Raw genomic sequence first — 72,089 nt, forward strand, 5'->3', positions numbered from 1 at the left:
GTACATGGAACAGACCTGGACAGACTGGAAGGTTTCAGATTGATATAACAGTAAGACAGACATTTCGAAACCAAATGTTAGAATGTAGGACATTTCCAGGAGCAGATGTGGACTATCACTGTAATTTATTGGCTATGGACTGCAAATTTAAACAGAAGAAATTGCAAAAAAAGCAGGAAAGTAAGAAAATGGTGTCTGGATAAATTGAAAGATTCAGAGATAGCTGAGAGATTCAGAAAAAGCATTTGGCAAATTAGGACTGATGTAGAGGAAAGGAATACACCGGAAGATGAACAGGTAGCTTTGAGTGATGAAGTAAGGAAGACAGTAGAGGAACACTTAGGTAAAGAGACAACACATAGTATAAATCTTCGATAACACAGTAGATAATGAATTTAATTGACGATGGAATAAAATACAAAAATGTAGCAAGAAAAAGGGAATATATATGTATAAAAAGTGACGTGGACAGAAAGTGCAAAATTGCTAAGCAAGAATGACTAGAAGGCAAATGGAAACTAGGAGGAAGATAGATGCCACCTATTCGAAAATTAAACAGACCTTTGGGGAAAATACAAATACACAGAGGGTCTTTATAAGGGAAACAAACTTAAAAGCAGTATTATAGAAAGAGAAGAGGAAGCAGGTGAAGATGGGATGGACAGGTCACTGAACGACCTGAATAGAAGCAAGGTCCACGGAGTAAATGAATTTCCTACAGATTTATTGTGATACTTGGGAGAACAAGCCATGACAGTACCAATCCACATGATGTCCAAAGTATATCAAACTGGGAAAATACCTCCATACTTAAAAAATAATTGTAGTAATACAAGGAAAGCAGGTGCTAACAGGTGTGAATACTTCCAAGCTGTCAGTTTAATGAGTCAAAATTCCGACATGCACTATGTACAGAAAAACGGTAAAACTGATAGAAAATGAACTTGGGGAAGATAAATTTGGCTTCCAGAGAAATGTAGGAACATGTGAGGCGATAATGACTCAACGTGTAATCTTAGAAGACAGGTTGAAGAAATGCAAACCTACGTTTATAACATTTTAAGATTTAGAGAAAGCTCGAGAGAATGTTGAGTAGACTAAATTGTTTGGAAATTTTGATGGTTGCAGGGATAAAACAGAGTGGAAAATGTGATTTATAACTTGTACAGAAACCAGACTGCAGGTATAAGAGTTGAAGGAATTGAAAAATGGTTCAAATGACTCTGAGCATTAAGGGGCTTACCATCTGAGGTCATCAGTCACCTAGAACTTAGAACTACTTAAACCTAACTAACCTTAGGACATCACACACATCCATGCCCATGGCATGGAGACATTAGTGGTCGCTCAGTTCCAGACTGAAGCGCCTAGAACTGTTTGGCGACAGCAGACAGCGAAGGACTTGAAAGGAAGGCAGTAACTGAGAACGAAGTGAGGCAAGTAGTAAGTAGCCTATCCCCGATTTTGTTCAGTCTGCACTTTCATAAAGCAGTAAATGAAACCATGGTCCAGTTTGGAAAGCAATGTGAAGTTCAGAGAGGAGAAATAAAAGTTTTGAAGTTTTTTCTGATGACATCATAATTGTGTCAGAGCCACTGAAAGGCTTGGGAGAGCACTTAATAAGATGGATAGTGCCTTGGAAACTGATTATAAGAAGAATATCAACAACAGCAAACCTAGATAATTGAATGTAGTCGAATGAAATCAGTTAATTCTGAGATAATTATATTGAAGAATGACACTAAATGTAGTAGATGATTTTTGCTATTCAGGGAGCAAAATATATGACGTTTACCACAGTGCAGAGGATATAAAATGCGGAATTTCTGAAAAACAGAAATTTGTTGGCATCTAACATCAATTCAAGTGTTAGGAAGTCTTTTCTAAAGGTATTTGTCTGGAGTGTAGCCTTCTATGGAACTGAAATGTTGATGATTGACAGATCAGACAAGAAAACAATAGAAGTCTTTGAAATGTGGTGCTAGAAGAATGCTAAAGTTTATATTGGTATACATATGTTTTTGGATAGGGTCCACCTTTAGAAAAACACAATTTTGTTTTTTAACCCAAACATGTTTCACTGCAGTTGCAGTATCTTCATTGGGCTCTTATTTTATGGCTGTTAAAGATAAAGAATGTACTTTACTGTTTGTATAGTTGTGACTATTAGTTTTTAAATCGTAATTAAATATATTTGAAATTGGATCGATTGGTAAGACAAAAAATTGTAGAAGGTGAAATATACGTGAACGGGACAAGCATATTCAAATGAACGCGGGTTTCAGCAGCCATTCGGAGATGGAGTGGCTCGCACAGATTAGATTACCGTGTAGAGAGTTGAACCAAACCAGTCTTCGGACAGATGACCACAACAACAAAAACAAATATATAGCTTCTCTTCTAGAAGAAATCCAATGGAAAACCAAATATAAAATAAAGGTTAAGAAGATGAAGAAAAACAATATACACTACTACACCACGCGTGAGCGCGGCTAAAATAAGTTATAACTTGCAATGTTTGTAGAAGACGACACCGAACCAACGTTTACGTAAGAATTTTCTTTCCTAGAGACTTTGATCTTCAAGTCCTATTCCGTTCTGTTCAGCTGGCGCCCTGTCTGAATGAAGCTATTTGAAATGTATTGTAGTATGTTTTACGCTCCGTTGCGTCACATTCCGTTCAGTCACAAGTGAATCATCCGTTATTCTGTTCGATACGCCCTAGAATTTCACTCGTTATGTCTTCCATCGATACTCATTGCAGACGCCAAGGAGTTGAAAAATACCCGCTAATGTTGTTCGCATAGGGTGTCTTGTGTTAAGACGCGCCATTGGCAGGTCGAATGTGAAGTGGTTATCTGGAGGGTGTTTGAGATCGCAATTGTGTTGGCCTTTATTGCGGATATTTTGTAAAGGTAGGATTTTTTAAAACTCTTATATAAGTAAAAAATGCTCTGGCATTTGAATATAGTGGCCCTTTAACCTATAAATTGTCAAGTGTTGGTGGTGTGTTTAAATTTTGTTTGGTGTTATAACTATCGAACGCTGGTTGGCAGCTAATTTGTTTGTTATTTTTCTGAAGTATTTGGACTGAGTAGTTGTTATGTATGTTTACATTATTATCGTCCGTACCGCGAAATTCACTTTTTAGTTGTATGCTGCACTCCTTATGGTAAACTGTGTTGTGGATTTATATATTTATAATACCATGTGATGCTTAGTGCACAGAGAAAAATTCTTTGTATGTATGCGGTATACTTTTGCAAGTTTGTTAAAGTTTCTTGCACGTTTATAGTTTAGGCGCGAACTTTGTGTCAAGGCTATAAATTCACCAACGCAAATTAACTTTGATTTCCATCATTTTATTCATGAATAGATTCGTTGTGTTTGTTTATAATGTGTGTATTTCATATAAAGAATATTGTTACGGGCCTAGTTACTACTGCAGGATTCTGAAACTGTGGACAATGGCGGCATCTTGCATTGCTTTGGATGTTAGTCTAGCTATATATATTTGTTGATTGCAGTCTTTATTGTTTACCCATTGAGCGTATTTGTTATTTTTGTTATTAATTTCATTATCATCCCACAGCCGATGTTAGTGGTGATATCGCAATTTATTAGTGGTTATTGCATTCTCTAGGGCAAATATCATCATGTGGTAAATGTAAAGGACTAGTAAGATACTGTTGATTTCAATAGTATATTGTTTTTGATTGAGATAAGTTGTACTCATTGTTTTTCATTATTTGTTGGGGTATTTGTGGAAGATTTCGGGTATTGTTGTATTAGTTTACTCCTTTTTGCTTGCAGTTTAGAATAACCTTCATTATATAGAAACAAACTCTGAGAATCATGACAACCCTGCTATGATATACGCAACCCAAACACATTCACCATAGTTGATGTAGCTAACTGTTTTTGATATTTGATGTAAGGAAGTGAGACACACAAGTTGATTTTTAATAGGTGGCTGCTGGTAGTGTCTTATATAGAAAATAAGGTGCTCATGAGATTTATTCTTCTAGTAAGTTAAGACTTTTGCCTCAGTCATTGATGATTCATGAGCTCATACATTCATCATAAACTTGTAATTAAGCTGAAAATTTGATTCTGGTCAGCTTGTCACATCATAACCAGTAAATTATTGAGTTGGAGCCACAGCAAATAGTAAACTGCAACACTCTGTAAAAATACGTGTGTTTGTTTCATACGTGGATATGTTGGTCCAATTGACGTAGCTTGTCTATATCAAAAATTTGGCGATTCTGTGTGCTGTGTGATCTTTCTCATTAACTGCATGGTGTGTGTGTTGGGGAAAAAAAATTGACGAGTGTTAAGATTTGTGGACTAGATAGTTTTTGATTATGTAGATTTGTATGGACAGTGTTTTATATACTAGAGGTGAGTTGCAGTGGCAACATGATGTTTTGGTAACATATTTTTTTCCTTTTTACTGGACTGGCTTAATGACAGGCAGGTGGTATTTTTTATGGTGTGGAAGCTGAGTTACTTACTTGGTTCATGGCATTAGGAAAGGTGACTCCTGTTGTAAACTGAGTTTAGTGTGGTGGAGAACTCCCAGTGTCTCAGTTAATTAGGTATTGTATTCAGTCTTTCATCCATTTTGCAAGTTCTTTCTATACTTTTGACATGGAACATTGTGCTGCTGCAATTATAAATGTTAAGTTTTATGCAACAAGGTGCACTGCAAAACTTAGTAGATACAGCAATAGCCCTCACAAATACTTGCTTATAACAGCTTCATTTAGAATGTTAATACGCCAGCTTGCATTATGTCTGAGCAGCTGTTTTCTTAGCACAGCATATGTTTTCTAATGGGTATAGAACGAATTGTTTTGTAAAAGGCTTAGTGATTGGTGTCTAATTGGCAGTACACACTTACGAATTGGAGAAGTTTTACTTGGTGTTTACAACAAACAAATACTCTGTATTGTACGAAAGTGGAATGTAATTCTTGGAGTGTAATACTTTTTATGGTGTTTATAAATGTTTATCTCAAATCAGGTGTTTATTCCATATGTTTTACACAGAGTTTTTCTTTCCTACTTATTGCGCAAATAAAATTTATTTCTACTTGTGGATATAAAATGATTTATTTTGAATATATTGCTGATATTCATGGTCTCGTAGCTATTTCCAAACGGTTATGCTGGGAAAGCCTTGGACACAGAAGGAAACGACTTAGCTACCAGATACCCAATACAGTTTCCTTGACTTTATTACTTAAGGAATACCTGTTGCAATGCAAAATAATGAGCTTTTAGAACAAAGTACTAGTCAGCTGCAGTATTATCGCGGAGTACAGTGATTCAGAAAAATGCTTCACACTGTCAGTGCTTTCAGGCTTGTTGTGCATGTACTATCAACACTGACTATGTCTTGAGTTGTGATATGCTACTGAAGCTCCGTGACCTCAAGGTGTAATAATATTGTGGTCGAATTATAGTCACTAAGTAGACACTTTGAACTGTATGGTAGGTTGTTGCACATTATAAAGTGATGGGCAGTATCAGCAGAGAATTGTTTCTACATTTATTTGTAAACTAGTCAGTCTTCAGAGTGTTTTGACACCTGCCAGTTTATTCAGAATTTCAACAATCTGAACTGCCTCTGCACAGCAAAATAAATATCACACTGATGTGTCTCATCTCGGGTTACGGTGTCTTCATAGACATGTATCTCTACTTCACAATACCTCTACATTTTGTATCTTATCTCCTCACATATTTTTTAATTTTCTTTAGTAGCAACACATTTTCATGTTTCTAGTTTTCCTCTGAATTTTCCTTTATCTTTCCTTCCGTATGTTGACATACTATGCTCCTCCCTTACACTTTCATGAATTTCCTTCTCAGTTTCATATTGGTGATGTATTTGGTAAAAGTTATGTTATGGAGCCCGCTGTCATTTTTCGTAGTTCATGTATGACGAGTCTGCATAATGTGCATCAAAAGACTTGTCTGAGATTTTTCCATTGTGTATTACATGTTTTCTGAACTCAAAGTGCAGTTTTAGTTTTTATAGTGGAAAGTGGATTAAATATGGCACAAATGTAACAATTAGACTATACTATACATAAATCTGTCACCACAACCTCTGTGTTTGGCACTCATTTCCGTTAGTTACCTACTGGCACCCAAATTATAACTATTTGACCTAACAAAGACCTTGGGGCCACATTACAGATCAGCCTGTCATCTTAACAAAGATTCTGGGGGATGTAGGATAGAGAATCTCATTTTGCCTCAATATAGACCACTTTCACAAAAGAAATTTTTCTTCTTCTGTGCCCCTCTAGACTTCAGTTTTTTACACACTTGAGAGAATTCTGCCCCTTATAACAGCTTCATTTAGAATGTTAATACGCCAGCTTGCATTATGTCTGAGCAGCTGTTTTCTTAGCACAGCATATGTTTTCTAATGGGTATAGAACGAATTGTTTTGTAAAAGGCTTAGTGATTGGTGTCTAATTGGCAGTACACACTTACGAATTGGAGAAGTTTGTACACTTAGCGAATGGGTAAAAAGATTCTTCTACCTTGCCCAATTTAGGGTTTCTTGTGGATGTGATAATCACCCCCAAAAAAGTGATGAAAACATAAGAGTTTGTCACATAAACTGAAAATAAAAAATTAAACTTTTTCACTCGAGGGAAGACTTGAACCTACGACCTCTCGTTCTGTAGCTGCTCTCGCTAACCACGGGACCACGTCGCTCCTTCACTCCCACTCTCCTTGCTGTTGCCTATCTTCGAATGGACTACTCAGTTTGTATATTTTACTGATTTTTTTCATAGTTCCACACAACTTCTTCCTGTTTTCTCGATTGATCTGTGTTCAGTTTTTCAAGGCCTATCCACTGTGCCAACTTATAACTAAATCTGAGGGGGGTGCGATGGGGAGGTTCCCTTGTGAGAAGGATCGTTCGGATACTCTGAAGTTTTATAATGAAACTAAGGGTTGAGTCAATATAGCTGACCAAATGACTAGGCTCTACAATGTTCAAACTGACACACCAATGGCCTGTATGTGTATTTTATAACTTTTTTTATCTTGCCGTGATCAATGTTCACACAATTTTTAAGTTGCTTACTCTTAAGATGATTCCATTTCAAGACTTTATCCTCAGAGTAGCAGATGAGCTTGCTGGTCCCTGCAAACAGCTAAGAGGCGCCATTGTCCTCTTGCATGCACTCAGCGTAGGTGCTGGTCAACCTGGAAATAGAAAGCGGTGTTGAATTCAGGTTCCCTGCAAAGAACAAAATGGGACTAAAACATCACGCATATGTTTAAAGTGCAACGAGTATGTGTGCAACAGTTACCAAGCCTAAACCCTTGTCGAATGTGTGTGCACATCCCAGCTTAGACAATTCTGTCCACTGTGTTGTTCCTACATATTTCCAAATATTTATAATTCTAGAGTTAAATTGCTTGTTTGTTCTTATGTTTCCATTCTTTGATTGCAATAAGCAAGAAAACATGCAGAGTCTTTTTAGTCACATCCTGCTTTTTACGATCTTTTGCGAACGTTCCGATCTTGCGTTATATATCTGTAAAAGTAAAAATACTATTATTCATATAAACAGAATGTTTCACTCGTTTTTATAAGGAAAAACCATGTAACATTGGTTTGCTAACTTCTTTTAATGATGTTTGACGAAACACTGGGGAATTTCTTCTCGAAAGTTTAAAATAAAAAAAACATTATTTCGGAAAATTTATTTCTGCAGTGTACTATTCATTTTAGAGACCAAATTCTCCTTTGATTACTCTTTAAGGGTATTCCTAAATGTACTGTTAACATGGCAACATCCAAAACACCGCCCAAATACCAATAAAGTGTTGGTTTCCTACAGTGAGTCAAAAATTTCCCATGTTGTGCTTGTACTGTTGCGTTTAACATTGGACCAAAAATACTTTGAAATCGAAGTGTAAACCACCAATATTTGATAGACAGATTCTTCTACAAAGTGATTACTGTAGCATTCCCTTCTGTGGGAAGTGTGATATTTTAGCCAAATATGTCTCATTCTGAATAGTCTCCCATTCGTTTAGGTTGCTGCTTGCGTACTGTGTATTTTCTGCCACATGAACACACACAATTTTGTTTTGTCATCAGTGAAATGTGTTAATCGCATTTAGTATACTCCATGAGTAGAAAATAATCCTGCCTCTCTCTCTCTCTCTCTCTCTCTCTCTGTGTGTGTGTGTGTGTGTGTGTGTGTGTGTGTGTGTGTGTGTGTGTGTGTGTGTGTGTGTGTGTGTGTGTTTTATGCCCCTCCCCCCCCCCCCCCCCCCCCTGGGATTGCTCTACAAACAAAGGTTTCAAATTCTCTTGTACAGTTTTGCCTGGAAAATGACATGGTGTGCATATGTCAGACTGTGTTGGCGATGACAACAGGCTGCATTCCTGTGATTTATTTGAACATTGTGTACACTGGAGGGAACCTGGGTCTCTCTTTCATAAAACAGTTTGTACATATAAGTATTTGTATGTATTGTGAATCGTCCGAGGAGTATGTTGCCATATGCTTGTTGGCGCCATGTGGCAAAAATATAAAATAGTGAGTAAATACAAATGAAATAAAAATTTCTATTTTTAAACTGTTAAGTAGTGATCTGTGTATCAAAACCACACAGAGGTTTTTCTCATTGCAGTTGGTCTCCAAAAAACTGTCAAGATAACAAATCTTTGTTACAGACTTTAGGTAGCAGCTGTGTCAAATGTCATACTATATTTGATTAAAATAACGTGTTGAGATATGCCATATGGCACTACAGCATTGCCACATAGTGTATAGCTGTGCCTCAGCCTAGTCTTTGATAACATGGAGTGGTCTGCCAACAGGTGATATAGCTTGGTTTTGCCCACTTCTATAAACAACAGTTGACTGAGCTTCCAAGTGGTGCCAAATAATGTATTACTCATGTACTCCACAGTGATCAAAAAATTTAAATTAATTCACTTTTTCTTTTTTTTCCTCAATTATTGGAAATTAGCCTGTTACGTCCTCTTCCCCCCCCCCCCCCCCCACCCACCCCCACCACGGTGCTTGTCTTGTTGGTTTGATTTCCCCACCTCTTGCTTTGTGTACAGATTGATTTTTTCCTCGTTTGTCAATAATTTATTACTATTTAGGTGGTCTATTTACATTCCTTCTGGTGACATGGCCTCTCCATTTATTACTATACTGCTTAATCTTCTCATTTATGCTTTTAGCTTCTTATCTGATTATTGTACTCCTTGTCATATCATCTATACTACTGTATAAAGATAAGTCGTTTTACACTGTTACCAAAAACCTCAAAGTTCTTGACCAATTTACTTCAAGTTTTTGAGTGATACACAAATAAACATTCAGATGTGCATATGCTGTACATTTTTTAAACAACAATGTGCAGATTTTGTATTGACTCCCACTGTGAGAAAGCAAATGCTGTGCTGTGAAATGCAGATTAGTTTTCTTTCTTGCACTCAGTTTCAACTATGATAACAGGGCATGTAAGCCATTAGACACATTGTTTCTTCCATATATATTAGGTCTCCCTATATCAAATAATGTAAAATCAAAGATGGAATAATGACAGTATTATGAAAAGATCAAAAATCTACCCACCAAGCAGCAGCAGAACAAACGCACATAAAAGCCTGTTGTGATAGGCAAGCTTTTGAAGCAAGTTGCTCCTTTTTCAGCCAGAAGGGTTGAAGAGTGAAGTAAAAGGCTGGAGAGGTCTAGGGAAATAGATTTTGGGAAACCCTTCTGCCTGAAGAGTGTTTGCCTATATCATAACAGTCTGTTATGTGTGTGTCCTGCCACCGCTTGGTGACTGGATATTTTTATCTATCCGATTAAATAATTTTATCAATAATTGAGTGTTCGAGTATTATGAAAAGGATAGACTGCTACTCACCGTATAGAGGATATGTTGAGTCACATATAGGCACACCAAAAAGACTGCTAAACATGTGAACTTTTTACCAAAAGGCCTTTTTCTAAAGTAGACAACACAAACATTCACCTAAGCACAACTCGCACAGACATGACTACTCTCTCTGGCCACGGAGGCCAGGCTGCCAGCAACTGTGCATGACGGGAGAAGCAATCTGGATCTTGGGGGCGGGAACTGTGAAGGGGAAGGGTGGCAAGGTAGTGATGGAAGACAGTAAAGTGCTGCTTTTGTGTGTGTGTGTGTGTGTGTGTGTGTGTGTGTGTGTGTGTGTGTGTGTGTGTGTGTGTAACAGCCATCAGATTTTGTAGGTAATTTTGTGAAGTTTGATTGGAAGGCAGTGTAATCTTTTTACTCATGGCAGGAACCAATTTTTGATGGAACAGTGGTAAGGCATTGGACTCCTATTTGGGAGGACTGCTGTAAAAATTCTTGTCAGGTCATCCTGTTACAAGTTTTCTGTGGTTACCTTAAATTACCTAAGGCATATGCTGGGTAGGTTCCTTTTAAGACTAGTTAGCAGAAGTCCTTGTACTACCCCAAGTTAGAGCTTGTGCTCTGTGTCTAATGACCTCATCAGTGACAGGATGTTAACTTTTAATCTTCCTTTTTCATCTCTACACATTGGGCTGACTGAGTATACTTAATGTGTGTACTTGAAGTTTGACATCAGGTAATTGTCGTGTAGTTACAGTGCTTTTGTTATGTGACCACTGTTCAGGAAAGAAATAATGGCAGAATATTTTTCTAGGCATATGCTGTGGAGTAGTTGCTGTAGCTTAGCTTACACAGCTTTTTTCTAGTCAATATCAAACTGTGTGCTTTACATTTAGTTTATGTGCTACTCTTTTAAATGGTAACCTTTTGTTTTCTTTCTTTCTTTCAGACAAATGGGTCAGGAAAAAGAAAAGGAGAAAGCCGTTCGGACATTTACTGTTGGAGATAGGGTCTTTGCTAAAGTTAAAGGTTACCCTCCATGGCCAGCCTATGTTGTTAATGAAGAAAAGGTTGCCAAGAACAAAGTGAAATACCATGTAATATTTTACTACACAAATGAAAATGCTCTTTGTAAGCCAGAGGATATGTATCCATATGATCTTTACAAAGATAAATATGGCAAACCTACTAAGAAGCCGTATTTTAACCGTGCCCTGGAGTTAATTGAGAGTGACATACCACACTTCGCAAAATATTCCTTAGCTGAAAAGATGTCTGCTGTTCAGGCAGATGTTGAAGAAATACAGAAGCATACAAGGAAGCGTGCTCTTGAGGAAGAAGCTAACTCAGATTCCAGCAAAGATAATAAGAGACGTAGGGGTGTTTCTGAAAGTTCTGAGCACTCTGTACGTACCAATTCCCAGAAGCAAAAGGCCCCTAAGAAGCCTGACAACATGGACTCTCCTGATAAAGGCAACAATAAAGAAGCTGATGTGTTGGATGAAGCTGGTGACAGTTCACCAGACAAAAAGAAAGAGAATATGAAATCAAGTAAGAAAAGAAAAATGTCTAAGCCAATGAAAAACACATTTCGACCAAAAACTGCTTTTGGAGAGAATCCAGCTATTCATTTTGAAAAAGCAAAGGCCTTTGGACGTGTTACTGATAGAGAAACAACAAGGGGTAAAATCGACAAGAGTACAGGACAGGTACGACAGAAGAAGACTGCTCCAAAGGGTGGTAAACGCGAAACTAACAAAGAGAGACAGGAAAATCAGCCCAAGGGGAGAAAACAGAAAGTTAATAAAGAGAATGAGCAAAATGAAGACAATGCTCTACCAGATAACGATCCTGGGATAGGCAATAACTCTTCAGCAAAGGGTAGCAGCAGGTTACGTGTAAGTAAAATTCTAGGCAATAACACTTCCACAAAATTAGCAGCAGGTTAAGTGTAAGTAAAATCCTAAACTAAAAATGTGTAGTTATATGTGGAATGTAAGGAGGAGGTGGTAGAAGTAAGTGTCTGGGATGAATCGGGCAGGGGAAATTCATGCTAAAAGTGAAGAATGTGATTGCAAAAGCTAAAACAGAAAGACTGACAGTACAGCTAACATGTGGTCAGTCAAAAAGGATGTAAATTATATATTTTGGGTAATGCTGAATCTGTACGAGGTGCCCAAAAGTTTTTTGGAGGTCTCTCTAGAATCTTGGAAATGACTACTAATTTATGGAGTAGTAACTAGATGAGAGGAAAGCTACAGATTGGGGTATGAAAGTAACACTGGTTTGGAACAGCTAATAGTAGAGTACTGAGAAGGAAATGTAGGTGGGTGGGTGGGTGGGTAGGTAGGTAGGTGGGTAGGTAGATAGTCAGTGTATTAAAGATAAGTGTTGGCAATATTTACATTATACAATGTAGCTGGAAAGAAAAGATGAGGAAAAAAATAGTGTCTACGCGAAGAGGTCGGCAAAATGAAATTAACAAAAAAGAAAAGGATAAATGAAAGCAACCAATATGTAACAGATACTCTGAAGGGGAGGCAAAAGATGACTGAAGGAAAACAATTAGTAAAGGGAGATGATGGACACGTGACCATGTATCTTTCACATTAAGAGACAAAGTTCTGAAAGCTTGTCATAGTTTTATGCTTAAAATACTAGTTTGATTTCTAGTTGTCTTGAATGTTCATTGCATATTTTATGAAGTCTGTATTTGTTAATGTTTATTAGGCTATGACTACTGCAGCCGGCTTGTTACATTTTGCTATTGTGACATTCCTTCTTTTTTTTCCCTCTTGCTTAGCTTCTGATAAAATTTTTCTGTAGCTGCACAATTGACTTTGAATGTCTTCCAATGCTGATAATTAGTCTGGAAATTTTTGTTTCATTAATAAGAGAAATAAATAATCCACCCAAATAGCCAAACACATTAGGGTCATTCCATGTCAGTTCAACCAGGGGCTCCAGCTCATAGTCTCAGATTTGACTGAAATTCTTTACACTAATTCTACCATGTGTGGAACACTCGTGTACAAAGTATTAGTTTCCCCTGCCAATTAGTTCCAGAATTGTGACCCCCCCCCTCCACAACTCTTTTGTGGATACGTGCGTGGCAAGCATGGGCCCTCGAGCTATTGCAGCCTTCCTTCTTTCCAGGGCTGCATTTCCTTCCCCTTCCCCTCCTTTCCTCTCCTTGCTCCTTCCCCCTCGCCCTCTCCTCTCCCTCTTTTGGTGTCCTTGCTTATGTTGCCCCCCGCTATCCTCCTGGTAATGTTGGTTTTGCAATTTAGCTTTGTTGTGTAATCACCTCCTTTTGGCACTCCCTGGTCCCCCTCTGGGGTTTGACCTCCATTACTAAATTTCTCTACCGTAGTGTGAGCCATTTGGGGAAGAGCACCTTACCTAGTGTCTCTGACGTGTGCCCTCCTAGTACATTCCGCCTTTTCTTTCATGTCGTCGTCTGATGCTAGGGTGCATAGCCAGCACGATAACCAGCCCATGTGGTGGGGTCGCTATGTACCCTTTTGGTTGAGCCCCCTGAACACACAGGGATCACACTTCTGATACCTGAGCTGTGACCTCCTCATGCAAGCCTTGGAGTGGTTGCTCGTCATCCTGGAGCATCGGAACTCCCGACAATGGCCGCTGTACCAGACGGCCCTTGCTGTGGCTGGGTGGTGCCCGTGAGGAGAGCCCCTGATCGGAGTGGGTGGTATCAGGACGGATGCTATGCAAATGAAACGCATACGGGTCCAGAACTCTGGCCGTTCTTCTGCAGCCGTCTCTCTGCGTGGAACTGATTCTTCTAGTGCTGCTTCTCCTGCCCCTTCGGCCCTTCCATGGCTATCCTCTGGGAAGAGGGTCAGGCCCGTCGGCTAGGGGCAAAGCCTTTCCCCCCACTATCTGGTTTGCACCAGGACTGATGGGGATTATTTTGCCAATACCAAACCTTTATTCTTTGTGGAGCACACTGAAGACAAGTTTGGCAAAGTGGACTCCCTGAGCAAGATGTGGTCGGGTTTGTTGCTGATCAAAACTGCTTCAGCTGCCCAGTCTGCGGCCCTTCGTGCCTGTACCCATCTTGGCACAATTCCTGTGTCCATTACCCCCCACCAGTCTCCAAATATGGTTCAAGGTGGGATTTTTCACAGGGCCCTCATCCTTCAAACTGATGAGGAACTTCGGGACAATCTCAGACGGCGGGGTGTTCACTTTGTTCGGTGTATTCAGAAGGGTCCTAAGGACAATCGCATTGATACTGGTGCCTTTATCCTGGCCTTTGAAGGGGATACCCTCCCTGAGAAAGTAAAGATTATGGTTTATCGATGTGATTTGAAGCCGTACATCCCACCTCCTATGAGGTGTTTTAAGTGCTTGCGTTTTGGACACATCTTCCCGCTGTTCGCAGGCCCCTCTCTGTGGTGACTGAAGACGTCCACTCCATGAAGGGAGTCCCTGTGTTCCCCCTCCTGTGTCTGTTAATTGTCATGGCAATCATTCTCCACGTTCACCAGATTTCCCAGTATATAAGAAGGAAAAGAAGATACAGCAGTATAAGTCTCTTGATCGTTTAACCTACACAGAGGCTCGTAAGAAGTATACACGTCTTCACCATGTGTCCATGACGTCCAATTATGCTTTAGTTAAATCTTCACCCCTTCTGTACCCCAGTCCCGTACCCGTCTCCCCCCCCCTCCCCTGCGGCTTCCACACCTCTGGGCGCTACTCCCCCTCCCCAGCCGGAGAAGTGTCCCACTCCTTTGGCGTCTGCGGTCAAGGGCGCCCCTCCTGGGATGTCGGTATGTCCCTTTCCGGCCCCTTCCAGGCCAAAGGTCTGTTGCTGCGCGACGACTGCGAGAACCGCGGTCTGTCGGCGCCCAGGTCGCCCAATCTCTTTCTGTTCTCGATCTTGCTGCAGCTGTATGCCACACAGCCTTCCTCGATCTCAACCAGAAAAGAAGAAGAAACATAAGTCGCAGGACAAAGAGCCTCTGGTGTCACCAGAGGTCCCATCCCCGGCTTCACAACCAGATTCTGACCTGTCGTTCATGGATGTCACCCACTCCTTGTCGGTGACGGGTGGTGACCCAGCGGTATGACTCACATTAGCCTGTTCAACCCCCATTTAAATCATCGTTCTGTGATTATCCAATGGAATTGTAATGGATACTACCGTCACTTTCCGGAATTGAAATCCCTTATTTCGTCCTACTCTGCAGCTTGTGTGGTTCTGCAGGAATCTCATTTTACTGATGATCACTCACTGACCCTCTGTGGGTTCCATGTTTTCTGTTGAAATCGGGTCGGACCCCTGCGGGCTTCTGGTGGCGTTTGTATGTTGGTCCGTAGAAACATTGCTAGCACGTGGATTCCTCTTCAAACTACATTGGAAGCGGTTGCTGTTAGGGTCCACCTGGATTTTGAGGTCATGGTTTGCAATCTTTATCTCTCCCCTGACAGGACTCTTACACCTGCTGCCTTAACTGCCCTTCTCCAGCAACTTCCTCCTCCCTTCCTCCTTCTCAGGGATTTTAATGCTCATCATCCCTAGTGGGGCAGTGCATTTGCATCTAGATGAGGTCTTCTCATAGACCAGTTTATTGCAGACCACGACTTGTGCCTTCTTAATGATGGCTCCCCTACTCATTTCAGTGCTGGTCATGGTACCTTTTCTGCCATTGATCTTTCTCTTTCTTCTCCCTCTCTCCTCACTTCATTACACTGGTTGCCACACGACGACCTTTGTGATAAGTGACCTTTTCCCATTGATTCTCTCTCTCTCACTTCCCGCTCCCCGATGGACAGGTTACCTCGTTGGTCTTTCCAACGCGCCGATTGGCCTCTATACACTGCACAGGTCGTGTTTTCTCCCTCTTTGTCGGGTTGTATTGATGACGTCCTACGTGACGTGTCTGACGCGATTGTTTGCACTGCTAGCCTTGCTGTACCACGCTCATCTGGACCATTTCGTCGCCAGTAAGTCTCATGGTGGAGTACGGCCATTGCCATCCGTGATCGCTGTCGAGCTTTGCAACACCTTAAGAGGCACCCATCCATTGCCAGCCTTATTACCTTAAAACGCCTTCGCGCTAAAGCCCGTTATTTAATCAAACAGAGCAAACGGATATGTTGGGAACAATTTGTTTCTTCCCTCGCTTCTACTGTCCCTCTGTCACAAGTATGGGCTACACTTCGCTCTCTCCAAGGTTGCCATCGGCACTCCACCCTCCTAGGCCTTCGCCTCCCAGGTGGCCTTTGTACGGACCCGTTGATTCTTGCGGAACATCTTGCGACCCATTTTGCAATGGCATCAGCATCAGCCTCCCATCCGGCTGCTTTCCTTCACTGGAAACAGCGGGCCGAAACTTCCACCTTATGTTTTACCCCTTGTCTGTCAGAATCTTACAACGAACCTTTTACTGAATGGGAATTTCTTTCTGCACTTTCTTCTTCTCATGATACAGCCCCTGGCCCAGACTACATTCATAACCAACTGCTTCAACATCTCAGTTCTCCATGATACAGCCCCTGGCACAGACTACATTCATAACCAACTGCTTCAACATCTCAACATCTTCTCCAGTTGTTTAACCGTATCTGGCTCCAGGATGACTTCCCTTCTCAGTGGAGGGATAGCATTGTGGTTCCTGTCCTTAAGCCTGGTAAGAACCCCCTATTTGTTGACAGCTATCGGCCACTTAGTTTGACCAATGTTTTTTGCAAGTTACTTGAGCCCGTCGGCTCGATTGGGTCCTCGAATCTCGGGATCTATTGTCCCCTTACCAGTGTGGCTTCCGAGAGGGACGGTCTCCGATCGATCATTTACTTCGCTTGGAATTCGCAGTTCAGCAGGCTTTTTCCCAGTGCTGCAATTTGGTTGCAGTATTTTTTGACCTTCGCAAGGCCTATGACACGGCCTGGTGCCATCACGTCTTTCTTACACTTCATCAGTGGGTTCTTCGGGGCCCACTCCCGATTTTTATCCGCCAGTTCCTGTTCCATCGCTCATTCAGTGTTCGGGTTGGTACTGTTTTTAGTTCTCTACGGACCCAGGAGACTGGCATCCCGCAGGGTTCTGTCTTGAGTGTACTTCTTTTCCTCATTGCTAACGATGGACTTGTGGCCTCTGTTGGTCCTTTTGTCGCCCCTGCCCTGTATGTGGATGATTTCTGCATTTGGGTTAGTTCCTCTTCGATGGCGTCTGCAGAGCGGCAGCTCCAGGGAGCTATACGGTGTGCCTCTGCATGGACCCTCTCACACGGGTTTCTGTTCTCTTCTTTAAAATCGTGGGTGGTCCACTTCTGTCGCCGTGGGTCTTCTTTTCGACACCAAGCTCACTTGGCTGCCCCATATCAGACTTCTGAAGGTGGGATGTTTTCGTAAATTCAATGTCCTTCGCTTCCTTGCCCACTCCTCTTGGGGTGCGGACCGCTCCCTCCTTCTCTGTCTTTATCGTGCTTTAGTTCTGTCGCGCTTGGACTATGGTTCTCAAGTTTATGGTTTGGCTGCTCCTTCCACACTGCACGTGCTGGATCCAGCCCACCATCGTGGTAATCGTTTGGCCACCGGTGCCTGCCTTCCCTACTAGCCCTGTTGATAGTCTCCTGGTTGAAGCGTCCTGGTCCCAAGAGGAGTGGGCAAGGAAGCGAAGGACATTGAATTTACGAAAACGCACTCCATAAATCAAAACACCAACAACATATTTCTGAGGTAAAATAAAAAAATTCAAAAATGTGATTAAAAAATGTAATACATTAAAAGGTACATACTGTAGGTTCCCTCTGTGCCAAATATAATTCACTCAAAAAGGGTATAAATTTTTTTGTGGTAAGCCCCCCCCCCCCCTTTCTGTTCAGCGGTCCCAGCTTCTGGTGTCTTATGCACTCACTGTCCGTTCCTCTCCCACTCATCCTTCCTATTCTATCCTGTTCCAAGACCATGGATGTCGCCCACCTGATTCCTGCTCTCGGACGGGTTTACCGGTTGGGCTCTGCCTTGCGTCTCTTTGACATGATTGCTGTTGTTTTTTACACTGGTGGCTCTAAATCTGCTGATCATGTGGGATATGCTTTCATGTCCTCTGTTGGAACGGAAAATCATCTGCTGCCACCTACATGTGGGGTGTTTACTGCGAAATTGATGGCAATTCCCCAGGCCCTTACCTTTATTAAACAGTCCCAACACAACCGCGTTTCGTTATGTACGGATTCAATGAGTGGCCTTTTGGCTATTGACCGGTGTGTTTCGCACCATCCCTTGGTCTCTGCCATCCATGACCATCTCGCTGATATTCACTGTGCTGCTTGTTTCATTGACTTCCTTTGGGTCCCTGGCCATGTGGATATCCCGGGTAATGAGTTCGCTGACCGTTTGGGTGGGGGAGCCGTCACTTACCCCCCGTTTTCTGTAACCCCTCCTGCAGCGGATTTACGATTTCACATCAAATCCCACTTCGCACAATCATGGGCCAACTCTTGGGAGGCTACTTCCCTGTATAATAAACTTCATGCGATTAAGGTGACACCAGGCCCGTGGCATTCTTCCTTTCGCCTCTCCCGAAAGGACTCGACCACACTGTGTTGTCTCCGCATTGGCCATACCAGGTTGACCCATGGTTTTCTTTTGCGCTATGAGCCACCCCCACTTTGTGGTTGTGGAGCCTTCCAGTCAGTAGCTCACATTTTGGTTGACTGCCCCCTTCTTTTGCCTCTGCGTGCTAAGTACAGACTCCCCTGCACTTTTACCTTTGATGTTGGCTGACGATTCCCGGATGGTCGACCTGGTTCTCGGTTTCCTCCGGGAAAGTGGTTTTTATTCTCAGTTCTAAGGTTTTTAATCTCTCTCTGGTGTTGGGGCAGGGCGGTGAGTGTTGGGGTGTCTCCCACTGTAAGCCGTGTTTGGAGATTCCCGACTCCCCTCCCTGGCCGAGATCCTCTTGTCTTCCCATTTTACTCTGTTTTTATCATTTTTTAGGGTTCGTTAGTCTCCTTTTCCGATACGCACGTCTCCATTTTAGCAGTTGCACCTTTAAGTCGCAGGTGGTCTCGCCTCTGCTGCTTCTGAGGTGGGATGTTTCCTGCCTTTAGAATAGCGTTGGGTTCGCTCTCTTGCTGACTTACCTCATTTTGTTTTTACCATTGACAACATGACTACCCTTTTATATTTTTTAGCCTTTTCCCTTTTATCGTTCTGACTTTTCTGAGATGTCACACTATCGGAATGGAACACATTTGAAACAAGGGACTGATGACCTTGTTGTTTGGTCCCTTCAACCCCAACCACAACAACAACAACAGAATTATGATCTGGAAATTGCAACCCCACATCTGGCAATCTATCTTCAGACCCAACTTCAGGTCTTAATAACTTTGGAACTATTCCACACAGTCCAGTGAAATTTTTACAACCCAGTAACATCCATTTAGAGAACGCACTCCATAAATCAAAACACCAACAACATATTTCTGAGGTAAAATAAAAAAATTCAAAAATGTGATTAAAAAATGTAATACATTAAAAGGTACATACTGTAGATGCCCTCTGTGCCAAATATAATTCACTCAAAAAGGGTATAAATTTTTTTGTGGTAAGCTTAATGTGGCCTAAACACACACAGAACTCATCAGGCCCATATCAGTCACAAAAACTGAGTTAAATGCATACGAAAATACAAAAATTTGAAAAATTATGTGAAAAATGTGTATTTTCAAAGTGTGGTAGCACAAAAGGAACAAGTGGTAACCAAGCCAAATTTCACACACTGCATAAGTAGACCATAATGATATATATCTCAATATTTCAGCATGTTATTGCAAGACATTTGTGTACAATGGAAGTTGTCAGATGTATTTGGTGATGTGGACATTGTTCCACAACACAATTTTGTAAAAACATATCGTAAACTGTTCTGCCTCTTCTTATCCTCTCCCACAGCTGTTTATTCACTAAGCAACAGTATATAGACAGATTAACACAACTTATCATTAATGTTTACTGCACCTAAAATGCTAAAAACCAGTCGATTGTGCTTCGAACAGAAGTTCTCCCACACTTCAGCTACTGTACTCTGTACATTGAGTGGCAAATTGTACTGTCTTCCTGACACTGTAGTAAGAACTGGAACTGTCATAAGAATACCGGGTGATCAAAAAGTCATTATAAATTTGAAAACTGAATAAATCACGAAATTATGTAGATATAGACGTACAAATTGACATACATGCTTGGAATGACATGGGGTTTTATTAGAACAAAAAAGAAAAAAAAAATACAAAAGTTCACAAAATGTCCGACAGATGGCACTTCATCTGATCAGAATAGCAATAATTACATAACAAAGTAAGACAAAGCAAAGATGATACCCTCAATATTTCCACCATCATTCCTCAACAATAGCTGTAGTTGAGGAATAATGTTGTGAACAGCACTGTAAAGCATGTCCGGAGTTATGGTGAGGCATTGTCGTCGGATGTTGTCTTTCAGCATCCCTAGAGATGTCGGTCGATCACAATACACTTGAGACTTCAGGCAATAATTGCACAGACTGAGGTCTGGGGACCTGGGAGGCCAAGCATGACGAAAGTGGCGGCTGAGCACACGATCACCACCAAACAACGCACACACGAGATCTTTCACGTGTCTAGCAATTTTTTTTTTTTCCTAGTAAAACCCCATGTCATTCCAAGCAAGTGTGTCAATTTTTACCTCTCTATCTACATTATTCCGCGATTTATTAAGGTTTCAAATTTATACTGACTCTCTGATCACCCGGTATGTTCAAAAGGAATCCAACACCTGTCTGCCAAACGTGGCCAATGAAATGATCTTGCTGGTCCTGCTGGTGCCGTGAAGTTCACAAATACATCACCTTCTGCTTCACAGCACTCTGCAACACATCCTAAGTACCATTTGTCATCAAAAACAGCAATAACATAGTAACCTGGTTGTATGTTGCTGCTTCTGCTTCTGAATCCTGAGTCAGACACACTGTGAAGACACATGTGCATGAACCTATAGTTATAACCGAACATTCTGCTCAGCTGCACATTGTCGGAGTCCGCTGGAGAGAAGTGATGATATGTGTGCCCCTTGCACTTACAGGCACAACCCATTTTGGCCAAAGATTGAAAAAAAGATGATAAACCTACTTTGGTATCTGGATACTCTTCCTTGAATTCTACATATAGTTCTGATATGTTGCATAGCAACAGTCATTTTTGCATATGTACACATACATTTCCCATTTTCACCATTACATAGTCTTTTTTTTTTCCAGGCGTTAATCGGCTGTAGTCATTATTTTCATAAAACTCGGACACTAGCACCTTTATTTCTGAGCTCAATTGCTTACCCTGAGCCTGCTGAGGTTGTGGAAGCACTCCTTGGGTTGCTTTATTTTCCTAGCTTGCTTTATCATATATGTAGAAACATTGAATTCCTTTTCAGTGTAGTCAGTAGACCAGCTGGAAGGTGCAAGGGTAAGAATAGCTACTTCTTCTGGCATGTGGAATTGGCACTTTTTTTTTTTGTTTCAAATCGTGCACAATTTTGTCCAAACCAGAGCATTTCTGGCGTGATTTCTGTTCCTTTGGAGCAGATAGTTCTTCCTCTTCCACCATTAGTGTGTCAGCTATTTTGTGTTTTAATTCCATTTGAGCTTCTTGTAGTTTTCTTCTACCATAGCTGGGCCTGTCTCTTTTCCCAACTTTGTGTGTCTTGATGGGAGACAAACCAAGAGCAGTCACTGAAATATTTAATTGCTAATCCGCTGTGGTTGTAGGTGGCTTATACTCTTCCTCACTGTCATGTAAATTATCAGAATATTATTCATTTTTTAGCAGTGTAACACACCTGGACCATAACTTTTGTCCTGGTTTCATGTTAAGTCCCATGCACTGATTCACTTTCAATACTGATTTTATATCAATTTCTCTGAGGCTACACTTCACTGTCGTCTTATGAATCCTAAATTGATCAAAAGAACTTCTTTGTAGGAAAGAATACTTATCCAGGAACACTTTCATATGTTGATAACAAACACTTAAGTTTCCTGGAACTGTACTACTTGTGCCCACAGGGTGTATCCCAGATCTCCATAGCAACAAATCTTGGTCCGATTCATCCAGATCATACAGTACAAAGCGAATGCCACATTTTGTTCCGTATGTTGTTTTATGACATTCAGATGCTTGTGCTCTACCAATACTGCAACTTGTTTGAACAAAAGCACCACTAGTACATTCTTCTGCATCCATACTGACTTTCCACAAGAACTAGAATCTTAAAAGCATGAGTAACCTGCAATTGTTGCTTGTTTCCTTTGTTGTTCCTGCCTAACAATGACTCATTCTGTCCCTGAAAACTGTCATTGTTCAACTTTCTGTTGCCTAATGGTTCCCAACAATTTCTGCAGCTTTATCTGAAACAAGCTGTCTGCATCATCGCTATTACTTGCTAAATCGTGTTAAAAGAAACTTAACCAAATACATCTCTGTCAACTTTTATTGTACACAAATGCCTTGCAATAACAAGTTGAAATTTTGCCACATATTATATTATGGTCTACTTATGCAGTGTTTGAAATTTGGCTTGGATATTACTTGTCCCTTTTGTGCTACAACACTTAGAAAATCCATGTTTTTCAGGTAATTTTTCCAATTTTTGTATTTTCGTGTGCATGTAACTCTGTGTGACTGACATCATGTAACTCTGTTTGTGTGACTGACATGGGCATGATGAGTTCTGTGTGTGTTTAGGCCACATTAAACTTACCACAAAAAAATTTATACCCTTTTTGAGTGAATTATATTTGGCATAGAGGGCACCTACAATATGTACCTTTTAACGTATTACATTTTTTTAATAACATTTTGGAATTTTTTTATTTTCCCTCAGAAATATGTTGTTGGTGTTTTTATTCATAGTGTGTGTTCTCTAAGTGGATGTTACTGGGCTGTAAAAATTTCACTGTGAGTAGTAGTTCCAAAGTTATTAAGACCTGAAGTTGGGTCTGAAGATAGATTGCCAGATGCGGGTTGCAATTTCTGGGTAACGCCACCTTCTTTCACAAGCCATAATTCTGGAACTAATTGGCAGGGGAACTTAAAATTTTGTACATGAGTGTTCCACACTTGGTAGCATTGGTGTACTAAATTTCAGCCAAGTCTGAGACTATCAGCTGGAACATTTTCTCAAATTGGTTGAACTGACATGGAATGATCCATTAGCAAGACACTTCTAGGATTCATGGAGGCGCCACTGACTCCAGACTGATTCTACCTAGTGAATTAAAAATGAGGGCTGATAGGCTTGCCAGGCTGGATGTGGTTCTCGTGCAATTTCCCACATCCGACTAGGTGACTACTGGACTTGTATTCACATCGTGCCACATTCACATGGGATAACACTAGATGCAGACAGATAAGTACACAAATTATGTCTGGGGGAGGGTGAAGGGGTGGCAACAGGAAGAGCATGTGGCCACTCTATCACCAAAATTGCCAAATCGGATAATTAACAAGCTAACCTTGTGATGATACAGCATGGAGACCCATAAAAAGAAAGAAATATTCGTAAGAAATGAACAAGGAGAGTTAAGGCAACATATTGTTGTTAAAAGTTTAGTTTTGGGGCCAGTGTTAATTATTAATAAGTTTTATGGTTACTTTCTCAGATTTAATTGAGGCTGACACACTGCATAGAGAAAATAAGAGGAAAAATACTTCATACTGTGGAACCTATTACATTCTTGGGTGGGGTACTGGTAAAGTAGTTTTCTCTGTTGGGTCAACAAATTAGTAACAGATTCAGTGCCAGATGTAGCAAAATTGTTTTCTAATAAAGAGATTGCCAGCAAAATTAGTCATCTTTCTACATCTGAACAGAATTTTGCATGCAACTGTAGATTTGTCAGTATGACTAAGTAACTCTGAATGTTGGGGGATGGTTATTGCAATTTTTATCAGTTGGGAAGATAAATCATTATTTCCTGTTTGGTTGTTCAGTTCTTGGGCAATGTAGCAAGAATAAAGACACTATTAACAGGAAGTTGTGCTGATGCACAACTTATAGTAGTATATGAAATAAATCACATGTTGTCAGCAGAATAATGACTCATTGAAATACTGAGTGAAATTACTGCCAAATAGTGTAACATTTAAGATCCACATAATAAGATATATATACCCTGAAACTCCCTGAGAAAACAGTTATTTTTCTAGATCATCGCTGATTAAACTGTTGTACTGGATGAGCTACTGTGATACTGGTATATTCTGAGAGAATCAGGTTAAGGCTTTACTAATAAGGGCAACATTAATAAAATATTTTAATGTTAAGAAACTTCCTGGCAGATTAAAGCTGTGTGCCGGACCGAAACTCGAACTTGGGACCTTTGCCTTTTGCGGGCAAGTGCTCTACCATCTGAGCTACCCAAGCACGACTCACAACCTGTCCTCACAGCTTTAACTCAACCAGTACCTCATCTCCTACCTTCCAAACTTCACAGAAGTGCTCCTGTTGTCAAGTTCTTGCTGGTAAAGGGGGAAAAGATGAGATTATTGTGATCTGTGGATAAAGTAAACATGTTTCTCGTATTGGAATAAATGAATAAGTGAAGGGTTCGATAACTTCATGTTTAACAGGTGGCTGTGACTGTTGTAACAAATAACATAAAGACAGTAACATGTTTATGGCTAGCAAGGAGGTGTTAAACTTACAAATAAACTGAAATTCAGAATAAGTAAGTGATACAAAAGATAATACACTGATGTGCAAAACTTGAGGACAAAAGTAACTTTTGCATGATGTCACTGTCAAGTAACATAGCTTAATGAAACTTGGATCATATGTAGAAAGAAATACTGCAGTAAAGTACAGATGGTAACTGAAAGAAGTATGTAATGAGATGGACAGAAATGACACTCTTATTCAAAGACAGCAATTACACTGAAATCACTGCAATTTGTGATTGTTCATGGATAGTTGAACAGGTGGGATACAGTGCGTAATAGGGTGCATGATCACCGTGTGCACCAATGTTTGCCACCAGGTTGGTAAGGAGTTCTTGTGGTCAGGTGTTCCATTCCTTCTCAAGCATGGCTGACAAATGCTGGATGGTCATTTGTGCATGTTCTGCAATACGTCTCGGGGAACGGGCAGGCCAGTCTATTTGCAATATATCACCTCTTTCCAAGAGGTCCTCCACCTGTGCTGTTTGAACAGTCTTGCTTTTTCATCCATAAAACAGAAGTTGGGGTGGAATGCACCCCTGAAAAGCTGCACATGGGGAGGGAGTACAGTGTCTAAATAATGTTGATCAGTGACTATACGTTTTCAAAGATATGGAGGTCATTATGCCAGTGACCATATTCAACAATGTTCCTGGGTGCATTACGTATTCTCACCTCTCGCTGTACACGGGTGTGTCCAGACTCATACTCAGCCTGAATCTGCTCTCATCTGAGGAGGCCCCATGACCCCACTCCTCAGTTCAATCCCTATGTTCTTGGCACCATTGAAAACGGTGCACCAATGTACTGCTGGTCATTGGGCAAAGAGCCTACTCCCATGCAGTCACCATACCAATGTGGAGTGAGATATTGCATATCTTACAGTCCTATTGAATGCTGTTGCAGTCGAACCTGCTGTTTGGTGTGGTTTCCTTTCTGGACTGGTTCTGAGTGCTACCTGTGCATGTGAAACAGTGATGCGAGTAGTACCCTACTCTGTGGACTACACTTGTCAGACTTAATCCTCATTCTAGTTTTCCGACAACTCTTCCCTGTGTGAAGTCATCCAGATGTCTTTGGGCCATGTTGTAATGAAGGACACCACCACAATGCAACATAACTGCTCACTGATTGACACACACTGTCTTCTCCCATTCCTAGGTTGTGGGGCCAGCCCCATTTGGTGAAATAGTCACACTGACCTCATGCCATGTGACACCTAGCTTTCTGTGCATAACTGGGAGGTCTGTGACAACGTGCTCCCACACTTTTTCATTTCCACAGAGTTGTTAATACATTTTGGTACTTTATCTATCTTGTCCTTAAGTTTTGCTGAGCAGTGTAGTAACGGGACACAATTTGTGATTTAGTGAAGACATGCCATCATTATGGAGGAGGCCAATCGGATATGAATGTAATTTATTATTAGTACTATTGTTACTTTTTAGGTGACAGGAGGGGGGCAGTGAAGTAAGTGAATTAGCAATTGAAGCAGTTGTCATTGTAACAGAAATACATCTTGTTGGAATACATAGTTACATAATGTAGTTTGTAGTTTCATAATGTTTGAGATTTTGATAAATCTGTTGCAGAATCTGTGTCAAAAGACAACTAAGACCCTATTTCTAATAGGCTATAACTTTAACTTGTGGGAAGTGAGCTTTAGCTTTGATTCTTGTATCACTGGCAAATTTTTCTTTCTATTTATAAATTCACACTAAACTAAAACCTGTTTTAAAAATCAGTAAAGTGATAGTTGTGTGTTTAGTTCTGTTGATATATAGTTTAGTTTTCTGGGGAAATATATTGGTGACAGAAAAGGTTTATTATCAGTGCTAGGGAAAATTTTTTAAGTTCTGCAGTGCAAGATTTGTCATGATTCCTTGTGCTTCCAACATTTTGTTTTGTCTTTAGCCTCTATTGTGGATTGTAACTAAATTTTTGTTGACATTGAAAGATTTAAAATAGAGCCCTGAATTAGATGGAAGTTGGCTACACTGAATGTTTAATTTTTGTAAAATAGCTTTACCATTGTCATTTAAATTATGTCTCAATTGGATACATGTTAAATTATTGTTCTCTCTCTTTCTCACTAGGGACGGAAACGACGTACAAGAGAGCAACATGATTTTACGAGTTTTGAAAGAGGTGATCAAGTGTTTGCGAAGGTGAGAGGTTACCCACCGTGGCCAGCTGTAGTGACTGCTCTTGCCAATGAAACTGGAAAGAAGAAAAAGTATCATGTAACATTCTATGCTAGTGATCAAAGAGGTGTCTGCTCTGCTGAACATATTTTTCCATATGAACTTTACAAAAGTCAATATGGCTCACCTCATAAGAAAAATTATGCATTCAATATGGCTCTGGGCCTTATCAGAAAAGCTGCTGGAGCTAATGCAAGTAATGGCACTGGTACAAAAAACAGATCTGCTAAGCATCAGAAAAATGAGCCTTCAAATGGTGATTTATCAGATAATGATTCTCCACTTGGAGATGAACATAATGACGAGAGTACAGAGGAAGAACCTCCAGATGATAAGCTTGATCGTGAAAAATCTGAGGATACAGATGATGATGCTGAGGACAAATAATTTGTGTGTTTATCTCAGTATGATGGATATCAGGAAATGTTGACAAACAATGCAGATTGTAAGACAGTTACAAAGTCATCTGCCAAAAGAATGAGTCAGTGTCTTGTGGTGACACTGAAATGTTATGTTTCGTACCATTTTTAATGACTTCTTTATCATTGTAAGAATCATAATCATTTTCTGTAGTTAGTCTTCTGGAGGTCAAATATTTCATTTATTTTAAGTTGTCCCAATTTTTTATGCTTCTCAGTTATTCCTAATCTCAGTTATATTTAACCTGTTTCAGCAGCATGTTCCTTAATTGTATTCCTGCACATAGTTTTCAGAGAATTGAACATTTCATGTGATTTTTAGCTGTCCAGTTTTCCCTAGTGTGTGACTATAATCTATTTCATGTGAATTTAAGTTATACTTTTTTATTCTTTTCAGCAATTTTTTTAATGTTGCAGTTACATTTTTAAAAATGTCTCAGCAACATGTTCTTTACTTTTGTTCACACATGTGCTTTGTGAGGATCAAACATTTTATGATTTTTAGTTGTCCAATCATAACTGGCTTGTGAAGATAAAGTACTTCATGTGATTTTATTTGCCCGATTTTCAATGTTTTTCAGTTATTTGTAATGTCTCAGTTTTATTTAAAAAAAATTGTTTCCTTAAGATGTCTCAATTTTATTTGTGCATGTAGTTTGTGAGGATGAAACATTTTATATGATTTTAGATGTCTAGTTGTCAGTGCTTTCTGTTTTTAGTTTCCTACATGTTTCAGTTAACATTACAGATGTTTAAACTGTGTGTATCTTAATTTTATTCAAGCATGCTTTGAATAGCTTCAAATTTAAGAGAGGGAAAAGAAACTGTAATGTTGTCACTTTTCAGTACTTTATATTTCTGTTTCAAAGAATGTCTGAGAAGATTATACAAATATGTGTTTGTCATATGCTCAAAGGCAAATATATTCATGTAAAAACTAGATATCAATAGAGATAAAATGTGTTTGTTTTTGTGTTGATGTACAGGTGCTTGTTAAAGAGACAAAAGTCCCTAAATTAACATTATGTGGCGGCATTTGTATTGAGTTGTTAAGCAAAGCTAGATGTACCATTCCACAAAACAACAGGTAACAATATTGATTGTATGTTTATTACGAAAGTACCTGTATATTGCTGCTAAAGTTGTACATGAAGCCAATAAATATTTTTTTTAATAAAAAAGTATTATGTTATTCATGGCTGTAATTTTCAGCAATTAGTAAATATTTTTCAGAATTAAATTCAGTTGTTGGTTGCAGATATATTTTCATTAGGCCCCACCAGTTTTGAAAAATTAATTTGTTATCTTCAGAGGCTTAGTATTGGTTTAGCAGATGTCAATATCTTCTTTGTAGAAGCATAATAGCATGATATGTCGATAAATGTACATATTGTCATATTGTATGTGATAATTGTAAACACAGATTGATAATTTACAGTATCTAAGTGATATCTATGTATACTAGCACAACAGCTTGACATACACACAGATGTGATTCAGTAACTGTAAATTGTCATTATGTGTTTACAATACTCACATGTACATGTCTGGACGTACCATGGCATTATGTTTATATGAAGAAGATATTGACATCTGCTGAACCAATACTAAGCCATGCATGGATGATGTGTTAAGTAAGGGTAATTGTTAGTGATCCACTGGGCAACAGTTAGAGAATCTAACTAGCCTGTGTGTTTTTATTTTATTTAAGAAGACATAACTCCTGCTTCTTGGATGTTCCAAATGTGTGATGTTTGCCACTTGTGTACAGCATGGGGTTAGTTTTAGTTGGAACCTTCTGTCTGTACAGCCTCATTTGGAGGAATAACTAACTTAAGAAAAACCTGTGTTTACTAGTCAGTATGTTTTAGAATATTGTTATAACAGTGTTGGATTTTAATCACTGAAAACTTAATAAGTGATGGATGAGAGAACCTCCTGTGAAAGTTGTAGAATGTTTTTACAGGAACTACATTAAACAGATGGTCTAGACTCCTAAGACCCATTGTCTTGGAGGATATTCATACAAAGACAGTTTAATGAGCACAACACATTCATAGCAACAATGGGCGCCAAAGTACTAATTGATAGAATAACTAAACAGATAAATTTCCATCGACAGTAAAGTGATAAGGAGTGTAAAATCATTTGATTCAAGCAGTGAGCATCTAAAGGAATGGTGGATGAAGTTCAAACAAGTAGTTAACCAAGCTGTAGGAAAGTATATTCCTAGTGGTGTGATTAAAGATGGTCGACATTCCTCTTGGTATATAAAATTTAATAAACTCCAGGGTAAGGCCAGGGCCATTTCTGGTCTCATCATCATTTCTTCAGTCTTCACACACTGCTCTCGCCCCAGGATTTATAATCCACTGCTAGTTTTGAAGATCTTTGTTGCAGCATATGAAGTATATGTTCTCTCCATTATCCTGTGTATTGGATTGGCTTTTGGTTTATCAGTTTCATCCATAATTCTTCCCATATTGCTTCGTTCTTGATTGTCTTCTCTAGTGTGGCCTTTCACAGGTCTTAGAAATGTCATTTGTGATATTTCTTGTTGCCACAAATATTTATTTCAGAATGTCCAACTTTCTGACCCCCTGTACTGTATTTACCCAATTATAAGACAAAGGTTTTTGCTCAAATCTGTCATTCAAAAAATACAGGGTGGTCTTATATTCACAGATGAAGTGACTGCTGCTGAGGTCAACACTCCTACATTGTTTAATATAGTATATGGGAATTGTCTTGCATCTACAGACAAATGTTTCACTTCTGATGTCATGTGCAGATTCATTTTGAAGTACATTGGTAGGGCAGAGTGGGGCAAAGCAAACAGTACTTGTGTTCAAACATGCTCGAGATTTCCAGATACGCCAAAGCGGTAGATACAGTATCAGACAACCAGTGACACTGGACTTGTGCTGCACAAGCACAAGGCATATGAGAGAAACTACAAACTAGCCCCTGTAACAATTATTGCTCTGCACAAAATTTGACAATTTTGTGAAACACAGAATGAAATAGCATTAAATTATATTATCTTACAAACTCTTGTACTTGAACTGGTTCGCAATAACAGTTCCTGTACATGTATGGATAACATGTACAACCATTTATGCTGCTTTTTAACCAAAGGTAACATTCAAAGTTGAAAACGTTGTCCTTCAAAAAACATTAGCTATTTGATTCTGAACCCAAGTCAATATGCTCTTTATTTGCTTTAATAAACTGATTGTAATTATCTCGAGAATAAATTACAGGGGCGAGATCTATCGTGGAGATAGTACCAACAAATGTCACTACATTACAGGGCGAGTGGAAGTTTCAAGAATTGGACTGAATCGTGATTGCAATCTTTTATTTATGTATTAGTTGCTGTTGGTACATGTGACTGACACTCTAGAGGATATTCCAGTCTGTGTTTCACAGTTGCTCAAGCTCACCACTACAGAAGGCTTGGAGGGGCAGCAGTGTCACCAGCTTTGCTGCGAAGTTTGACATGTGCATGGTCTGGAGTAGTGAGTGGGCAGAAATTACATCTTGTGCCAACCATGGGAGTCTGTGCCGTTTCCTTCAGCTTTTTACTGTTTAAACTGCAATCTGCCTGAATCCATTTGTATTTATTTATTCTTCATGATTATAGCCTTTTATCTGAAAAGTTAAAAGAGGCCATACAAATCGCACTTCTGTGGATAGTAGTAAATTTATATCTAAACTATTTATTTCTGGTAATTTCTTTTAAATACTAAAACTACTTGTACTACTAAAATAAAATCCTTTATCGAGTTACACAAGTAGCAATACTATTGTAATCACCACAGAATCTGTTCTCTGTTTGCTCATTTATCTTGGTGCATTTAACTTGTGAATGGTTCATTCTGCTTACCGGATCCACCATTATACTGCCCCAGTCAACAGCCGTTGTCTGCTGGATTCCTTGGGTGTCAGGCAGCATGTCAGCAGCATTTCCATGATAGCAAGCAATTCCACTCATCAGTGTTATGTCTTAGTCCACACTTCCATGATCATTTGCACCAACACGATGTAGAATCTTGGGAAAACTATTTCGTTTCGGGGTTGCTGACATCAGTTATCTTCTCCATCTGCGAAGTATGTCATGTAGTCTGGATCACAGCATGCTGGCTTATGGTCGAATGCCACATGAAGCCTTCCTGGAAGCTGTGGCTGCAGTATCACCCAAGATGCGCCAGATCAACTTGCTCCTCGGTGGTGCTTTGGAATCCAAAACCCTTAATACCTGATGCCCATTACCTGCCGCATCTTCACAGTGTGTGCAGTCCCACAGTGTGTGTTATCCTGTGCACACACTGCCGCAGGCACAGCTATCATTCATCTGTCTTTTGAGTTTTATAGATATGTAGCATACGAGCTGTGACCAAGTAATACAATGTATCAATCCACTTGATGGGTTTAAAAATCTCAGTTTTAATATCTCTGTGATGTTAGTGATAAATCCAAGGCACCAGTTCAAGTTCATGAAGTGGCACAATGAACAGAACATCTGCAAATTATACCAGACCACTTATGTTACTGCTGTCATGTAATTTCTGTAGTATGGGCTCCAGTGATACATTGCAAAACTGTGGACCGCACACTGATCCCTGCTGACAGCCTTTTCTTATTATCTTTATTATTTTCTTTCCTGGTCCTGTGACAATAATCTCTCAGGCAGTTGAACAGCACTTCCGCATACTCCAAATCCCTAAGGCAAGCACAGAAAGACTGCCACCATAAGTTATCGAAAGCATCAGCAATATTGATCGTTATCACAAGATGGTATGTAGAATGAGCATCTCTTACTAACAAAATTGCCTTATTAATTGTGTCTTCAGTTGACTTTCTACTTTTAAACTCATACTATTGAGAACACATCCAGTGTAGCAGTCTGTGAACTTTTAATCTTTTGCATAACAGTTTTTCAAATATCTTGCTGAGAACCTTCAAAACACAAACTGGTCTGTAGGATTTGGGTATCATTGGATACTTATCTTCCCCCTTACTGATCACTGTCACTTCAGTGTTCTTCCATGGTGCAGGGAACCTGCAAGAGACACTCATTGTACAGTTCATGCAACTATCTAATTGGTCACATAGGGGTTCTATTACTCCGGCAGGGATCCCATCTGTTCCTGTGTAATTTCTTCTTGTGCGAAGGGGTACACAAGTTTATTGTTTTTATAGTCTTCCCATAACATTTTTTGTAACCTATGCTTATCATTCATCTCACCTTCTTCTCCATTGTCAGGAATTAGTGTTTCCATTAGCAGAGCAGCTGACTGATCCCCATTTTCTGTTAGCATCCCATCATTATTTTTGAGTGGGAATAAGGCTTGGTGATCATATTTTCTCACAGACTTTTTTATATGATATGTCCTAGTTTCTAAGTTGTTGTTTGTTGTTGTTGTCTTCAGTCCTGAGACTGGTTTGATGCAGCTCTCCATGCTACTCTATCCTGTGCAAGCTTCTTCATCTCCCAGTACCTGCTGCAGCCTACATCCTTCTGAATCTGCTTAGTGTATTCATCTCTTGGTCTTCCTCTATGATTTTTACCCTCCATGCTGCCCTACAATACTAAATTGGTGATCCATTTCTAAGTTAGCCTCCATGAATTTCTTCCATCATTCCATTTTTGTTTTCCATAACTCTTCCTTAAAACATTGTTTAACATACCTATATATATATATATATATATATATATGCAACATTCAAACTCTTTCTTTGTGGGTCATATTCTGCTCTGGTATAGCTTCTTGGCTCTTCGTGCTCCACACCTTAATTTCTGCAGCATCTCAGTCCAGATGCAAGGTACTCCTTCACACTGACCTTTCTAGACAGATATTGATGCCTCTATTGCTCTATGTGTAGCCACTGTAATTTCTTGCACCTTAACATCTACTTTATCACCCAGCAATCGACTTCCCAGACACTGAAGCATCCTTCGTAGTTCTTACCTGTTAGTGTTCTTGATGTATTTTGGCCTTATGTGTGCTTTTACTGTGGTGTCTTGGTATTTCCCTTCCAGTGATGGTATGGTATATGATACTGTGGTCACTCAATGCCATTCCACTCTCAATCTTTCAGCATTTCACATGGCGTGCTGCTGTTGTATTTGCTAAAATGCTGTCAGTATGTGACGTTGCTCTGACTGTCCCTTCATAGGTTGGCAGATTAATCTAATTCGCATCAATGGAGTACACAAGAGGCTTAGTTTGTCCTAGGTGACTAATATCCATGAGTCTTAGCAGATACTTCTCTATCTTATCAATAAATTCAAAATACATGGCGACCAGGATGCAACTGTCCCTTCATGTTAACATTTCCACACAGATTAGTGTTCTGCACAATGCTATGATAGTTTTGCCACTGTTATGGCCTTGTTAAACGCTATTATTGATGCCATAGGATGGTGCCCTTGTGTGACTATCTGGGCAGCTGTTGGCATACTGGGGCTCTTTCTTTTACCCTCATGCAATATGTAGACATTTCTCATGGCATTAAGGTGTGTTACTCCATTGGGGATGATGGGAATATATATTCGACAATCGTGTCTGTAACCCCATGATATAATACGACGCATCATCACAAAGTGTTTCTAAAACATATCTAAGGAAAGGGATTAATTTCTTCTCACAGAAACCTGCTTCAATAAAGTCTCCAGTTTTCTCACTCCAGTTGGCAAATTGTCCACTTTGAGATGGACTGTATCAACGAAATCAGGTGTAGAAAAATCCATTTGTAATTGAAAATGCAGTGACTTCAAAATGTGACAAATACTCAAAAGTTCTATTCATTTCTGCAGGAAATGAACTGAGATAGGGGCCTGTGACGTACTTACGTGTTTTGTGCTGCAATGTTTTCAACACTCACCGTGATATTTGACAGGAACAACAAAGGGTGTGTCAGCTGGGGGTTCTATGTAGCCAATGATAGTGGCAGGCAGAGGATGTATTTGGCAGCAAGAGACTTTAAGATTCTCAAGTCATTATAGAAACAAAAGCCAACATGTATTTGGAGAAAACAGCTGTGTTCTCAGGTCGCCCTATAACTACAACCTCAGAAATAGCAACATATTCAGAAGAAACAGTCAGATATTTGTGACAACGAAGATATAAATGTCACTGCTGTGATTATTATTATTATTATTATTATTATTATTATTATTATGTCTTCCCTTTCTCAGACGTTATGTCTGGTTAGAAATGGAAAGTGATGCGGACCTTGATCAAGCGTGACTTCCTTTTAACTGTACGGTATATGTTACATCGCATTTAGGAACTTTCGGGTAATTGAGCATGTATCAATAATTACAGATTTCTGTAGTTGTATATATACATTTGGATGCAGCTGTATTGCATTGATGTACTGGTGGATATTGTGTGGTATGACTCCTGTAGTTGATAGTATAATTGGTATAATGTCAACTTTATCCTGATGCCACATACCCTTGACTTCCTCAGCCAGTTGGATGTATTTTCAATTTTTTCTCCTGTTTTCTTCTGTATATTTGTTGTATTGGGTATGGATATTTCGATTAGTTGTGTTAATTTCTTCTTTTTATTGGTGAGTGTGACGTCAGGTTTGTGATGTCGTGTTGTTTTATCTGTTATAATGGTTCTGTTCCAGTATAATTTGTATTCATCATTCTCCAGTACATTTTGTGGTGCATACTTCTATGTGGAGATGTATTTTTTTATTAGTTTCTGTTGTATGGCAAGTTGTTGATGTATTATTTTTGCTGTATTGTCATGTCTTTTGGTGTATTCTGTATTTGATAGTATTGTACATCCGCTTGTGATGTGATCTACTGTTTCTATTTATTGTTTGCAAAGTCTGCATTTATCTGTTGTGGTATTGGGATCTTTAATAATATGCTTGCTGTAATATCTGGTGTTTATTGTTTGATCCTGTATTGCAATCATGAATCCTTCCGTCTCACTGTATATATTGCCTTTTCTTAGCCATGTGTTGGATGCGTCTTGATCGATGTGTGGCTGTGTTAGATGATACGAGTGCTTGCCATGTAGTGCTTTCTTTTTCCAATTTACTTTCTTCGTATCTGTTGATGTTATGTGATCTAAAGGGTTGCAGAAGTGGTTATGAAATTGCAATGGTGTAGCCGATGTATTTATATGAGTGATTGCTTTGTGTATTTTGCTAGTTTCTGCTCGTTCTATAAAGAATTTTCTTAAATTGTCTACCTGTCCATAATGTAGGCTTTTTATGTCGATAAATCCCCTTCCTCCTTCCTTTCTGCTTAATGTGAATCTTTCTGTTGCTGAATGTATGTGATGTATTCTATATTTGTGGCATTGTGATCGTGCAAGTGCTTCTAGGTCTGTGTTACTCCATTTCACTACTCCAAATGAGTAGGTCAATACTGGTATAGCATAAGTATTTATAGCTTCTGTCTTGTTTCTTGCTGTCAATTCTGTTTTCAGTATTTTTGTTAGTCTTTGTCTATATTTTTCTTTTACTTCATCTTTAATATTTGTATTATCTATTCCTATTTTTTGTCTGTATCCTAGATATTTATAGGCATCTGTTTTTTCCATCGCTTCTATGCAGTCGCTGTGGTTATCCAATATGTAATCTTCTTGTTTAGTGTGTTTTCCCTTGACTATGCTATTTTTCTTACATTTGTCTGTTCCAAAAGCCATATTTATATCATTGCTGAATACCTTTATTGCTGAATATCTTTAGTAATTGGTTGAGTTGTTGATTGGTTGCTGCCAGTAGTTTTAGATCATCCATGTATACCAAATGTGTGATTTTGTGTTGGTATGTTCTAGTAATATTATATCCATAATTTGTATTATTTAGTATGGTGGATAGTGGGTTCAGAGCAAGGCAGAACCAGACAGGACTTAATGAGTCTCCTTGGTATATTCCACGCTTTATCTGTATTGGCTGTGATGTGATATTATTTGAATTTGTTTTGATATTAAGTGTGGTTTTCCAACTTTTCATTACTATATTTAGGAACTGTATCAATTTAGGATCTACTTCGTATATTTCCAATATTTGTAGTAACCATGAGTGGGGTACACTATCAAAAGCTTTTTGTTAATCAATGTATGTGTAGTTTTAGCTTGATATGTCACCTCTGCATCTATTATCAGTTGCTCTTTATATCCTCGGACTCCTTTGCAGCAGCCTTTTTGTTCTTCATTCATAATTTTGTTCTGTGTTGTATGTGTCATTAATTTCTGTGTTATGACTGAAGTTAATATTTTGTATATTGTTGATAGGCATGTTATGGGGCGATATTTAGCTGGGTTTGCTGTGTCTGCTTGATCTTTAGGTTTCAGATAAGTTATTCCTTGTGTAAGTGTATCAGGGACTGTGTATGGGTCTGCAATGTAACTGATAAATAATTTAGTTAGATGTGAATGTGTTGAGCTGAAATTCTTCAGCCAGAAATTTGCTATTTTATCTTTTCCAGGGGCTTTCCAATTGTGCATAGAATTAATTGCTCGGGTGACTTCATGTTGCAAAATTATCACTTCAGGCATTTGTGGTATCATCTTGTATGTGTCTGTTTCTGCTTGTATCCACCGTGCATGTCTGTTATGTTGTACCGGGTTTCACCATATGTTGCTCCAGAAGTGTTCCATGCCTGTTATGTTTGGTGGATTGTCTATTTTAATGTGTGTGTTATCTATTGTCTGGTAAAATTTCTTTTGGTTCGTGTTGAATGTTTGGTTTTGTTTCCTTCTGTTTTCACTTTTTTTGTATCTTCTAAGTCATTTGGCCAATGCTTGTAATTTCTGCTTCTTTTCATGTAATTGCTCTATTGCTTCTTGTTGTGAGATTTTACCTAACTTTTTCATTTTTTGTCTGATATTTCATTTCTTATAAATTGTGTTATCTGTCCGATGTCTTTTCTCAGTTTTTCTATTCTGATCTGTAGCCTGTGTTGCCATGCTGGTTTTGTGGGTTTCTTCCATGTGTTGGTTGGTTCTGATCTCTGCCTAGTGTGTATATTTAGTGTAGTGAGTGCTCCTATATAAACCAGTAGTTGTAACTCTTCCATAGTTGTATTTTCATTTATTTTGTTGTGTATGATTGTGTTGATAGTTGTTATTGTTGTTTCGACTTGTGGGTTATTTGGAGGTCTATGCAAGAATGGTCTAATGTCTGTATTTGTGTCTTTTTATTCTATATATGTCAGCTGAAATTTTTCTTCTATATCTAACATGTGTGTCACTTCGTGTTCTATTTGTGCTTGTTCTGGTGGCTGTCTTAAGACTTCGTTTTCCTCTGATTGTTTAATTGATGCGTGTTGTTCTTTGTTTGTTTGCTCTGGGGTGTTGTATGTTACTGTATTTCCTTCTTCTTCTGATTGCACATTATTTTGTTCCAGTATTTGTTGTACTTGTTGTTTGATGTTTTCTAATTCTGACTGGGGTATCCTGTTATTTTTGATTACTACACGGATCTGATCAGCTAGTCATTGTTCTGTTAAAAATTTTAATTCTGGGTATCTGGTAATAAATGTTGTGTATACTTGTGATCTGTATCCAGTTGTGTTGGTTCCTAAGTTTGTTGCTTGGTAATAACAGAACATGAGGTGTCTGTTAACTTCATCTGACCATCTCATCCTCTGTCTTTGTTTCCCTTCTAGGGTGGTTGCAGGAAGCATATCCTGCAAAACACCTCTATTTGGATTTAAATCATTTTCCGTGTGGCTAGCAATGTCGTTACCATTGTGGGCGTGCATAGGGTTCAAGCGTCGTCCCCGACCATGACGGCGCTTGTCCGAGGCTTATTTAGTTCTGTCCTGAACCAACTAATGACACTAAAAGGGGGTTAGCCCTATTAGTGGTTTGTTCTTTTCGTCACCTTTTATGACTGGCAGAACATACCGGAGGCCTATTCTTTTTCCGGGCCTCCACGGGGTTTATTATTACTATTATTATAGTGGTGGTGGTGGTGGTGGTGGTGGTACTACAGACAACATGATTAGTGGTCTGCAAATTAATGTAAACCATTCCTTTCCATTTCTTTTATTTCCCCTTTTATTATAAAAATGTAGTCAATCAATAAATGGCAGAAGCTTAGAATAGGTACAATGTTAACTTTTTAGGCAGCAGACACTTTGTCGAAAAAAAGTTTGTAATTCTGATTACTAAAAATGTTAAAAAAAATTTCTCAAGGAGCCTCTTAAAAAAAATAAAAATAAAGTCTGCTTATGTGTTTTACCCTTAAGTGTTTTTATTGTGCCACATGTATGTTGGTAAGTATTAGTTTCTTTCTGTATGTCCACATTTTGGTCATACATGTCACATCCTAAATATCTGCAGCGGGCTACCTGTTCTATTGGTTTATTATTGAGATCTATTGTTGTTTGTACTGGGTGAATACCTCTAAAAAGGCCATATTGTTTTAATTTTGTGTGTGTGTGTGTGTGTGTGTGTGTGTGTGTGTGTGTGTGTGTTGTTTTTTTTACGCTCCTAGTATTTATGGCTGATTGTGTCCTATTTCTTTTCCATTCTCTGATTGTGTCATCTATGTAGATAGATTCAAAAATACAGAAATAAGTAAATATTGTATTGACAAGGATATAGATGGCTTATAATTTAATACGGGATAGTATAACATTTGTTGGTGTTGTTAAGGTATAGCCCCTAGATGTTTCCACTGGGTGAACAGAAAGTTTTGTGGAAAAATTTTGATGCCTTATGAAGCTGTCTGACAGAGAGAAGTATTATTGATTTGGTTTGAGTTTACTGAAAATTCCTTAAAGGATTCTGGCAGTAAAGTTGATTTAAAAATATTGCCAACCACTTATACTTTAGTATCAGCAATAAATTTACATACTCCAGCAGTCCCAGATAGCAGATCACTGATACATAAAGAGTCAATCCAAATGAAATGGTCCAATAAAAATTAAGCTGATTGCTTGACCATTTTTAAATATTTTAATTTTGTTATATGTGATTACCCTATAATTGAGAAGTTCAAAACAGTTTTTTAAAAAAAATTACCTTTCACCTTTACTGAATGGCAGCCATTTTCGTTTGTAAGTGTGCAGCGATGTTTCAGTGTAGGGACGTTAGCAAAAATATGAATACCTCTGCAATGGGTTAAGTTACAGTATTGCAACTGACATTATTGTTTTTAGAAAAGTGTCCTTTACACCATTGTCTATTACACAAAATACCCAAAATTCAAAAATAACCAGTCAAAATGACCTCCAAAGTTTGGTATCCAAATCTCCAAATATCCACTTTTTAGGCCCAAAAATAACAAACAAGGAGTGATTTATGAGAGAGTAATTTTCCCTATAGTGAGATATCATACACTACTAGCCTCATATGGAGCAAGAACACTTACAAACATTTCCTTAATTTTTATGAATTTTTGAAAATTTTCATTTTTTGTAAAGTTTGGGGTTAGTTACAGGGCTATTACAAATGATTGAAGCAATTTCATAAATTCACTGTAGCTCCATTCATTGACATATGGTCACGACACACTGCAGATAACGTAGAAAAACTCATAAAGTTTTGTTCGGCTGAAACCGCACTTCAGGTTTCTGCTGCCAGAGCACTCGAGAGCGAGAGTGAGACGAAATGGCGACAGGAGCCAAGAAAGCGTATGTCGTGCTTGAAATGCACTCACATCAGTCAGTCATAACAGTGCAACGACACTTCAGGACGAAGTTCAACAAAGATCCACCAACTGCTAACTCCATTCGGCGATGGTATGCGCAGTTTAAAGCTTCTGGATGCCTCTGTAAGGGGAAATCAACGGGTCGGCCTGCTGTGAGCGAAGAAACGGTTGAACGCGTGCGGGCAAGTTTCATGCGTAGCCCGCGGAAGTCGACGAATAAAGCAAGCAAGGAGCTAAACGTACCACAGCCGACGGTTTGGAAAATCTTACGGAAAAGGCTAAAGCAGAAGCCTTACCGTTTACAATTGCTACAAGCCCTGACACCCGATGACAAAGTCAAACGCCTTGAATTTTCGGCGCGTTTGCAACAGCTCATGGAGGAGGATGTGTTCAGTGCGAAACTTGTTTTCAGTGATGAAGCAACATTTTTTTATTAATGGTGAAGTGAACAGACACAATGTGCGAATCTGGGCGGTAGAGAATCCTCACGCATTCGTGCAGCAAATTCGCAATTCACCAAAAGTTAACGTGTTTTGTGCAATCTCACGGTTTAAAGTTTACGGCCCCTTTTTCTTCTGCAAAAAAAAACGTTACAGGACACGTGTATCTGGACATGCTGGAAAATTGGCTCATGCCACAACTGGAGACCGACAGCGCCGACTTCATCTTACAACAGGATGGTGCTCCACCGCACTTCCATCATGATGTTTGGCATTTCTTAAACAGGAGATTGGAAAACCGATGGATCGGTCGTGGTGGAGATCATGATCGGCAATTCATGTCATGGCCTCCATGCTCTCCCGACTTAACCCCATGCGATTTCTTTCTGTGGGGTTATGTGAAAGATCAGTATTTAAACCTCCTCTACCAAGAAACGTGCCAGAACTGCGAGCTCGCATCAACGATGTTTTCGAACTCATTGATGGGGACATGCTGCGCCGAGTGTGGGAGGAACTTGATTATCGGCTTGATGTCTGCCGAATCACTAAAGGGGCACATATCGAACATTTGTGAATGCCTAAAAAAAACTTTTTGAGTTTTTGTATGTGTGTGCAAAGCATTGTGAAAATATCTCAAATAATAAAGTTATTGTAGAGCTGTGAAATCGCTTCAATCATTTGTAATAACCCTGTATCTCAGGTGGGACTGAATATAAAAATATGATTTTTGCACAGTTTGTACACCTATATGATAGCAACATACTGTATAAATTTCAACACTGATATCTGACTGTGAATAAAGGTATGAATTTTTGAAAATGAAGTGATTAATTCACATTACTCTACAACTGATCTTATGGCTGTTGCGTATTCATGTGTGATATTGGTGGGATATAATCAATTATTATTGAAGTTAGGTACTGAATTATATACAAAAAGTGGAAACATCACTGAAATTAACATGTATATTATTTTGACATACTTTAAATAAATATTTTCAATTAACATCCTTCGAGATGTGACTGTTCCTAAACCTGGTGGTGAACGTTAAGAACACTTATTTCTTCAGACAGCTTCTGTGATAAAGAATAAGACCTCCCAGTTACTGTGGTAAGTTCAAGCACTGAAAGTTTCCTTAAAACATTTTTCATTGGTATCCAAACTTTGTCACTAGTAGATTTCTTGAATGATGTTCTTGGGCCAGAAGGGTGGTAAAAATGCACAAAAACATCATTGTTTTCCAAACTTATTCTTTCAACATCTGCAAGCCACCACTGTCCATTATACACACATGCCACTATGTCATTCAACACTAAAGACAGAGATGTAATTTTACTGACACAATGATCCTCATAAATTTTGGTTTCTGATGTTACATAGCATCGAACTAAGTTTTCTGCAATGCCAAGGAATTTGTGGAAATGCCTTGTTCCTTTTATTGCTATACAGTTTTCAAATTTGGTTTGAAGTGTTGTTTTCATATGCAGAACCTCTTCTTTCTTGATCAGAAAATAGGTAGTGCCTTTAATATTATCCTTGCAAAAGACATACATGTCCTGTACTGTGAGAATTTGGTCTGTGGTTGGTCTTTGTAGGCGTGATTTACTTACTTCACATTTTGTTGTACCTCCTACGCCATCACATGCATTTTTACCATGGTAAGATGCAAAAAAAGTGCCATTCAGCCTCCAACCCAAAGTCTACTTTGTGGTTGCACAGATTTGAAAAATTCTTTTTGTTCTTATACTGACTACCACTTCCATCTGAAAAGTATATCAGCTTCTCAACCTTGGAAAATTTTATTTTATGTAATTTATTACATACTTTTGAAACACATGTACAGCCAAAGTGTTGTGCTCCAAGTGGTCGCTTAGAATGCAAAGTGAAGAATTGCAAACTTCATCTTTCTCACTTTTAAAGTAGAGAATGAATGGATGCACTGTTGCCTGGTCATTGACCCAGTTGTACCCTCGTATTGCATCCTGAATCACGAATGTAAAATTTTCTGCAAAATCAGCTAGCACTATGCATTCAGTTTCATGAACTTGTGCTTTTTTGTCCTTCAAAAACTTACTTTGGATTTTAGAAACATAGTGGTGACTTTTGAGTTTTTGTAAGTTATCAATTAAAGATTCCACGTACTCTTCCTGAGATTTAACCTCTGTTATCATTTCTGCCCAGTCAGTTCTGACCCACTGTTTGAAGGTAATACTGTCTGGCATTTCCTCATCATATTAGTGAAACAATTCAATAACAGTTTCCTTACCAGGGCATTTAACACAAACTCATCATGCAGTCATAGATGTTAGTGTCACAGACCATTAAATCTAGTAACTCTTTGCAGTTAAGATTACCGAGTTTGGACTGACAATCATCAGTTTGACATTTTGAAGATATAAACAAACACACACGCAGTGTGTCCCTGAGGATCGAGCCAAAATACGCCACTTAGTGCAGAGGCCACAAAATTTTGATCTTCGAATCTTGCATTCAGGATGAGAATTTTTGAAAGCTACATAAAGTTCATTTAAATTTAACTGCACTAGTTATTTCTGCGTTGTTACTTTAACTCCATTTATAACAACTGTTTTGTTATCATTGCAACCTGGGCACATTCTACTGTTTTCGTCATCAAAAAACTGCCGGACCTTTTTAATTGTTTCTTCACTTATACCTACTCCTTTCTTCTTTCCTAAAACTGGAAGAATGCCTTGCTCTTTCACCAATTTTTGGGTTAGTGTAACCAAACAATAAGAAATGTTGAATTCATGAACTATGTTTTCTCTTGACCATGATTCAGGGAGCAAACTTACAAATTTAACTTTTTCCTCTTTAGATGTCACTGACATTTAATTTTTAATTTCTCTATTAAGCTCAAATATTCAGTGTCAGATGATGCTGGTGGTAGGTTTCCTTCTTCTTTAGAAATAATGTTGGTATCTGTATGATTAAAGCATGACTCCAAGTCTTTTCTAATTTTGTCTGAAATATGTTGTACCTTATTTTCAATAGCTGCTTTTCTTTTTCTGCTACTTAATTTTACTATTTTCGAAGCAGGAGATACGTCTAACTTAGAACAAACAAAATCCAATATGCTAACAGCTTCCTCATTAGGAATATAAATGTCATTAACAAGGTTACATGATTCCAGTTCTGGATTCACAACAAATATTTTTGAGTAACAATTTGGGCACAGGAAATTCCAGGAATCACATTACGTTTCACTTGGGAAGCTGTTTCACTCTCACATAACAAGGAAAAATGTACAAGTTTTTTTCCCCTCAAACCTTTGGTAACAGGCTTTTTATGAACTTTACATGGATAACAGCAGTTTCTTCAAAAATGTGGTTGTACTTCAGAATATATTTCTTCTCGTGACACACACTGAAGTTACAGAAGAACTTACTCAAAATTTAAACAAAGTTCGTGTAACTTCATCAAAGTCATTGACATTTTTCAAGTTTTTTGAAACTGAACCGTAAACTGTTTTGTGAAACACTTCACTTGCTATCTGTCCAACAGAGCACTGTTCATCCATGTTATTGCATTCCAGTTAATCTCTCAAAATTAATTACAAATTACACACAGAACATTCTACATAACACATTCTACTCTCTCCATTCTCCATGAAGTATGTACATCCACTATATCAGAGGTCTCAGAACAGACTGACTACAAGAATGCCACACCCAGCAATAATGTACTTCTACAATGCCACACCCAGCAATAATGTACTTCTTTATTATCAATAAACCTAAACGAGCATTTTTATTACTTTAGAACTAAAGCGAAAGCTCCTATTGTTTAATATTGCATTATTAAAAATAAATAAACTAAATGAATATTGGGTGAATAACTAAATATACATCACAATTAAATTTTATTACAATGAAACAATAAGCCATTTAAATAGGAAACAACCATAAGATCAGTTGTAGAGTAATGTGAATTATCTCCTCATTCTCAAAAATTCTTCTTTGTTCAGTCAGATACAATGTTGAAATTTTTACAGTATGTTGCTATCACACAGGTGTACAAACTGTGCAAAAATCAAATTTTTATATTCAGTCCCACTGGAGATAACTAACCCCAAACATTACAAAAAATGAAAATTTTCAAAAATTCATAAAAAATTAAGGAAACATTTGTAACTGTGTTTGCTCTATATGAGGCTAGTAGTGTATATCTAATTATAGGAAAAAAATAGACTTTCATAAATCACTCCTTGTTCTTTTTGGGACTAAAAGGTGGATTTTTGAAAATTTGGATACCGAACTTTGGAGGTCATTTTGACTGGTTATTTTTGAATTTTGGGTATTTTGTGTAATAGACAATGTCATAGTGGACACTTTTCTAAAAACAATCATGTCAATTGCAATGTTGTAACTTAACCCAGTGCAGAGATATTCCAATTTTCGCTAATGTCTCCAGACTGAAAAATCGTTGCCGCGCGGGATTAGCCGGGCGGTCTAAGGTGCTGCAGTCATGGACTGTGCGGCTGGTCCCGGCGGAGGTTCGAGTCCTCCCTCAGGCATTCTGGACTTCATATGGATTGACCCATAAGCATTTATACAATAAGCAGAAGTTGAACACACACATGACATGCTTATCCTATGGTAAATAGTTAGTCTGACTATGAAGCACAGTCAGTCACATTGCATAACTTGGTTACATTAATGGTTCCGAAACACTAAACAATTACAATCTGACATAATCAAATCGGACACTCGAGTATTGTTGAGAGAGATAGAGGAAAAACCCTAGAATATGACCCTATTTATTTTACAGAAAAAGGAAGTTTCAGAAGAGAGATTTATTGTGTATAAGATATTTTTATTGTTTGTCCTTAGGATAATTTAGGTTAAGTAGTGTGTAAGCTTAGAGACTGATGACTTTAGCAGTTAAGTCCCATAAGATTTCACACACATTTGAACAGTTTTTTGAAAAATCGTCGCGCGCCAACAAATAAAAGGGTAAGATGCAAGATAAATTATTTTAAAAAACTTTTGAACTTCTCAAATGTACGGCAATCACGAATAAAAAAATTAAAATATTTAAAAGTGGTCAAGCAACCATCACTGGACTTCATATGGATTGACCCATAAGCATTTATACAAAAACCAGAAGTTGAGCACACACATGCTTATCCTATGGTGAATAGTTGGTCTGACTATGAAGCACAGTCGGTCACATTACATAACTTGGTTACATTAATGGTTCAGAAACACTAAGTAAAACAGTGAGGGTGATTTATGACAAAATAGTGAAAGATGTTAAGGAAAGCATAAAAAATTGTTGATACGGGTAAAGATTACAATAAGACTGTCAGTTCTGAATTCAACATACTTCTTAATAAGTTTGTAGGCTAATCAGTTCTGAAAGTAGATTTTTAAAAAAAATGCAGTACCAGGAGATGAAGTCTACATATCTCTATAGGTTTGATAGTGTATTCAAAATGAAGAAGAGAGATTTACAAAACAGCCACAGAACTAAGGGCTCAGAAGTATTTTCATGTTATAGTTTTGTCGTGTTTAAACAACTACAATCTGACATAATCAAATCAGACACTTGAGTATTGTTGAGAGAGAGAGAGAGAGAGAGAGAGAGAGAGAGGAAAAACCCTAGAATATGACCCTATTTACTTTACAGAAAAAGGAAGTTTCGGAAGAGAGATTTATTGTGTATAAGATATTTTTAATAATTACTCTTAAGAGTACACAGAGCATTTCAAAAGAGTCATCCAATGTCATAAGACTGTCTTCTACATGAATGAAGATAGAAACTTGGGGAAAACTTTAACTTACACATAAAATTACAAAGTCATTATATTCAAAAGAACCATATAATTTTATGAAGATATATCCTTTACTTGCATGCATATAAAACCTATGGATGTTTGTTTTTACAGTTACATTTAGAATCACAGTTTTAATTTACCTCTAACAAATTTTCAGTGTACTCTCTATTGGATGTCACACTTCTATGAGCATTTGTGAAGTTAATGTATTTGTTGCTGTGTGCTGTCATTCGCCCAAAGTTATTGGAAGGAGATGCACATAGTCTTTTCACACCAATAAGACAACCACAAAGTCGGGTGAGCTCCGAGGCCAACAGTGCAGTGTGAGGTGTGTACACGTCTTACGGTGGTCCACTGTTGATGTGGTTCATCGTTAATAAATGCTCTTACAGGCAGGTGTCAGTGCGCGGGATGAACCTCTTTGAAAACCCCACAAAGGGAGAAAATTGGTTCGAGAAGTTCAGAAGTAAAGTGAAAACAATACGCTTAAGAAGTAGTGCAGAAGTAGTTTAGTGAAATGTAAATTTGTGGCACAATCTCATTCATAATAAGAGAAGTAATCGTGACACTCTAAAGTGAAAGTTCGTATGAGGCGAGTATATAGGGTGCTAAATAAATTCCACACAAAGTATATGACAGGTATACAAAATGCCATATTAATTACTGTCATTACTTCTTTGTAAACTTAATGTCAGTTACGTGACTGCCGTTGTTGCGTACACACTGATACTTGTGTCTCGTGGCAGTACAGCGAGGAGCAACTTCCAATGTCCTCGGGAGCGCTCGGCCGAGCGTCAGTTGCTGGCGCACTTAATTCACCAGCCGTACAGACGGCTCTCTGCTCGTCTGCGCTGCACCCTGGCTTTCCCTCTTACACTACTTTTTCGGTTGTAAAGCTTACACAATTGAACGAATTTGTGTAAACACTATTAGAATTCTATTAAAGATTTTAAACTCCCGAGTGACTCGTTCCAGTGATAATAGAAGGATCGTTCTGTAGGAACCCTTGTTGAAATACAGTGATACTGAGCGTGTCTTTGAGTTGCCAATGCCAACATATGGCACATTTCGAAACCATATTATGTCATCATTTCTTAATTTTATACGGCTATTATTACTTGTATAGTTATCTACCTGTGTGGGATTAGGTAAGTAAAGTTTCCTTCAATGAAAGTTACAAATTCTCTGTTTAGTAACCCATACAGAGAAAGAATTCAGAAATTTATTGGATCATACCAATGACAGTACACTATGAAAATAGATCAACGTTTTGACTTTTGTGTGTTCGTTGTGTAATCGGTTCTTTCGTATCTGAGCTTCTTCTTGTTCCTATAAAACAAATTGCCGAAACTGTCCGAACAAATTAACAACTTCGTGATCGATTCTGCAGTGGATAATTAAATCGAATCACACACAATTTGTAAATATGCCTTGTATTACCAATACATTTATTGTACCATACTTACCAGTAATGAATTTATGAACATCCCATATTCCAGATGAGATCGTAGAGTATATGCTGTTGAACGAGTGTCGTCTCGTTATTCACAAATAACTTGAACACCTATTCTTCCAAATTTCATGTCTACGAAAGTGATGGGCATTAATAGTTGTAACTTCAGCGTGGAACATATTTCAATGTATTACTACTTGCGTTTAAAGTTAATTAATAACCTCAGATTACTTTTCTACAATGAGGTCAGCTAAAACAGAACATTCTACACTGCGTTCATCATAAGAATAAACCTGGTGTAAACGACGCTATGATTGGCCGGCAGCCATAGCACGTGTACAATGGTGTACTTACGCTCTTGGAGGGAAGTCCTGTTTATATATTAGAAGCTTAGTGTAAATGAAACTTTAAGGTATTCTAATGTATTAACAGCCATCAAAGTTTTTCTTAATCATACTTTGATTGGCTATGTAGCTTTTATTTCAAAAGTCGCGTACAGCCGCAATCCCTCTAAACGGTAATTGTGCTTTGATTGTCGCGTTGTACGTACTGGGAATATGGCTGACACTGCTTTGTGCTGTGTAATGAAACACACGTGTAGAACACCCTTAAAATGTGGCGAGAACGGGTTGTTCATAACATTTTTCACACGTTTGCAGAGAAAGTCAGCTTTGAATTTTCTGAGGAAGTTTATTCGCTGAAATTAAGGGGTCTTTGTAAATAAGATGTGTACTTGAATCGGTAGTATTGGAGGATGGTAATTTGGTACTTATGGATCGCTGGTTCAAATCTTGCTTTGGTCTTTTTTTATATTTGTTCGTTAATTTCAAACACCTACAGCATTTAAATATAAAATTAATAAGGGTTGTTTAAATTAAGATAACATTAAAAATTACATTTTTGGGACAAAACGAAAAATCAAATACTCTTTATTCGGGCTACGCTCATTATTTTATCTCACACAAGTCAGAACGATAAGCGTTATAGAAATATGGAAAACAAAAATTTTCACAGCTTTGAGCACACTGTAGAAATTCTGCACTTTTAAAGTTTCCACTGCAATAAGAACCCAATACAACTGATCTGGAACCAAGCTAACGGTTTTGTTGAGAGAAATAATAAGACATTTAATCTGCCAGACGTATTGGAACTAAAGAATGAAGCTTTGTCACGCGTCACTTTCGAACACTGGCGGGAAGCAAAACAGCACTTCATGTGAAAATGTAATGCTTGTGTGGTTTGTGGATTCTGTTGATCGCCTCATTGTCAACGTAGCAGATGACTATTCCAGTACTGAACTTTATTTCTCGGATTCGGATATGGAAGGAGTTCAGTGATTACGAGACGACTGACTATAAGTAATATCTTCAGTGGCTTCAGTACTTAATTATACAGCGAAATCCCTGCAATATGCTTTTATGTCAAATACAGCTCACGCAGAAAAATTACCATGTGTTTAACCTTAGAACACAAACGTTCTTCAATTATCTAATGTAACAAACGTTCGTAATTTTCACAACATAGCAAAAATTAAGTAAAATTTGGTAACACATTTTATTATTTATTAATTAACACTAATAAACAATACAGGCCACAGTCTACAATCACAGAAAGAACAGTTTTTGACAACAATGAGAACATTTATTTCGAACAATTAGTGCATAATTGCGCTGGATGCTCTTTGCAAAATGCCTTACAACAAACAGCACGAAACGTCATTCTTCTCTTTTTCGACGGACATATGTGGTAAATAGTTCCCCTATACGCAGATGATACTCCAGCATTTCCAATCTACTCACGATGGGGTTCAATTCAATGGACAGACTGTACAGTGAGGCGCAGGTCATTTGATATTCTTGGTATGTGTAGCCTGCTTTGCATCCGTGGTGAGAGTAGCTCTTCACTCAGTCGTATTAGGAGGCGTTTTCTCTGTAGGACATTCTCTTTTTCACGGGTGGTGTTGTGAACGTGGATTACCCACATATTGACACACGTAATGTTCAAAATTCTGTAAAAGACACACAAAGGCCAGTGTTTAGTCTTCTGGATGCAAGAAATGTTGCGAGAGATCTGGTCTAATGATTCAACGCAAACTTTTGTGTCGTTGTAGCAATGAACCATCTTAGATTTCTTAGTTACTTCATCTATTTCAGCTTGGTCGTGTATCGTCGATAACAGGACTATTTTATTTGCCTTAGGTTTATATGAGGCAGGAGTCATTTCCTTGTCAAAGACGAACATGGGTGTTCCTATCTCTCTCTTCTTGGCTATAAGTAGTTCTGGAGGTATTTCTCGCTTATTGTGTCTCAAAGTACCAACGAGAGTGAGTTTCTCCTTTATCAGATCGTCGGCTAACTTGATAGATGTGAGTTATCAACTGCAACATTTCCGTTAGATCCTCCCATTGGTTTTGAGAGCTCCTTCGCGTAGTATTCTCCAAGGGGCAGACTGTTAGTATCTGTGCTTTTGCCGAGATATGGGAAAGCATCGACCATAAATTTTGTTCCTGCGTCACACGTCACAACTATTTTAATCCCATATTTAGCGGGCTTGTTGGCTATGAACATACGAAACGGACATCTACCACGAAAAGCTAGGAGTTGTTCGTCCACTGTAATGAATGAGCCTGGTCTGTGATAGTTACGACAATTGATAACAAATTCATCCCATGATTCTCTGATAGCTGCAAATGGACCGGACTGGTTTTGTTCCTCACGAGTCAATTTCTCATCAAACCTCAGACAAGAAATTAAAAACTCAAATCGCTCGGAACTCTTGGCTGCCTTATATCTAGGGCTACATACATTACTGTCAAATAATTCACTAGTTGATAAATGGTTATTCTTCAAAGCCACTGTCAAGATCAGAGCACCAATTAAAGCTTTTAGTTCTTCAGTGGAAGTTGTACTCTGAGTGCTCTTTGGATTGTGATATTTTTATCTTTTCCTCATTGCTTACTCGTTCGTGTGATTTACCATTAATTGTAACACGTCATCTGTGTAAAATAAAGAAAATATTTCTTACGGCGTAGCGACATATGCAGCGCCTTTGTTAGGGGACTAAGTATGAATAATATTTCTTTTGACGTGTACGCCCTGTCTTTTTTATTTATTAAAAAAAATTTTTTTTAAGGAACTACAGATGACCAGCGACGTCCATTCCTACCCTGCAGAGAGATCTTTCGAGGCCGAATGATGTAGTCCTTATCATCTAAATATGAAGAAACACTTTTACCTGACTTTTCAAACACAGGTGACAGTGATGACGAGGAAGATGATTTTATTTTATTTTATTGCGTGTTCCGTTGATGCTGATAGCAATGGAGTTTCAAGAATATGGAACGAGTCAGTATTTTTACAATGTTAACAATACAGCAGCACACAATGTGGTTAATTCATGACAAAACTCATTGTAACAACCTGGGAAACTAGAAGAAATAAAAACATATTACATACATTAGAATTAACACTTATTTGTATATATTCAGACTAACAATATCAAAGTATATGAGCAACAATATTACATTACAGCAACAAATAGTTTCATTTATACTTACATTGCATGGCCGACCCAGTTGTATAATAAACACTTGCTCCTATGTACCAAAAAAATCATTAATTGAATAGAATGACTTTTCTACTAGGTATTCCTTCAGTTTGCCCTTGGACTTTGATGTTTCAGGAGCAAGACTTTTGATGACACTGGGTAGAGCGTTGTAAATTTTGATGCCTATATAATTTACTGCTTTCTGTACAAGGGTATAGTTTGACTGGTTACTATGAAAGTCCTCTTTTGACCATGTGTTGTGACCATGATATTCACTATTGGTTTTGAAGAGAGAGTGGTTTTTATTAATGAAACATACAAGGGAGTATATGTACTGAGATATCATTGTAAATACCTGTAGTTTCCTAAACAGATTCCTGCATGAGTGCCTTGGTTGCACACCACTCATGATACGTATAGCCCTCTTCTGAGCAATAAAAACTTTTTATGCCAAGGGCTGGTTACCCCAAAAGATGATTACGTAAGTCAAAAGTGCATGGAAATAGCTGAAATAAGCAGCTCTTAATGGACTCCTTATGTTTGGCTGATGCAATTATGCGTAGGGAAAATTTGCAGAATGTAGCCTTTTCTTTTTTAGATCTAGGATATGGTTGGACCAGTTTAGCTTGCAGGAACTTAGCTGCATCAACTTGCTTTATTTTTTGTCCATTACAATCTATATTTATATCCTCTGGTTCTTTATGTGTCATGTGAAACTTTACATAATAAGTTTTTTTATATTTAGAGAGAGTTCATTACAATTAAACCATTTCAGAATGTCATCAAATGCATTGTTCACAGATGTTTCCCGGTTGTATCCTGTTGCTTTGTCAACTTGAACAGAAGTATCGTCAGTGAATAGGGTGAACTTGCTCCCTGGTGTGGTGCAGTGTGGGAGGTCATTTATAAATATAAGAAACAGTAAGAGTCCCAGTACCGAGCCTTGAGGCACTCCAGTGTTGACTGTGCCCCACTTGGATAGAGTTGTGATTCCACTACTGTCAGTAATGATTACCTTTTGTTTCCTATCTTTAAGGTAGGATTTAATCCATGTTCTCATTATTCCACTTAACCCATAGTAGTCTGCTTTATTTAGCAGAATTCATGGTTGACACAGTCAAAAGCTTTGGATAGGTCACATAGGATTCCAATTGGTGCCAATTTTCTATTAAGAGATTCGAGAATAGCATCATCAATTGATAGGCCTTGCCGGGAACCAAGCTGAGAATGTTATGTTCAGGTGATTAACAATTCTCCTGCATACCAGTTTCTCGAGGACTTTTGAAAAACTTGTTTACAGGGATATTGGGCGGTAGTTTGTTACATCAGTTTTTTCACCTTTCCTGAAAAGTGGTTTCACACAGATATATTTTAATCTAAGTGGAACAATACCTTGTTTTAGGGATTCATTAAGAATGTGACACAAGACTGCATTTATATAGCCATGACACTGTTTGAGTATCTTAGGTGAAATATTATCAACCCCACAAGAGTTGACTTCATCTCTCTGATTGTCTTATTGATCTCACTAATTGTTGTAGGGGTTATCTGCATCTGGCAAACTCTGGCACTGTTAGCTTTATGCAGAAGGGCTTTCACATCATCCACTGAACTTTCACAGCCAATTTTTTCTGCAGCTGTTAAAAATGTTTATTGAAGATATTAGCAACTTCCTCAGTATTTTTTACAATATTTCCACCCTGAATTAATTCTATGTCAGTCATGTATTCTACTTTTTTACCACTCTCCCTTTTTATAACTTGCCACATGGTTTTTGATTTGTTGTTTGAGTTATCAATTTCAGATGTGTTGTACATAGTTTTGGATTTTTTTATTACTCTTTTTAAAATATTACAGTACAATCTATAGTCCTCCTTTCTGATCGGATCATTAGATAAACTGTCCGGCCCCGATAGCTGAGTGGTCAGCGTGACGGAATGTCAATCCTAAGGTTCGATTCCCGACTGGGTCGGAGATTTTCTCCGCTCAGGGACTGGGTGTTGTGTTGTCCTAATCATCATCATTTCATCTCCATCGACGCGCAGGTCACCGAAATGGCGTCAAATCGAAAGACCTGCACCAGGCGAACGGTCTACCCGACGGGGGGCCTTAGCCACACATTTCATTCATTAGATAAACTTAGGGATTCATATAAATTTCTTTTTGTTCTACAGGAAATTCTGATCTACTTTGCGGCCTGAGGATTGTTTTTGGAAATACGGTTTCAAGTAATGACACAAACTCATTAGAGAACAGATTAAATTTTTCATTAATATTCCTCTCCATAAATACAAGGGTCCAGTCAATCTGCTGTAAGAGAAGGTTGAAGATTTCTAAGTTATCGTTATTGACTGGCCTGAGAGTTTTAAAGGAGTGTTTAGGTTTACCACACAGCTTGATATCATTTACTGTAAGCAGCTGACCATCATGATCTGAATGACTATTGAGAATTTGACTTACAATAATACTGCTGCTTCTGTATCTGTCCAGGAATATATTATCAATTAGGCTCTTACAAGAACTAGTTACTCTAGTGGGAAAGTTAACTACTGAAATTTCGTTAAATGATTCCATCACTGCCGCATGGGATTAGCCGAGCGGTCTAAGGCACTGCAGTCATGGACTGTGCGGCTGGTCCCGGTGGAGGTTCGAGTCCTTCCTCGGGCATGGGTGTGTGTGTTTGTCCTTAGGATAATTTAGGTTAAATAGTGTGTAAGCTTAGTGACTGATGACCTTAGCAGTTAAGTCCCATAAGATTTCACACACATTTGAACATTTGATTCCATCAGGTGTTCCAGTTCTCTTCTGCTGTTATTTGTAGCTAAGAAGTTAATATTAAATCACCCATGATAATTAAATCCTTGTGTTTTGAATATATTTGGTTCAAAAGTTGTTCCATATGGTTTAGAAAGATACATATTTTCCCTGCAGGGGCTGTATAAACTACCAAAATTATAACTGACTTATTATTTGTAGTAATTTCAGTTCCACAGGCTTCAGAGTGAGATTCTACACTGTAAGTACTTAAGTCTAGCAATTTATATTTTACGTTAGGTTTAACCTGTACTTTCCACATATTGTTTTCATGAACCACATCTCTGGTGGTGAGTTTCGAAGAGATCCTGTGCCACTGCCTTATGACTGAAAGCTTTTATGTTATTTTGCCTTTGTTTAAATATATTAATCTGTCACGTAATTTATCTCTCAAAAACCACATCAGTGCATGAATGGTGATATCTAATAGTTTAGGTTCTGTTCCCTTTAGCTGTATGTGTTTTATTACTCCATGCATTCATTTTAAGTGCATGTTTGTATTCAGACCTAGACTCTGGTGGTAGCAATAGGGTCAGCTTAAGCATCTGATTTACATATGTTTTCTAAATACAATGCAAAGTCTGAACCATCAGGTTCCCCTTTCATGTGATCGACACCCTCATAAAACAATTTATGAACAATTTCCTGATCCTTCTGCTCCATTAAAGTTCTGATAATTTTATACACTATAGCCTGTTTCTTGCATCCTCTGATCTTGGACAGATTTTTTCTCCAACGTGTCAGGGAGAGTAGGAGAACATGGGATACAGTGAAATATGGGGCACAATGAAACAAAACACTTTTCCTGTAAAATATTTGAATTTGACCAGGGGCACTCCTAGTGAGTAAACCTTGAGTTTACTACCTGTTCTTGATTTAGTTTTAAAATGGTTGCCACTGAAGAGATCTATTTTAGACCAGAGTCTTTGCTTTTCCTGGCAGAAATTAAGTTTCTGACGCTCCCTATTAATCTTTACTGTGTAATTTTACTGGTGTTTACAGAATGTTGTGTTATATATTTGAGAACAACATTGACTGAAGTACAGACACAGGTAAGTAGCATTAACCATCATCAGTTAGTTTTTTACATCACAGTGTGGTTTTGGTTATCCAAGTATATGTGGAACAATGAACCATGAATCAGTGGGGTACAGTGACACAGTCAAGTTTGACCCATATGTTTTAAAAATACAAATATTGTTGTAAAACTTCCATTTTTTAAAGTAATTTTAACAATTTCAAATATGTTTATGCCTTTACTATAACCTTTGATGCTAAAAATGTCTTTTTTATTTTTATTTGTTTATTTATTTTATTTATTCTTTAGTCTATTTATTTAATTGTAAAAATGGTTTTAATTAAAAAAGAACTCCACACATTTTCTGAAGATTCAATGAAAGAAGCTGCCAAACTTGTTCAGAACAGAATGAATATTCATGCAGCTGCTGAAATAAAAGGGGATATTTATGTAAGTGAAAAATGTATGCTGTGAACAGGGAGAACTAATGTTAAGACCCAATTACGAATGCAGAAAAGGGTTTTCTGTGGAACAGGAGAAGATGTTAGGAGATCGCATTTTACAATGTTAAAAATTTTTTTATGGTCTTTCAACTGAATGATGTAGGAAGCTAGCCTATGAAATGTTGGTTGCTAATGAGATTAACCACCCTTTAAACTGATGTGAGTATGAGATAGTAGGTGTTGAATGAATTGTGGATTTTTTGGCAAGGAATCGAAAATGAAGTATTTGTGCACCAAAGGGATGTAGTCTGTCTAGAGTCACTTCATTTAATAAATAAAATAATCTGCACTCACTTCATAAAGATTACCCTGAGTCTGCATCTGGACTGAGGGTATTAAATTTAGATTAAACTTGCACTAGTACAGACCGAAAACCTCAAAAAATAGTTGTAGTGAAATGCATAAAACAAGTTAGTAAGTGCATGAGTACAGAAAAAGGAACAGCTGTGACAGGATGTTGCATTGTTTCTGCTAATGGCAATACAGTTCCACCTGTGATGATTCTCCCCAGGGTTTACTTCAAACCCCATATGATTCATCATACTTCTTGCAGAACGCTAGAGGTAACTAACAGTTCTCGCTATATGATGGCCAAGCTGTTCATACAGGTGATGGAGCATTTATTAAACATTATAAAAGTTCAAAAGAGGAATAAACTTACTTCTCCATGATAACCACGAAAGGCATTTATCAGTAGAAGTGTTAGAAATAGCGAAGAACAGTGGTGTTACAGTTCTAACATGTCCACCACATTCCACCAATAAGTTGTAGGTTTTAGATGGTGTTTTTAAGCCATTTAAGACATTTTATAATGCTGCTGTTGACGCTTGGCTTTTGAAACACCCTGCTCAAACATTCCCCATTTACAATATTGCAAGCTGCGTAAATATAGCTCACCAGAAAGCAATGACAGCAATCAATATCGTAGCAGCATTTTATAAAACAGGAATTGTTTCTTTTGATTAAAATGTCTTCATAGAAGCAGACTTCCTGGGTAGATATGAAACTGACCATCCTCTTGAAGCTTCAGAGGAACAGGACTCACTGTGGTTTGAAAATGATCTCCAGCAGGAGGCTTCATGTGTGGATGAATCTACCTAATCAAAGGAAAATTTGTAAGTGTTTAAATATTTGTGCTTATCCCAAAGATAGTAAAAGCAAAAATGCAAGATATGTCTGCAGAAAGGGCACAGTGTCATTGCTACCAGCATATCAGAAATGAAAGCACAGCAAGAAAGTTTAATGCACAAAAAGGAAAAACTGCAAGTGAAGAGATTACTATTTGCAAATAGAAAATGGGATGATTCAGAAACTAACAATGACAACACCAATGCTATTATCCTAGATGATTTTGAAAATGATGAAGATATGCGTGAAGAACTAATGTGATCATTAAAGCCAGATGCGTTTGAGGATCTGCAGAAGGATGTAAAAGTAGCTGAGTATGTTTTGGTGCAGTTTGGAACCTACGGCAGAAATAAATTTTACTTTGGTGTTGTAACCAAAGGAAAAGACTCTGAAGAAAAGTCTGAAGTAAGCTTTTTGAAGGACAGCATAAGAAAGGAAAAAAAATTTCCAAAGCCACCAGTTGAAGACACAGCATCAGTGGACCATAGCCAAATAAAAATACTTCTCCCAAAACATAATCAATGTGGGTAAACAAAAAGAACCAAGACTTTCTTACCATTTGGAATTGACTTTTCTTCTATAAATATGGGATAAATGTCACTGAGTATTTCCTTGAAGTTATGGAAGTTTTGTATTTATTTGGTAGGTGTGAACGTTTTTCTTCCTCCATTATGAATCACCAAAGTTTTTATATTCAAATCCTAAGTAGCCTACTGTTGTGACTCGCCAATCTATCAAAGTGCCACAGCACAGTTACGTGCGTCCTCTACGAGGTGCATTCAAGTTCTAAGGCCTCCGATTTTTTTTCTAATTAACTACTCACCCGAAATCGATGAAACTGGCGTTACTTCTCGACGTAATCGCCCTGCAGACGTACACATTTTTCACAACGCTGACGCCATGATTCCATGGCAGCGGCGAAGGCTTTTTTAGGAGTCTGTTTTGACCACTGGAAAATCGCTGAGGCAATAGCAGCACGGCTGGTGAATGTGCGGCCACGGAGAGTGTCTTTCATTGTTGGAAATAGCCAAAAGTCACTAGGAGCCAGGTCAGGTGAGTAGGGAGCATGAGGAATCACTTCAAAGTTGTTATCATGAAGAAACTGTTGCGTAACGTTAGCTCGATGTGCGGGTGCGTTGTCTTGGTGAAACAGCACACGCGCAGCCCTTCCCGGACGTTTTTGTTGCAGTGCAGAAAGGAATTTGTTCTTCAAAACATTTTCGTGACATGCACCTGTTAGCGTAGTGCCCTTTGAAACGCAATGGGTAAGGATTACGCCCTCGCTGTACCAGAACATGGACACCATCATTTTTTCAGCACTGGCGGTTACCAGAAATTTTTTTGGTGGTGGTGAATCTGTGTGCTTCCATTGAGCTGACTGAAGCTTTGTTTCTGGATTGAAAAATGGCATCCACGTCTCATCCATCGTCACAACCGATCGAAAGAAAGTCCCATTCATGCTGTCATTGTGCGTCAACATTGCTTGGCAACATGCCACACGGGCAGCCAGTGGTCGTCTGTCAGCATTCGTGGCACCCACCTGGATGACACTTTTCGCATTTTCAGGTCGTCATGCAGGATTGTGTGCACAGAACCCACAGAAATGCCAACTCTGGAGGCGATCTGTTCAACAGTCATTCGGCGATCCCCCAAAACAATTCTCTCCACTTTCTCGATCATGTCGTCAGACTGGCTTGTGCGAGCTTTGTTTACTTGGTCTGTGACTTACACGTATTGTGTCGTCCTCGAAATATATTTGTTCAACTTGATGTTATAACAATTGGCGACGAGGTAGTGAATTTTTCTTTTTCATCGTTGACCCACAGGTTTCCATGGCTACTTTAGAGCAACTATTGCAAGGTCTCATTGAACAGCAAACGCTTCTCACATCTGTGATTCGTGATTTCATCACGGCATTCAATGCGGGGCGTCTCTCGTCGTTGTCTCTACCTCCTTTTCCTCCTTACGACGAGACGGCGCAAGAATGGTTTGATTACGAAAAACGTCTTCGACAGCACTTCTTGGCATTTCATGTCGCGGACGACCAAACATGTAAGTCTCTGTTCCTTTCATGGATTTCACCTCAAATGTATCGGTTGTTGTCGCAATTGGCTCCTTTGAAAGATCCTGCATCTTTGTCCTTTGCTGAAATGTGTTCACTTCTGTCCATCTATTTTCAAAAGCATATGCATGTGGTAACCTCTCGTGTTGCCTTTTATCGTTGTCAAAAACAACCGAATCAATCCTATCGCGCTTGGGCTGCTGAACTTCACGGCCTCAGTAGAAAGTGTCAATTTGTTACTGAAGTTCACAAAGAATCCTACGCCGATTACATGGTACGGGATGCTCTTACCCGATCGACGCCTGACAAAGAAGTTAGGCAACGTGCCCTTCAGTTGGCAAATCCGACTCTAGATGAAGTCCTATCCATCGCTCAGTCTTTTGAAATTTCTCGCACCGCTGGAGCGCAAATAGAGGCATTGGGTGACGTCGGGGAAATACAACCTCTGTTCGCTGTTGACGAAGCGTGTGGCGTGTCCCCGCCGGCCGACGTGGCTGCAGTATGCTCCCAAGCGCAGCCTTGGCCTAACCATAAACAAACCTCTAAGAAACTGCAGCAAAATCCATGGCAACTTCCTTCATGTCTGCGGTGTTTTACGAAACATTCACGGGAGGACTGTCCCCAACGTTGGGCCGTGTGTTACAAATGCAAAAAGAAGGGTCATGTGTCATTCGTTTGCAAATCCGAACGCATACTTGACGTTCATGAACGTGACACTGATTTTGCTTCTGTGTTGTCTGTCAGTGGTACCTCTTCCCTTTCAGGGAAGTTATTCCTCACTTCCAAATCCTTGGTTGGGATGTTCGCATGCAGGTGGATACTCGTTCTGCAGCCACTATCATCAATTCTCAGATGTATTTTCAGTTGGGTTCTCCAATCCTGTCACCTGTCACTAGGCAATTACGGACTTATAATAAACTGAAGATTTCTCTCTTGGGACAATTTGATGCTGAGGTATCTTACAAATCTGTCATTCGCATTGTTCCCATATTTGTCGTCGACCATAGTAACACAGAGAATCTTTTTGGTTTCGATGCCTTTCGCGAGTTTGGGTTCTCCATAGACGACTCTATCAATATCGTCTCTGATGCTATTCCTTATGCTCAATTGGATTCCTTGTCGACGACATTTTCGTCCCTTTTTTCTCCTGGGTTAGGCCGTGCAAACGACTTTGAAGCTCATATCACGCTCAGACCCTCTGCTTGGTCTAAGTTTTTTTGGGCTTGGCCCATTCCAGTGGCCCTTCGTGATCAGGTCAAACGGGAGCTGGATCGTCTCACTGCTTCAGGGGTCTTTCTTCCTGTCACTTCCAGTGAGTGGTCCTCTCCTGTCATTGTTGTTGCTAAGCCCAGTGGTGATATTCGTCCCTGTGGCGATTTCAAAGCCACTGTAAATGCTCAATGCCTCATTGACACTTACCCTATGCTCCGACCTGAAGAATTGTTCACTAAACTTGCTGGAGGCGAGTATTTTTCTAAACTTGACCTGTCAGAAGCTTATCATCAACTTCCTCTCGACACTGCTTCACTGCAGTTCCTGGTCCTTAACACGCCTTTCGGCCTCTATCAATACCAACGATTGCCATTTGGGGTTGCCAGCGCCCCTGCTCTCTTTTAAGCGATTCTTGGAACAATTATTGCTCACTGTCCCTGGGTGTATAAATTACCAGGACGACACTGTTGTCTCTGGCTTCAACACTGAAGAACATCTTCAGAATCTCTGCACACTTTTTCATGTCTTACAAACTGCCGGTCTTAAGTGTAATCTTCAGAAATCAAATTTTTTTCAGGCATCTATCACGTACTTGAGGTTTCAACTCTCTCAGGATGGTATTCATCTGCTTCAGCAAACTGCCACCGCAATCAATGCCCTTCCTCGCCCTACATCTGTTAAGGAACTGCAGGCCTTCTTGGAGAAAATAGCATACTATCACAGGTTTTTATCGTCTGTGGCTTCGGTGGCTCAACTGTTGCATCGCCTGTTGCATAAAAACGTGCCCTTTCACTGGTCCGTGTCATGCAATGCGGCTTTCCAGAAATTGAAGACTATGCTGAAAAAGGCCCCGTGCCTGTCTACTTATCGACCTGGCCAACATCTTGTTCCTGCCACGGACGCCTCTCAATACGGGGTTGGTGCAGTCCTTGCGCACCATTTTTCTGACGGTTCTGAACAACCCACTGCTTATGCCTCCAAAACGCTCACGGATGCCCAACGAAAATATTCTCAAATTGAAAAAGAAGCTTTGGCCATTATTTATGCTCTTTATAAGTTTGGTGTTTTTCTCTATGGATCCAAATTTCATCTTGTTACGGACCACAAACCACTTGTTTCCTTGTTTCATCCATCAACGTCGCTTCCTGACAAGGCTGCACACCGCCTACAGCGTTGGGCTCTTTACTTGTCTCGTTTCAAGTATGAGATTCATTTCCGGCCAACGGCTCAACATGCAAATGCTGATGCACTGTCTCGCCTTCCTATGCGTCCTGATCTGGCATTTGATAGGGACGAACGTTTGTGTTTCCATCTGGATGTTGCCAAGCAGCGGGTTGTGGACGGGTTCCCCATCACCGGGGACCAGCTGCCGCCTGCTACGGGTTCTGATCCTACCCTCTTCCGGGTTTTACGCTGTATTCAGAAGGGTCGGCCAGATCGTCCGTCTGCTAAGATTTCTGATTTGTTGCGGAACTACTACGCTTTGCGTTACTGCCTCACAGCTAGGGATGGTGTGTTCCTCCTTTCCACCGACAATGCTTCGCTGCGTGTTGTGGTACTTGCGTCTTTGCATGCTTCGGTCTTGCACCTCCTTCTCCAAGGGCACTGGGGTGTCTCTCACACAAAATCTCTGGCGCCCTGTCATGTGTACTGGCCCGGCATCGACTCTGATATCGCACACATGGTCGCTGCCTGCGGCCCTTGTGCAACACAGGCCGCCGCCCCGAAGTCATCTTTGTCACGGTGGCCTTCGCCTGAGAAGCCCTGGGAGTGTATTCAAGCTGACTTTGCGGGACCTTTTTTAGGTACTTATTGGCTCCTCTTTATTGACGCCTACTCTAACTTTCCTTTCATTGTCTGTTGCATGTCGCCTCCCACCGCGGAAGCCACCAATGCTCTAGCTCGCATTTTCTCTTTGGAAGGCCTTCCCTCTACTCTTGTTACTGATAATGGTCCGCAGTTTGCCTCTTCCGATTTTGCGGATTTTTGTGCCTGTCATGGCGTCATGCATGTCACGGCCCCTCCGTTCCATCCACAGTCAAACGGTGAGGGGGACGACTGGTCCGTACATTTAAGGCTCAGATGAGGAAACTCCTGACTTCTTCTGCTGCTGATGATGCGCTTCTCCAATTTCTGGCTTCTTACCATTTCACCCCCATGGGCGACCACAGCCCGGCTGAACTCTTACATGGCTGACAGCCCCGCACGCTACTTTATCTTCTGCGGACTTCCACCTCACAGCCTCAGGTGCCTTCGCTTCGCCGTTTCACCGCCAGCGACATTGTATGGGTACGGGGATATGGCAGGCGGCCAAAATGGAGTCCTGGTCGCATCTTACGACACCGTGGCCGACGCCTGTATGAAATCCAGACGGACACAGGTGTTCAGTGCGTCATTCGGACCAGCTTCAGCCTCGTGTGCCGGCAATGCCTGTTCCGAATGCCGCTACACCACCTTCGGCTCTACCTGATGCTCGGGATCTTGAATCTCTCATTACTCTCAACACAGCCCTCTCACCATCATCTCAGTGCCAGCACAAGAACTGATGCCACCAGGAGACGTGCCCATGCAGGAACCAGATGACCATCATCTGTCAGAGCAACTCTACTCACTTCCTTCTCCTACAGACACCGACACATCGCCCATGTCTCCTGTTATAACAACCGGACTTGCCGCAACGGGCAGATTGGGGCACGGGGCCCCAGCAGATTCGACCCCCACGTCTCCTGTCATCTCGACCCGTTGTCATCGGGGACATTTCTGTCCGTACGGGAAGCCTCCTACTCGAGACTTTATGGCCAGTGAAACAACACCTATGGACGTTAGCAATCTACAGGCCACCTCCATCTAGACCAGTGCAAAAAATTAAAAGGGGGGAAAAGTGTTGTGACTCGCCAATCTTTCAAAGTGCCGCCGCGCAGTTATGCGTGTCCTCTACATGCAGCACTGTCTGCCAGCCATGCAGCAGCCACACCACTTAAGCGGCCAGCCAGCCAGCAGCTGCTAGACTTGGACTCAGTGCTGATTTGACTGTTAAAGTGTACACACGTCTTACTTTGTTTACTTGATCTGTGACTTACATGTATTGTGTCGTCCTAGAAATATATTTGTTCAACTTGACGTTATAACACCTACTTCATTTTGAGGTTAAGAGTGTACTTTTTAAGTGATTATGTCCAATAATTATTATGCTGATGTGTTTTTGGCTAAAACCAGATAAATGATACAAGTTGAAATGTTAAATATGTTTCTGTCACTGTGCCCAATCATCTGTCTCAGAGTATCCTATACAAGGGGCACAGTGAAACAGGTGTAAGGTTGATTTCAAATTACAATTACCGATAGCAGACAAAATTTCTCTGCTCTGAAAATTGTGTTCTAGAATGTTCTAACAAGTATCTATTTATCCTATGTATAACAATGTTATTGTAATAAATAAAAGTGGATTTACAACTAAATTTGTATTACTTGTTTCACTCTGTCCCATGTTCCCCTGTAACTTGTGTTTCAGAGTCTCCATGGCATTTGAACAGGCATTGTGAAAAATCTCTGCCATATCAGACACAAACACATTGTATTTAAGAGGACTTCCCACAGTGTCCTTCATGACCATTATAAATACTTCCATAATGGGAAGATCACCCCTATTAGAGAACATGAAGGCACAAGGGAAGAGTTTGTAGCTCAAAACCATAGGAATTTAATCCATGTGTACTGTCCATACAGATGCATTTATCACTGTATTGGCACAGCATTTTGGTCTGAGCCTCATTCATTACAATTAGCATGAAATCTTCGAGGTTCAGCTGAGGACAGGCCTCTGATTTTGATCCCTGAGGATAGTAGTGGTGCACTATAGAACTGTTTTCTAACATATCTCATACACACAATCCCACACTAGTACTGTCGGACTGAGACTCGAGCTCGGGACCTTTGCCTTTCTCGGGGAAGTGCTCTATCAACTGAGCTACCCAAGCAGGACTCACGCACCATCCTATTGGCTTTACTTCAGCCAGTACCTCGCCTCCTACCTGCCAAACTTTAAGCTGTGAGGACGGGGCGTGAGTCATGCTTGGGTAGCTCAGTTGGTAGAGCACCCGCCCGCGAAAGGCAAAGGTCCTGAGCTCGAGTCTCGGTCCGACAGTACTAGTGTGGAATTGTGTGTACGAGAGATGTTAGAAAACAGATTCACAGCTTTACTTCTGCCAGTACCTCGTCTCCTACCTTCCAAACTTTAAGCTGTGAGGACGGGGCGTGAGACATGCTTGGGTAGCTCAGTTGGTTGAGCACTTGCCCGTGAAAGGCAAAGGTCCCGAGTTTGAGTCTCGGTCCAGCACACACTTTTAATCTGCCAAGAAGTTTCATATCAGTGCACACTCTGCTGCAGAGTGAAAATCTCATTCTAGTAGTGTCGTTTGCATGTACCACAGCTTCAGACTTGATATTATAGTCTCATGCTATACTTTAGAGATTTACCCTCAACAGAAAGTTACAACTTTGCAGTTCATTACCTGTAATAATCTCTCATGGAATCAAGGATGTCATTGAAAGAATAATTTTCATTGAAATTTTTCTAGCAGCTTTGTCTTCTCTTGGAAGCTTTAAGCAGCCTAACACTGAATGGTGGCCAATGACTGTCTTGCAAAATGAAACAGTAATTCTGCCTGTTGAATGACATGTAACATACATACTGGATGGTCAGTAAGCTCCAATTTTGTTACTACCCAATAGCTTCTGATGATGCCTTCCAGTGGCAGAGAAAAAGTACTAGTTGACCACAGTATTATTGCAGAAGAAAGTGAGGGCACCTTGGTTAGTTTGTCAGCATGTAATCAGGATTGATAATGTATGTGCAGTGGACCTGAAAGCACTGAAAATGTGATGCATTTTCCTTAGTCACCCTGTGGTTCTTTACTGTAACATCACTATGTGTTTATGTTGATGGCCAAGTGCAATAATATTGTGGTGGAGTAATAATTTGGAACTATTGTCTGAAACTCTAACATGCTGTTCCGTGTTGCGCACAAACTCATTGAGTTTCTTTCTGTTCTAAGTTTCCACAATTCAAATTCATTTTTGTCAGAAAATTCAACATCTTTGTGAGCTATGGGAATCTTGTGGTGGACAGAATAATGCTGATGCCTTTAACATCATGCTGAACACATATTTCCATAGAGGACACAAAACGTTATCTTCATGTACCTTTTGGTGTTTGAGATTATGTTTCCTAAAACTGTCTTATCTAGAAGTTTTATAATCACAAATATTGCACTTAAATTACTTAGCCTCATTATTCTAGGTACTGGATATTGCCACTTGAACAGCAATAGTGTCACATACATATTTTGACTCTGTGCACGTCCTTGGCCTTGGAGGCAGTTTCATTATACTTGGTAATTTGGAAATAATTATGAAGAAATAAACTGTTTCATGTATTCAAAAACACTCATTATTACATAGGCCATATATGATGTGGTGATAATGAAATAATTGTTTGAGTAATGATAATTACAAAATTATGAAAATGTGATGATTTGCTTTGTTTCTCACAATGGCGTAGATTAAGAGTCTTTTTCCAACATCTACCAGTGAGAATCAGAGTGGCAGGGCATTTAAAAACTCATACAGATTTTTTCCTTACACTGATGATGAATTTACAGATTTCACAGTCTCTCCCTGTTGACAATGACATGAGACATGATAATTAGACCAAACGAGGTGGCGCAGTGGCTAGCACACTGGACTCGCATTCGGGAAGACGATGGTTCAATCCCGCATCCGGCCATCCAGATTTAGATTTTCGTTGATTTCCCTAAATCGCTCCAGGCAAATGCTGGGATGGTTCTTTTGAAAGGGCATGGACGACTTCCTTCCCCATCCTTCCCTAATCCGATGAGACCGATGACCTCCCTGTCTGGTCTCCTCCACCAAACAACCCAATCCCAACCCAATTTACAATTAGTGCAAAATTCTAATGACACTTGATGATCTCTTCTCATATCATTATTTGTTACTGATGAGCATAACAGAAATAATATAAAGAAATAAGATGCACTACTGGTCATAGAACTAGAACAGGATATGTATTAGGCTCTCCTCAGATACGAACATAGATATCTCACATCATAAAAATAGAATAGGCCTAAATAGGCTACAGCATATGATCACTAGCATGATCTAGAGACTATTGGAAGTCCCATGGTGACAAAAAATGTGAAATACCAGAAATACAAATTGTTTGGCAATAAGTGTCTTGGGAATCATTATTTCAAAAGTGATGATGATAGGAGAGTCCTCGTACACCTGTCAGAGTGTGTGACTGTGCATACAATATCATAGACATCATCAGCATCAAGGCAGGCTCTGTGTGTGTTTCCAAGAAATTGCAAGGGATTTCATACATTGGTTTGTAGAAAAGAAGTTTCCAAAGGTAAACTTTCAGACCTAAAATCATCAACAATTCAAACTATATCTAGAGGATAGTAACTTCAATCATTTACTTCAATTTCTTGCTAGAACTGCTGATCATCATACGGTTGTTCAGAATCACCCACAAACCCAACAATTATACACTGAAGAGCCAAAGAAACTGGTACATCTGCCTAATATTGTATAGGGTGCCCACGAGCATGCAGAAGTGCCACAACACAACGTGGTGTGGACTTGACTAATGTCCGAAGTAGTGCTGGAGGGAACTGACACCATGAATCCTGCAGCGCTGTCCATAAATCCACAAGAGTACAAGGGCATGCAGGTCTCTTCTGAATAGCATGTTGCAAGGCATCCAAGATATGCTCAATAATGTTCATATCTGGGGAGTTTGGTGGCCAGTGGAAGTGTTTAAACTCAGAAGAGTGTTCCTAGAGCCACTCAGTAGCAATTCTGGACATGTGGAGTGCTGCAGTGTCCTTCTGGAATTGCCCAAGTCTGTCGGAATGCACAACAGACATGAGTGGGTGCAGGTAATCAGACAGGATGCTTACATACATGTCACCTGTCAGAGTTGTATCTTGATGTATCAGGAGCCCCACATCACTCTAACTGTACACACTCCACACCAGTCCAGCCTGCATCAGCTTGAACAGTCCCCTGCTGACGTTCAGGATTCATGGATTCATGAAGCTGTCTCCATACCCATACTCATCCATGCACTCGATACAATTTGAAGCAGGACACTTCCAACCAGGCAATATGTTTTCAGTTGTCAACAATTCAATGTCAAGTGTTGATGGGCCCAGACGAGACGAAGAGCTTTGTGTCATGCAGTCATCAAGGGTACACAAGTGGGCCTTCAGCTCTGAAAGCCCGTATTGATGATTTTTCATTGAATGGTTCACATGCTGACACTAGTTGATAGCCCAGCATTGAAATCTGCAGCAATTTGCTGAAGGGTTGCACTTATGTCACATTGAATGAATCTCTTCAGTCGTCGTTAGTCCTGTTCTTGCAGGATCTTTTCCCTGCCAAGGCAATGTTGGAGATTTGATGTTTTACTGGATTCCTGATATTCACGGTACACTCATGAAATGGTCATACAGGAAAATCCCCACTTCATCACTACCTCGGAGATGCTGTGTCCCATCGCTCATGGGCCAACTATAACACCCCATTCAAACTCACTTAAATATTGATAACCTGCCATTGTAGCAGCAGTAACCAATCTGATAACTGCACCAGACACTTGTCTTATATAGGCATTGCCGACCACAGTGCCATATTCTGCCTGTTTACATATCTCTCTATTTGAATATGCATGCCTATACCAGTTTCTTCGGAACTTCAGTGTATATGCACATCATGATGCCAACATTAAAAATAAGATAACTATTGGTCATTTCAAGTTACCCCACCATTTCATGTAACCTAATTTTATGGTACCAGTATTGATATTTTGCACTGTATTCAAAAGAAGAAAATAATCTGTCTTGCGAATTGATCCTGTTGCAAAATCTAAAATCAACTGTGAATGATCTGCACACTTTGACAATTACCATCATTGGCTATGAATGTACACAGATGCAGCTTTCAAGGGACCCACATGAGTTGTGGATTGGAGTGATCCATCATATGTGATTCACCTGCAGTCTTTCACTTGCCTCAACACCCCATGCACAAACAATTTGCTTAGTAATTTCAGTCAGTATTAAGATTGTCACTGCATCAAGAACTTCTGCTATGGGCAATGAAATGCTATGTTTAGCAGCAGTTGCAGCTGATTGATTTCCATATCCCCACAAATATTTGCAAAAAATGAATTTAAAGTAAGCAAGAAATGTAATTTACTTATGTGACTTTGTAGGCTTTCCTGGAATAATAAGTCTTGAATGTCTTCTTGGGGTTCCTGCCAGATCCGAACACTAATGTGATTCAATATTTTGGGAATCCAACTGTCCACCATCTTCAGAAGAATGCTGCTGCTGCTGCTGAGTCCTGCTGAAAACTGATGACAAGACTGCAAATCATTGTCTGTATAGGCCTCCATACCGTACAAGGCGCACACATTGCGCATCATACTTGCTGATCTCCGAGACATGGCTCATGGTGTCACCCTTAGTAGAACACCGGTGATGGTGATATATCACACGCAAAGACCGTTTTCAAACATTTGGGCTGGCCACACCAAAGAACATTCACTTTTCATGTGTGATAGTACAGGGTTCCACATCCTGCTACAAGGAAAACCATTGTCTCTGTTAAACAAATTGTCTGCCAACCTAATTCAAATTGGCTCTTTATAAACACTGTTCCAGAAACTGGAAGTTTTGTTAATTAGCACAGTCTTGTCAAATTTTATCCCATGTCCCTTGTTTAAGCAACGTTCTGCTACCACCAATTTACTTCATCCTGGTGCTGCTGTTCTACCTAGGTTGGATAGTCTGCCAAAGTAATAAAAGGAAGGACTTCCTCTATGCCCTATTGGTAGTAATTTGGGTGCACCCACTTATAACCTGGCAAAGTATTTAACTTCTGTTCTCAGCCCATATGTTGTCAAATGTGAACACCGTATCTCCAATTCAGTGGATTTTATTTGATGGTTGAAATCTTTGAGGCTGCTTCCTTCAAATTTAATGGAAATCAGGATGAACAGTTGGTGAAGCTTTGTTATCATGTGTTGATGTCCACATATTTTTCGTTTAATGGCAACATTTTTCAGGATATGGCACCGAGGACTTCAGTTTTGCAACCAGTGTGCTTCTGGGGATACATAGGTTATGCCTTTTTTTTGTCTGGACTCATCCTAACACCAATGTGATTCAGTATTTATGCAACCCAATAGTTCACCATCTTCAGGAGAATGCTGCTGCTGTTGTTGAGTCCTGCTGAAAATTGAGGTCAAGACTGTCCTCAACAGATTACTGGACCACTTCAACTGTCCTCATCCCAGTATTAAATTTACCATGGAAGTTGAAAGTGATGAGAGGCTTCCATTTTTGCACATCATGGTTTACAAATAATCAGACTGTACTCTGGGACATAGTGTTAAACAAAAGCCAACAAACACCGATCAGTATCTGCATGCTAAGAGTTGCTGTCCACCATACCAACTCAATGGCATCCTTAGGACTGTGGTACACAGAGCATGCAGTTTAACCCAAGAAACTGCACATTTTATGGCTGTTTTTAAGGAAAATGGATAACCTGAGAAGCAGATTTGTTGGGCTATGGAATTTGGACCATCCCCAAAGGAGCACGAAGAGGAGCATAGATCTGTGGCCTTTATTCCATATGCTAGGGCATACTAGTTAATATGGTGTGAAAGATGATTTGTGGCTTAGGAAGCATGACATGTATGAAATTCCATGTCAGTGTGGGAAGGCTTACATCAGCCATTCAATTCGCGCAATTCAGGACAGGTGTGTGGAACATAGCTGTCCTACGAGGCTACAACAGCCAGAAAAATTGGCATTAGCAGAACATTGCTTCAACAAGGGACATGGGATGAAATTTGACAAGATTGTGATAGTTGCCAGCACTTCTGGCCTTTGGAACAGTGTTTATAAAAAGGCAATTTAAATTATGCTGTCAGACAGTTTGATTAATAGAGACACTGGTTTTCCTCTTAGCAGGATCTGGGATCCTGTGCTACTCCACATCAAAACAGAATGTTCTTCAGTGTGGCCAGCCCAAATGTTTGAAAACAGTTTTTGAGTGCAATATGTCATTGTCACCAGTGTTCCACTAAGAGTGGTGGCACCAGCCCTGTCTTGGAGGGTAGCAACTCTGATGGGTGGTGCACATGACATGTAAAGTATGGAGGCCATTGTAGGATGATGATTTACAGTCTTGATATCAAATTTCAGCAGCACTCAGCAGCAGCAGTGTCCTCCTGAAGATGGCAGACAGTTGGATTGCTGAAATATTGAATCAAGTCGATTTTAGGATCCAGCAGCAAACCAAGGAGACTTTCAAATAATTTATTGAACTTGTTTTGAAACACTTTTCTTGGGAACTGTAGGTTACTTTACAAAAAAAAAAAAATTACATTTTCACTGATGGCAAGTGGGTTGAGTACATATTTCCAGTATGCTAATGCTGTTAATTTTTTGTTTATCAGTCCCTAATTCCTTCATTAGTCTTATAGTTTAACTCAAGTATTTATGCAATTTGTTTGCAGTCTCATCATCCTCCCCCATGAACCATGGACCTTGCCAATGGTGGGGAGGCTTGCATGCCTCAGCGATTCAGATGGCTGTACCGTAGGTGCAACCACAATGGAGGGGTATCTGTTGAGAGGCCAGACAGACGTATGGTTCCTGAAGAGGGGCAGCAGCCTTTTCAGTAATTTCAGGGGCAACAGTCTGGATATTGACTGATTTGGCCTTGTAACACAACCAAAACAGTCTTGCTGTGCTGGCACTGCGAACGGCTGAAAGCAAGGGGAAACTACAGCCGTGATTTTTCCCGAGGGCATGCAGCTTTACTGTATGGTTAAATGATGATGGCGTCCTCTTGGGTAAAATATTCCAGAGGTAAAATAGTCCCCCATTTGGATCTCCGGGCGGGGACTACTCAAGAGGATATCGTTATCAGGAGAAAGAAAACTGGTGTTCTACGGATTGGAGTGTGGAATGTCAGATCCCTTAATCAGGCAGGTAGGTTAGAAAATTTAAAAAGGGAAATGGATAGGTTAAAGTTAGATATAGTGGGAACTGGTGAAGTTTGGTGGCAGGAGGAACACAACTTTTGGTCAGGTGAATACAGGGTTATAAATACAAAATAAAACTGGGGTAATGCAGGAGTAGGTTTAATAATGAATAAAAAAAATAGGAATGCATGTAAGCTACTACAAACAGCATAGTGAACGCATTATTGTGGCTAAGATAGACATGAAGCCCATGCCTACTACAGTAGTACAAGTACAACTAGCTCTGCAGATGATGAAGAAATTGATGAAATGTATGAGGAGATAAAAGAAATTATTCAGGTAGTGAAGGGAGATGAAAATTTAATGGTCACGGGTGACTGGAATTCGAGAGTAGGAAAAGGGAGAGAAGGAAACATGTGGGGGTAAGAAATGAAAGAGGAAGGTGTCTGGTAGAATTTTGCACAGAGCATAACTTAATCATAGCTAACACTTGGTTCAAGAATCATAAAAGAAAGTTGTATACGTGGAACAATCCTGGAGATACTAGAAGGTTTCTGATATATTATATAATGGTAAGACAGAGATTTAGGAACCAGGTATTAAATTGTAAGACATTTCCAGGGGCAGATGGGGACTCTGACCACAATTTATTGGTTATGAACTGTAGGTTAAAACTGAAGAAACTGCAAAAAGGTGGGAATTTAAGGAGATGGGACCTGGATAAACTGACTAAACCAGGGGTTGTACAGAGTTTCAGGGAGAGCATAAGGGAACAATTGACAGGAATGGGGGGAAAGAAATACTGTAGAAGAAGAATGGGTTGCTCTGAGGGATGAAGTAGTGAAGGCAGCAGAGGATCAAGAAGGTAAGAAGACGAGGGCTAGTAGAAATCCTTGGGTAACAGAAGAAATACTGAATTTAATTGATGAAAGGAGAAAATATAAAAATGCAGTAAATGAAGCAGCCAAAAATGAATACAAATGTCTCAAAAATGAGATCGACAGGAAGTGCAAAATGGCTAAGCAGGGATGGCTAGAGGACAAATGTAAGGATGTAGAGGCTTATCTCACTAGGGGTAAGATAGATACTGCCTACAGGAAAATTAAAGAGACCTTTGGATAAAAGAGAGCC

The 72,089-nt window shown here is 39.4% G+C and overlaps 1 protein-coding gene across 1 annotated transcript; it reads left to right on the forward strand.

Moving 5' to 3' along the window:
- Positions 1-2,757: 2,757 nt before the first annotated feature.
- LOC126470554 (hepatoma-derived growth factor-related protein 2-like) lies at positions 2,758-28,441 on the forward strand. The gene is made up of 3 exons (XM_050098491.1): positions 2,758-2,915; positions 10,858-11,806; positions 26,734-28,441. The coding sequence occupies exons 2-3, from the start codon at positions 10,862-10,864 to the stop codon at positions 27,226-27,228; spliced, it is 1,440 nt and encodes a 479-aa protein (XP_049954448.1). The 5' UTR covers positions 2,758-2,915; positions 10,858-10,861; the 3' UTR covers positions 27,229-28,441.
- Positions 28,442-72,089: the final 43,648 nt, after the last annotated feature.

The sequence above is a fragment of the Schistocerca serialis genome, chromosome 3 (genome assembly GCF_023864345.2).
Source record: "Schistocerca serialis cubense isolate TAMUIC-IGC-003099 chromosome 3, iqSchSeri2.2, whole genome shotgun sequence".
NCBI lineage: Eukaryota > Metazoa > Arthropoda > Insecta > Orthoptera > Acrididae > Schistocerca > Schistocerca serialis.

Coding starts and splice junctions, on each gene's coding strand:
- LOC126470554 (XM_050098491.1), top strand. CDS start 10,862: ATGGGTCAGGAAAAAGAAAAGGAGAAAGCCGTTCGGACATTTACTGTT. Junction 11,807..26,733: donor AGGGTAGCAGCAGGTTACGT/GTAAGTAAAATT, acceptor CTTTCTCACTAG/GGACGGAAACGACGTACAAG.